The 72,089-nt window shown below is 38.4% G+C and overlaps 1 protein-coding gene across 1 annotated transcript; it reads left to right on the plus strand.

Moving 5' to 3' along the window:
- Nucleotides 1–1,051: 1,051 nt before the first annotated feature.
- On the plus strand, nucleotides 1,052–44,309 carry LEPR (leptin receptor; the record flags this gene model as incomplete). The annotated part of the gene is made up of 18 exons (XM_081323565.1): nucleotides 1,052–1,105; nucleotides 5,198–5,476; nucleotides 5,970–6,093; nucleotides 12,807–13,012; nucleotides 15,253–15,398; nucleotides 16,255–16,399; nucleotides 17,163–17,456; nucleotides 17,541–17,658; nucleotides 21,208–21,407; nucleotides 23,611–23,759; nucleotides 24,042–24,201; nucleotides 24,288–24,370; nucleotides 25,558–25,774; nucleotides 26,635–26,817; nucleotides 27,385–27,480; nucleotides 35,441–35,543; nucleotides 35,989–36,064; nucleotides 43,488–44,309. The coding sequence occupies exons 1-18, from the start codon at nucleotides 1,066–1,068 to the stop codon at nucleotides 44,307–44,309; spliced, it is 3,441 nt and encodes a 1,146-aa protein (XP_081179691.1). The 5' UTR covers nucleotides 1,052–1,065.
- Nucleotides 44,310–72,089: the final 27,780 nt, after the last annotated feature.

Raw genomic sequence — 72,089 nt, forward strand, 5'->3', positions numbered from 1 at the left:
TTTCAGAAATGCTCATTCGATATTATGGCAGGATGTGATACGATGATATGACATGATGTTATTATATTCCTTGGGTTTGAAGAAGACATTCTGTCATGCTGTTCATCTGTGGACAGGGAAACAGAGTTCCTGTCTGGAAGCACAGAGTTTAGCGCAATGGGGGCAATGGAAATCCATCGCTGTACTAAGTGTGGATATTATTTTGTTACATTGCTCACAGTTTTCAGTTTTTAATGGTACCCATAGCACGAGGCTCATCAGCAGATTCTGTCAGCACTGCAATGTCTAATTTCTTGGCTGTATATCACAGTGGTATAGGGTTTCTTTTTTAGTGTCTTTTTAGCCCTTGCATGGTCAAGTCTCTTCAAAGACTCCAATATACTATGGAACTATTGGCAAGGCATATTGTTGTGATATGAATGTTGTGTTGATTGATCACTCTAGTATATAACCATCCCAGTATCTGGTTGTATCTTGCTGACCCTGAAATCAATTTCATTGTCCAAAGACTCATCGCTCAAGATGATGCTTCCCAAATATTTGAAGCTGTTTACATTTGTCAGCTGGGTAGTGTCGACAGTGATATTCTACAGACTTGGTATTTTGCACCAGCTGGTAAAGTACTTTTTGTTTTGTTCAAATGACAATACTCAGTTCAACTGACTGTCAGTTTTGTTCAACCTGATAGTCAGGCTGAAGAGCATAGCAGCTTCTGAGAATTTGTTCAGCATCAACTGTAGATCACTGTATTTGTGCACCAGCAGCACAGAGTCATCAGCAAGGAAAGTTCCTTGAAATGACTGTATGGAGGAACTTCGTTTGCATATTCAAGTGGCAAAGGTTAAGGAGCAAGCCATCCACTTGATACCTGAAATGCTCAGGTCCCTCCAAGACAGTTACTTATCTCATTATTGCATTTGTCTGATAAAAATCCCACTCACTCTGCAATTCTATGGAAAAATGCCATTTTTTTGGTAAAATTAACTTTGGAAACCTCCTTCAGATTTTATAAATGTAAATGATCTTTCTCCCTATTTTCCTCTAAGATCTATTGACCAGAACAAGATGAACTGGAACAACATTTTGAGTGGATTTCTACAGTTAAGTAAGTTGAAATATCTTGCCTTTGCTTCTTATTTGTAGGATGGATTCCTTTTTAAACTACAGAATGTGATAATAACTTTTGATGCCAGAATCAGTGCAAATGTTAAAACTAGTGATTAAGTTTAAACATATGTTATGAGTTTATAACTGCACTAACAGTTAAAACAAACCAATCATATTTATTGCCACAGTATTTATTCCTACTCCACTGCAGAAACTGTGTCATCAGAAGATGTGATTGATGGCTTCTGGTTTGCGCGCGTGGCACTTCCAGACATGCAGGAACAGTTCGCTTCCTACCGTCCATTTTTTCTTTTTTGGAGGACCCTGAAAAGGGTTGAAAATCGCCCTGGAGGGGCAAATACAGAGAGGAGGCCATCCCTGTGATTGCGGAAGGGTGGCATCCCTCCGCTTGAATCCAGGACAACTCCTTTGGCCTGAAGAAGAAGAGACCGGCCATAAAGATGGCCAATCATTAAGCCGCTCCCTGCCGAAAGCCAAAAGCACTACCTAGCACTAAGAAGCAATGTGGAGGACCTGGGTGAGACTTTACTTTTCTTACTCCCTTAACTATTTTCCTGTGGGACTTTCCTGAAAATTTCTTTCCCCACTTTTTGAAAAAACGGCGAATATCTACTCTGGGAACAAATCTTAAAGCCTTAAAGCCTTAAAGAAATTCAAATAATTCAGCAAAGAAATTAAGTAATTTTATCTGTATTTACTAAAAAGCTCCTATTTTTTGGTGGGGATCTACTACCCAATTTCCTCTTTAAGCTGTGAATTAAAGAAAAAAAATTGGACTAATGCTACAAAAGTTTTATATTAATTTGGAAAAAAAATTTTTACATTGCATTTTATATGCTATTGATGACATCTTGTGGCGAAACGTTGTACAGCAAGTAAACTTTTCTCCTGTTGTGAGAGCTGACTGAATAACAGAGCTGTCCTTGACATTACTTTTAAAGATAAGTGTGGGAACACCTGGCTCTGAAAACAACCCTTGGAGGTGGATAATCTTTGACTATTATTAAAATAGCCTCCATGGAAGATTTAGCTGCAAACAACAACAAAATGGATGAATATATCCCACCACTTGCTTATAAACTGATACTAGATACGATTTTGGCAATGACAGAACAAATTAATGCCAAACTGCAAAAAAAATCTGACAACTTAAAGCCACTAAATCAAATTCTGACCTTAAATGCAGAAATAATAACCTAAGAGCAAATAGAAGAAGTGGAAACTAACACTAAAATAGGAGATTTCAAAGCACAACAAATGCAACCTACAGAGAATCTTAAAGTCCAAACTTCAATGTCAACTACAAAACTTACAACTCAAAAAGCAATAGCACCTGAAGAAAGCAATATTAAGAGTGAAGAAATTAAAGGCCTTCAAATATACTTTATTGAGAATTCAACTAATCAAATGACAACCATCACACCAGCTACTACTTTCTACCCAATCCAGATGGAATTGGAAGAAGAAAAAGACGTGCCTGATTTAATGACAACTATATTACATCAATCATCAAAAACTGAATTATTAAAGCAAAACTTCAATGGTTACAAAGGGGACACTTTCTTTGCAAAACTGACATTTGGATACTCTCCCTGGATTCAAATAAGGGGTATAGGAAGAAAGGGAGATACATTTGAGAATTTAAAGAAGCCAAAAGGGAAGCCTGGTTGGCACAAAAGGAAGGCAAAAGTTAGATTTAAAAAACTGAACTTGTTTCTTTTTTTGGATTCCTAAAGATAGACTATAAAAATACCTTTCAATGGATTAAGGGGAATCTCTAAAAATATAACTGACTTTACATTTAGGTTTTAGATCTGTAAGGGAAAACAAAAGTAAGTTTTTAGAATATAATTCTGAACTATATTATAGAATTTGGAATGATATATCAAAAGATAGTATTTTAACAATTGATGTATGGTTAAGACGACTTATAGAATATATTAGTTGTTACTTTTGAACTATATTATAGAATCTAGAATTTTATATACAAAAGATAGTATTTTAATAATTGTTGAACGGTTAAGACAAAAAATATCTAACAACTGGTGATTTGTTAAGATGAAAACTAGATTTTAATGGTAAAACATAAGAATGTTTTGTAATGAACAATGTAAGTTTTGTAGGCAAGAGAATTATTCTTTATTGAAATAGGGAATTGTTGGTTACCCAAAAATTAAACTTTCTTTTGTACATTATAGGCTATTCTAGAATATTCTATTGCAATTAGATAAAATTTAAAAACAGGATATTGATATGTATTAGTGAAAATATATTGAAAATTTTGTTAATTGACTAGGCTACAACTAGAAATGTATTAACTTGACTATTTTGACTATGTGATAATTAAGGGAATCAGAGAGGGCATCCCTGTTGATGCAACCTGAACTATTTACAACTTGTTATTTGTTATTTTGACTACCCAACCACCGTATTGCTTCACAAATACATGTATATATAAATATTAAAAAATCAATAAAACTTGTATAAAAAAAGATGTGATTGACAAATCTGTAGTGGAATTCCACTACAGATGTGTCAGTCGCAAGGTTTGTTTTTCTCGCTATGCACATGTATACAGAATCTGAGCTAGACTGTGCTGTTTCTCTGTGTTATATAATATATGTGGGTATGTGCATAATTCTGTATTTATTTATTTATTTTTGTCATATTTATGTAGTGTATATTGGAGGTGGTGACCTTTTGAGAGCTGTATACAACAAAATTTCATTTTAATGTATGCCCATCAGTGTACATTCAAAGTGACAATAAAGTTATTAAGTTGTTATTCAGATCACATCTTCTGATAACACAGTTTCTGCAGTGGAATAGGAATGAATACTGTGGCAATAAGTATGATTCATTTGTTTTAACTGTTAGTCTGTTAGCTATAACAAGAAATCATATATGATATTATGCTGTAATTAAGGGGTGTAATTCCATCCCTTAATTACAGTATAATATTATATATGATTCCTTGTTATAGTTAATTTTCTGTATAAATGTATACTGTGGGTTAGATCCAGCTTCTTATTTACCAGCTGGACTGTTTGCAGTACACAATACAATGGTAAAGACATAATTTTGCTATTTTATTCTACTCCAAGTTCCTCAATTCTCCAGAACAGTTTTAAGAGTAGGAGTAATTTTACACTGAAAGTCAGTTTAATGTAATGGTTAAGATCCCAGGCCAAAACCAGGAGACTATCAGTTCTAGTTCCACCTTAGGCACAAAACCAGCAGAGTAACCTTTGGGCCAGTCACTCTATCTCAGGTCTACAAAGGAGGTAATGGTGAACCACGTCAAAAAAAGGGAAAAAAAACTTTACCAAGAAAACTGCAAGGACTAGCCCAGGCAGTCACCAGGAGTCAACAGTGATTTGAAGGTACCAAATAAATAAATATATAAAATTTTTACACTGAAGCGGAAGCATGCCATAACAGAATACAGGCAGTCCCCAAGTTAAGAGTGTCCAATTTACGGATAACTCAGACGTACAAATAGAAAATTCCTTCCTCCAGCTGATGAACCACTGAAGCTCCAAATTTTAAATGTACAGCCTGTTTTCAGTGATTCATGAAAGGAAAAACACCATCCACCATTTTTAGTAATAGGCAATCAATTCATATACATAATTTTGAGTTAAGGACAGACTCTTAACCCAGGGATTTCCTGTAAGCTCTATTTATGGCAGGCAGGATCTGCATCCTGTATGATATTAAAAGAATGTTAGAATGATACATTAAGCCATTCTGAATAGTTGTCAGGATTACACCGGTTCATATTACTAAAAATGATTATAGATTTGGTCCACACATTTCAGTTTATTTAGGCCACCAAAGGTAGTTTAAGAATTGCAACAGATAAGACACTGTGTGACAATAAATGCTATTTGACTATTTTTATATATTTTTGTCTTTTAAGACGTTGATATTAAAAATTAAATTGTTGCAATCAAAGACTATTGATTAATGTAATATCTAATGTATATCAATTCCCTTACTAACAATAGTGATGTAGGTCTTCCTTATTTTAAATATTCAAACTATTCTTTTTTTCCCCCCTCTTTAGATTTCTTTCAAGTGGTCATTTCTCATTGCATGGTATATCAGATTCCTCCACAGAGCTTTGAAATGCCCTGTATACCAGCTAGAATTGCAGAGGATGGTCCCACTTGGCAGGATGTGCATGGTACAATTGGAGCCAATGCCACTGTATTGGTGGCTGAAGATAATTTCTTATGTTGCCACTGGAGTGATACATATATGAATTGTTTTGCGCACACTGCAGAAATGGAAGCCAAAGCATTTATTTCTTCAAGAATTGTTGATTCAACACTTCAGCAGATAGGTGGGCTTGGAAAATATGCTTTTAATTATTACTCAGATTATTTTAAATTGTTATAGCTGCTGTACAATGAAAATATGAGCACAGAATATAGATTAAATCAAACTGCATGTAGTAAAATAGATCATGAATAAAACAGTGACCAAACTAAAACAAATTACAATGGCTTTTTAAAAATAAGATCTTTTCAGCAACAGAATGGAGTTAAAGTTGGTGTCAGTTGAGAAATGGGATAGCCCAGTCTTGCCTCATTGAAGGGATAAATAAATATGCATAATAGTAGTTGATCTCTACGTAATTGTCCATGAGATGGGGCAGAAGGGGGGGAATAATAAAATATGTGTCAAATTCTACCATTTTTGTATTTGCAAAAATGATTTGATATAATATAATTTTTACATTTATAGGGCCACCAATGAGAGCATGATAAATTATTTTCAAGAGTTCAGGGTTACAAGGATTTTTTTTTAAAAAAAATACTTAACTTTCTATTTAGATTTAATTTGGAATCTGCAGTTTTGGACCAATGAAACCACAGAAGAATTGTTTTGCATCATGAAATTATCTACTAAGTCACCATATTTGAATGAAGACTTTACAGTTAATCTATTGCATGCATTGTAAGTATAATCAAAATCCAAGTTAAAATTTGTGGGGTTTATGAATTACAGGATCTTATTCCACTTCTGATAAGAGTAGCTCCAGTTTTATATTTTGCTTTAAGACTTTCTATCACATTTACTTCATATTAGGTGATGGGGGTGGGGAAATATGTCTTCCTTTAACAGGGAAAAATTAGAAGAGTGGGGAGAGGAATTTCCAAGCACCAGGTACCAAGTTGAAAGGGGAAAAAGGGCTGACATGGAACACAGAGTACTAAAAGCAAAATATAGCTTCTTACCCCAAAACAGTTTTTTAAAAAGTTGATTTAATGCAAGGAAACACTCTTTTCTTTTTCAGAGTGAATGAGACTTGCTGTCTTCAAAGTAAATTTAAAGATTTCAGTAATCATTCAATAAGCAAGACTATTCTCCCTGTTAAAATATGGTTTTAAATGTTATTGCATTTCAGGGATATTGTCCATGTAACAGTTCTATTTTATAAAATTCTAACACTATATAGTTTTACTTAATAGATTAAAATGTAATTATGAAAAGTTTATAGTCCAACCCTAACCCCAATAGAGTTATTCATTTTATTTGGGGATGATATATTACACAAATTCATTGTATTGTATTATGATATCATAGTATCAAGACATTTTAAAACTCTGAAACCAGACCTATATTCAAAACATAAAAAGTAAACTGTTAACATTCCCTGTTCTCTTACTATGTTATTTTTTGGCAGTGAAAGATATTGTCTATGAAGACACTTCTTCAGCAATATTTCTTTTTAGGCCTTAAAACAGGAACAGCCAATAAGAATGACAATCAATATTGTAGACTGCTTTATATTGTCATCAGATACTTCTGTTAAAATTGTAGTTGCATTATTAACATGCAGCTCCTTTGAAATATTTAAAAATGTTATTTTGTGTTCCGCAGTCTTCTGAATAGCAAAATATTTTGTTTACATAGTTCTTAGTTTTACTGAATGGAATACAGAAGTACTTATTTTATGTGGTCTGGCCTGAATATTATGTTCTCTATTGGGAATATGTGTGTTTTCATTAGAAACACTACAACAGAAAGCTTTCTGCTTTAAACTCCACAAGAGGAAAAGGCACACAAATGTATCATTTGTGGACTTTTACAATGTTTATGTTTCAAAATAAGCCCTGATTGGTTTTAATCATGACCAAGAGTCCAGGCATGCTGAACTCAGAAGACTTACTCTGGAATGTAGAGTTGGCTGTTAAAATATCAAAAATTGAAAACCCACAATACTGGAGAATGCAATATTTGTGGTTTTATTGGCTGTCTTGTTCAGAATGAAAAGAAAGTTCTCTTGTTGAAATAGAATGAGCTTTCCTTCCTTGTGCTTCTTCAGACAGATTCTCCAAGGAAACCTGGGAATATATGGCTAACTAGTTGGCCTTAATTTATCTTGTATGCCCTCTGTAACATAAAAGAAACAAGCATAAATATTCAGGGACCAATTATAAGGATTCCTACAGTTATCTATCTATCTATCTATCTATCTATCTATCTATCTATCTATCTATCTATCTATCTATCTATCTATCTATCTATCTATCTATCTATCTATCTATCATCATCATTTCTCAGATTTTACAATCATTTTTATTTCCCCCCCAAAATGTTGCTTTTTCCAGATTTCTAAAAGAAATAATTGTTTAGTTAATTTTTTTTAAGTGAGATATTAAGGATCACATCTGAATTCTCTTAGGAACTTAGAGAATTTAGAGAAAAATAATAGCCAGTGGAACAATGAACACTTGCAACTAATAGAGCACAAACTTAAATCAGAGTATTTTCCCCCTACACTTTGTTTACCATAAGTGTGCCCCCAAAATATGAATTTATAACTTGATTTTTTAAAGTTCCCAATATGACCAATTACATTTTCTCCTTGCATTGACCAGCAATGCATTCTTAATTGTTATGACTTCTATTGTGAATTGGTTTTATGGTATAATAATTGTGAAGATACTTCAAAAGACAAAATAAAATATTGTCATTGAGTATTCATGTGTTCTATTTCTCTTAAAAACTCATTAGAATTATCATAAAATACAAATGAAAATAAAGATAGTATAGAAATGGGAAAGGAAAATGATGGGAAAGAGAAGTGCAGAGTAAAAGGTGAAAGAAAGAAAAAGAAAACTTTGATTTCCAAGTTCTTTCAGCACAGTAAAATATAAAATAGATTTGAAGATTCTTTTACTTTACCAATTAACAAGTACTAGCTATTTCTGTAAGAACAAACTTAATCAACAAAACCCAAAGTCAAGATTTCTTTTTTCTTTTTCTTTTGACTCGAACACACAGTCCAGAAGTGGTTTCCAGGTAGAAACAAAGCTGGATATATTCTTTTCTCTAATTAAAGTCAATTTTGCCCCCTCTGCTAGCTCTCATCACTTTTTCCAGCTATTCTTCTATTGTGGGGACCGATGTACCTTTCTATTACTGTGCATAAAGAATTCTTGCTGCAGTCAACATAAACAAAAATAAAGTTCCAGATCTTTTTTCCAATTCCTTATACAATAATCCTAAAAGATTATTGTAAAATTCAGCTTTGAATTTTATGTTAATTTTAAAGATCTTCTGTACTATAACATGGATCTGTCCCCAATATTTCTTTTCTTCAGCAAAGATCCACCAAAGATGATACAAAATACCTTTAAAATTACATTTCTAACATATATTTGAGACACCTTTATACATCTTTGACAATTTATCAGGTGTTATATGCATTATAATTTTGTAACAAATTCAGTGTAAATTTTAAACCATTTGTCCATGTTTTCCCATTATTCAAGCATTATATTATAACCAAAGTTCTTGCCCGCTGAATCATACGCCGTTTCACATATTCATTTCCCAGATTCAATTTCAACAACACTGGCAATAACATGGGCATCATTAGCATACAACAAGTTCTATTTCTCCAGATTGTTTTTAGCTCCTTCACTGCAGTATTTTTTTATGTTCTAATGTAACTAATGTCTTATGTGAGGTATGGTTATGTATTGCTTTCATGGTCTAATTTTTCCCTAATTATTGAAGAGTGGAAATAATAACTTGCAGTATTACAAACCTTCGTTCCAATTTAGTGCAAAAAAAAAATTCAATTACCAATGTTAAATTAGTGATATTTGATACTCAGAATGTGGAACATCCATGAATCCAGATTTGGCACTTCTTAACTATACTATAAATTTAGGGCCCTACATGATATAGGCTGTAGCTTCATTTGAATGACACAGATGCTTTACCCATAGTTTAGCTGTGAAGTTGCCTGGAACTCACTTCCAGGTGTTCCATTGCTAATCAGAAAGAGAAGATATGGGCTTTGATTGTGCTATTTTTGTTATGGCTTGCCACTTTGCTAGGACATAGAGAAAATATTTACTTTCTTTGAAATGTTAGGGAGTAATACTGATGTACATGTTTTTATGCAGTGTTTGCTGTCTCAGAATATCGGCAGTAGAATGCAAAATGCAAACTGCAGAATTTATAAGCTTGGAAGGACTAGATAATATCCACAAAAGGATATTATCTATTGTTCAAGCCCCAAATCGTTCAGATGCTTTTAACTTTAGGAAGATTATTCTGGGTCATTTATCTTCTTCTTCTTCCATGTAATTCTGTCAAACCATTACTGTGGGGGGAAAATCTCTCATTTAGCATAGATTGCATTGCAGAATTATTATGTTTTTGCTTTTGAATTGATCTTAATATATTAAATACAGCTTGGTGTGTTAAAACTTTGAATTCAGAGGTAGAAGAAGCTCTCATTTTGTGAAAGGTGCCACCTCTCTCCTTCAGAAAGGGAGAAAGGAAATGAAAAGAAAATGGGTGATTGTTATGATCTGCACCATTTGAGCAACCCTATCTAAAGTCTGATTGTCCCTAGATTAAAAACAGTAGAACAGTGGGGCCTGAATGTTTTCTTGCAGACATTTCATTACCAAACTAGGTATATCATATCAATCATAGTTTGTTAAATAATTATTCATTGTTGCAGGCAAGAAAATGATCAACTGCCCTGGTCTTGCCCTGTTGCTAAACTCACTCACTGCTTAATTTATGTGTATGCTTAGTTTATTACTTCGACAATCTGCCACAAGGGCTGAGGTGTTTTGTTAGTTACTGCTTCTTTTCACACTGACACTGTTGTTGCCAAGGGCTAATTTGGTCTTTTTGTTACACTTCATCTAGTACCTTCCATTTTGGATGTCACAAGTTAATATATATTCAAAAAGATGTTTGCTTCATCTGAGCAGTTTCCTAGTTTGTGGGGGGAAAAAAAGATAAAAAACAAAATTATTTAGAGAGGTCAGCCAAAGAAGATATTTTGAACTGAATTTTTCAGAGGAAGGAAAACAAAATAGTATATTGTCAAATAAAAAAACCCTCAGACTTTCCATAATTTAGTCCAAATAACAGACTCAGAAGAGTTTGAATTCTTTTTTTTTTGGTCAATATTTTTTTTATTTTATTCAGAACATTAAAATACAAACTCCAAAAAAGAAAGAAAATACAAAAACAAAGCAAAACTAGACAAGATAAAAATAGATGTGCATAAAAAAAATCGTACACATAGATGTCATACACATTGATTCAAAAGAGTTTGAAATGCAAAAAGCATATTATATAATTACTTAATAAATTAGAGTGTTAGTTTTAACACCATAAGGATAACATAAGAGTATTTGAGGGTTATTAATTTTGACATTTTAGTGCTAATTTTATATTTTGATGGATATAATTTTGAAGAAACAGCTGAAAAGAAGCATAGCCTTTTAAAGAGCAACAGATACAATTTTATATTTCTCTTTGCAAGCTTTTTTCCTTGCCTTGTGCATGTGCTATTGATATTAGTTCTGTTGCTATTATGTCTGTACAGACTAAAAAAATAAAAATTCAGATTATAAAATCAAGAAAATTATACCTTTTCATTCTGAAAAGATTTCAATAGAATTCCAAGGTAAATGGATCTAATATTATAACAAAATATTATATAAAGGCAACTGTGAGTGTTTTTAGCTCCTTCCATTTAGTTCTTCCATTTTTTAACCTTTTTTAACCTTTTCCAGGAATTCATTTTTCAAACATGTTTGATATTTATTAACTTACTTACATTTTAAAAAAACAAGATTGTAATGTGATTCTACCTGCTCCAGAAGCATGATTTTATGGTTTCAAAACAGTCTTTAAAAAGTGTTTCACTCACTGAAGATTTGGTTCTTCAATAAAATGAACAATAATTTTAAAGCATCAAGCAAAAACTTTTTTTTGCAGAAAAATATTTTCTCCTTCCCTATAGGATTTTTTTAAACATTCTATAAAATGTTCAGTTTTCAAACTGGCCATGTAATGGGCGAGTTCACCCAGAAAATTCAACCATATGAAATTGTCCTTTAATAAACAATAATATTTTTGCAGGGATTTCTGTTTGCCTAAATAAGTGCCACACAGTCAACAGAGGTGCTAATTCTTGGATTCTTTTGAGCCTTTTTCATAAGTGGGCAATAGCAGTACTGGACCACTAGTTCATAAACTCCACATTTACACAACAACCACATTATGTCACCCTCAAACCATCCCTGCTGTGCTGTATAGTCGAGGTTTCTGTCTTCTTACTTTCTGTCTTATGTTTTTTCCTTGTAAAGCAATTCAACTTCGGGTCATCCCCACATTCTTTTCCCTTTGTTAAATGGGAACATTTAAAACTTGGATGTAAAACACTGAAGAGTTAGGTGTCCTCTCCCCCAGTCAAGTTTTTCAGGGGTCAGCAACCTGAAACAGTGAAAGAACCACTCGGAACCGGTTCCCTCACAAAAGGAAAAACTGGGAGCCGCAAAAAATGTGTGCGCATGCGCGTACGTGCGCACATGCGCAGAACAGGGTTTCACTGAAGAGTGGAGCCAAGGCAAGATATGCACCTACCCTGCATATTTGAATTGATTGGTAGAAATTTTTTAGTCCCACTTTTTTTGGGGGGGACTGCACATGGCAGAGGACTGGGAGCCGCAGGAGATGGCTGAAAGAGCCGCATGCGGCTCCACAGCCGCGGGTTGCAGACCTGTGCCTTAGATGGTTGGTGGGAGTTTCAATGGGGAGAAGAAGCCACTAGGGTTTTTCTCCCTCCTGTGGAGTAGCACTTTATCTGCTTTCTTGTTTTGCAAATCTTTTCCAAAAAGACTTTCTTTGGAAATGAGTAGCTGGCCTGCAAGCAAGCATATTTATCAGTTATACAAGACAGGGAGTTCCATGGACTGATCAGTTTGGGGCCAGTGAAGATTTCACATTATGAAAATTTTCCTCTATTTTAAATAAAAAAGATAAAATGGATAAAAATGGGGTAGTTGCAATAGTATAGACACATTATCACCCAAATGGTTACTTTTCCATCTGCCATGGGAATGTCTCGATAGTGCTTATAGATATTGATGTAGAAATGTATTTTAATAATATAATTGGAATGGATTGTTATAATTATATAAAATGGCTACATACTGTATATTTATCATGCTCTGCATAAGTACCGTAAAAGTGCTTTGTGGCATTTATAACACAGTTTTTTCATTTCCTACATGCATAACAAAAATAATGCAAGCAATTTACAGAATTTCTAATAAAGTCCTCTGCATAATCTAATAAAAGAAATAGCAAGAAAATGACTAGTATTATTTTCTTTTCAGAACAGATGCATCACTGGAAAATTCTTCTACAAATTCACTAAAGGAAAATTCTACAGTCACTCACTGTAATACTCTAAAAGCCCGAAAATATGAATGTCAGATATCTTCAGTAAAACTGAATCATATTTACATTATGTGGCTCAAGATCACTAATGGTAATATATTACTGCAGTCACCACTGATGTCAGTCAAACCTATAGATGTTGGTAAGTTTTCATTTATTAGCAAAAACATCAAGCATACTTGCCAAGCTCTGTTAGACTTAGCCAGAATTATTCTTGAAACTCCATAATAATGAAGACAACCTTTGTTTACAGGTTCAGTTGTACACTATGATTAAGTTAAACTTGTTTTAAAGGGGAAATTCTCTCAGAACTGTGAAGTAATGGGAAAAGCAACATAGAATTAAATGTTTATGTTAAAATCTTTTTTTTGCATCCCAGCAACAGTCATTCTGACTTAATTCCCTAAAATGTTGAATTAATATTATTAGTTATAAATCTAGCATTCATTGAATATTGTGATTTATAATTTGGCATTTGATTATTCAGACCTAATATAAGTAAAGCTTAATTATTTAAATTCATAGTATATTATAAATAAAATTATATTCAAGGAATAATATATTATTTTTCATAATCTACATTGTGGCACAAAACACACAAATAAGTATGAAGGTTTGACAAGTCAAAGATACAAGTCCTTTCTAATAAAATATTTTCTACTACTTTCTCTTATTGATATCTTATGATTATATTACTTTGTTGTTCGCATGTACACTGAGAGCTTATGCACCAGAGACAAATTCCTTGTGTGTCCCATCACCCTTGGCCAATAAAGAATTCTATTCTATTCTATGGTACTCTTAGTTATACTGGAATTACAGGCCCCAGAACTGCTTGCTAGCAATTGTGGGAATTTTCAACATATCTTGATGGAATGAAGATGGGGAAGTTGATCTGGGTTCTTATGAAAAAAAAACTTTCATGTTTTTAAACATACAGTTTCACTTTGTAATGCTTTATTCCAAGTATGAACAGTAAAAATAGGGGAAAAAAATGAGAGGATGCTGACACTCTGAAGGGTTGCATTTTAGCTGTATTAGTACAATTTGGAGTTTTTTTTAATTTTACTTTTATATAATTAAATCAGAGTTTTATATAATCAGATGATCGTTGCATTTAATCTTTTGATACTTTCTGGCTTTTTTGCTTCTAAATTACTCATTGTCTGAATTATTTTGTATTTTATTATAATTAAAAAATTGATAGACATAAGGGTTTTAATTATTATATAACTTAATATTTTGGAAAGATGATGGAATTACAGGAATTGCACAATGTTTTTTGTAAATCATGTTATTCAGTGGTCAGTTATTTTAAAACTTTTAGTTAGCAGAATTAAAATAGCATTTGGTATAATTCAGTTACTTCACTTCAAATGATGCAAGGTCTGCATATATATTCCTGGAGCTGCTGCTTGAGAAAGTGTGCGCAAGGCAAAGCTACAACTTTTATTAAATAAAAGATCATACTTCATGTGACTCATTTTTAAAAACTAACTACCACTAGAAACTCTGTGCCTTGGAAGAGTAAGTTTAAAAGTGGAAGTTAACATCACAAAGCTAACTTTTGCAATTCCATTCCAGAACAAAGTATTGCTGTTTGCTCATAACAGTGATTCTGATCAAATGTACGTTATCTGAATATAATTTATAGAAAACAAATGAAAATATTATAATATACAGGCCAACTAAACATACTATGAGAGCTATAGCACAGTATTTAATATTGTAGCTCCTTAAACAAATACTACCAAATTCTATAATTACGTATAAAATAATTTGTATTTTTTTGAAACTTGATCTTAAATATCTGTATTCAGATATCAACCTAGCCAGATGGCAGTTTTAGAGTTAGTATTAATATAAGGGAATATTGTAAACTTTCCATCCCATGAATTAGCAAAACATAGCCATTTATTTGTATTATTCATCTTTTTAAAAAAAACACCCTACTTTTGTTCTTTTTTCACCAAAGCTGTTGCCTGGTATGGGATGTCTTCCTTCCAAACTTGGATATACTAAATAATATGATAATTTTAATTATTACTGTGTTTCTTTTGGATGCTGAGCAAACTCTAGCCATAACTGCTTCAGACCACAACCACAATTCGCCAAAGCATTTATGCATACTGTATGTTGAAATTGTTTTAATTAATTGGAACATGAGGCAATAGGGTACTCTTTCTTGCTTAAGGTGAAATTGATTGAAAAAGGTGCTCTAGGTATTAACTGGATTATTTAAAAATATTTGAACCTATGTATATAAAATATTTGTTTACATATATAGAGATGATCAAATTAAAACAAAAAAAATTAGCAAGCTTAAAATATTACTGGAAATCATCGTGTTTAAGGCATATTGTTTATCATACTATTTTGCAGTAAAACCTGACCCTCCATTACATCTGCAAGTTGAAATGACAGATACAGGACAGTTAAAAATCTCTTGGTCTCAGCCAGCATCTAAATCCAACTTATTTCTATATGAAGTAAAATGTTTTACAAACTCAACTAAAAGTTTTCAACAGGTGAGACAAATTTCTTATTCTAAGCCTCTTATAAAATAGATTTAAGAGTCACTGTAAATTTGGCAATCTTAATTTAAGATTAAACAGTCTAAATTTCTGAGAAACTGAAAAATGAGCTATGCAATAAAAATGGTATTCAGTACATGTAGAATAACCCAAAGTTTTCTTGTAACTACGAGTTTACATTTGGGAGCAGCAAGGTAGAATAATGAAGAAATACATGTTGTCAAACCAATACAAAACCCACGTTTTAGATATTTGTAGCCAATCTTCCTTTATGTTTTCATTATAATGGTTTATACTGGACACCTATGCATTGAAATGACTAAAATCAACAGATTTTCAGTGCTTGTATTGTGAATTAATGAGATATGCTTCACTTTCGTTGGATTATCTATTATTGGCTCACAATACAAGCACTGAAACATATTTTTAAGTGAGATGCAGTAGGATCACCATCTATTCTCCCTGTTGCACACAAACAAACAAAAAATACTACTCCCTAAATGTACTTTAAATTTGCTTGAGGTTTGGCATGGAATTGTCTAGGAAGCAAGTTCTATGTGCATATGTGAAAGGTTGCACAATCCTCTTTATTTTCATTTTGAATTACTGAATGCATTTTCTATGAACCAAATTGGAAGGGGACAATGTCCTTATGGAGTGCACGTATGTAACCTTTGCATTCTGGACACATAAACTTTATATAACATCATGTGTTAAAACCAAGAAATAAAACCTCTTTTGTTTTTTATTAGCTTCATTTTATCAACTTTTATTTGATTTTTAAAAAATAATTCAGTGAAAGAACTGCATTATTCTTATTATATTATTTTTTAAAAAAATAATTTCATAGGTGGCTAAAATTACCATGGGAACATCACTGACCATAAATAATGAATTACTCGAATCTTCATATATAATTCAGATTCGGTGCAAGAACCATCAGGAATTAGGTCTTTGGAGTGATTGGAGCTCACCTTTTAACCTGGATCTACAAGGTACATTCACGTAAAAATGTTATTAATCCAAGATATAAAATATTAGATCATTTTATGTGATCCTCATCATGGCCCATGGCTAATTAAAAATTGTTTATTTTTTACAATATACGTAATTTATCATAATCTAAAGATCTTGAGTGGCATACAAGATATTACACATAACAGTTTCCAAATGTATCAAACGCCTCCTGAATAGATACCCACAATAATGAATTAAAGATAAAGGAATGGTGGACTAATGGCTGTTTTTGTCACTTTATAGAATGATTGAAAGGAGGGAGTTAAAATGTACCTCTGGAATCAATGAATTCTAAAGTTTGGGGCATCGTCTTTCATAGTTGAGGAGGAGCATATTATGTAATTCAGGGGTGTCCACCCGTGGTTCATAGCCTGAATGCGGCCCTGTATAGCTAGAAACATGACTGCACAAAATTGTAACCTTTTAACATTATTATGTGATTTTTATATACATCAACTATATTATATATTTTATATGTGGCCCAAGACAATCCCTCTTCATTCAGTGTGGCCCAGGTAAGCCAAAAGCTTGGACATTCATGATCTAATCTAAGGGATTTTCTTGTGTTGAAATTTGAAACTTGATTAATGAGAAAAGAATTACAAAGTATATTACAAAGTTATATTAAATAACTAAGCAAATGTGTTGTTAAAAAGCCCTACATTTGTGGTTATTTTTATAAAGAATAATGTTATAAAAATTATTTAAAATATTAATGTTTGTTTCCTTTGTTTATAATAGATGTCATGTATTTCCCTTCTAAACTCCTAGCAAGTGTTGGAACAAACATTTCTTTTTATTGTATTTATAAAACCAAAAACAAAATGATCTCATCAAAGAAGATAGTATGGTGGTTGAATTTAGCAAAAGAAATCCCAAGTAATCAGTATACTTATGTGAATGACTACACTAGCAAAATTACACTTACCAACTTGCCTGCAATGAAGCCTGGAGGAAAATTCCTTTTTAACGCTTTATACTGTTGTAATGAAAATAAGGAATGTAATCATCGTTATGCTGAACTATACATAATAGGTAATATATCAGATTGTTTCTACAATTATAAATATTGATGAACCCTTATTCTTTGCATATTTACTAATGCTGTCTTTCAAATAGATGCTAATATCAATATCACATGTGAAACCTATGGCAACTTACAAAAAATGACCTGTTCCTGGTCCATCAAACCAGATCCAATACTTTTGGAGAGTACTTTGCTGTTAAGATATTACAGGTATATGTTCATTTTAATATATTTTTGAAAAGCTATTTCTTTCAGAGCTCAGGTTAGTACAGGGTTGAGGAAAATTCTATACTGTACAGTGATACGGAACTTTTAATTAAAAGAAAGTTTGGATGTGACTTAAGTGGGAAAAACTGAATTCTCTGCTCTTTAAATTAGCTTTTTCAAATCTGATAGTCTCAGAGGTGAGTGCAACTTTCAAAATTTCAGACAGCATGGCTAAACATAATTTAGACTGCAGCATCATTAATTCTAATGGAAGCTTGGGCTAGAAATTGTAACTTTGACAGGCAACCTTTATGATATTCCCTCATCACTTACAATATTAGAGCTTAATACCAGTTTTGAGATTGAATATCTGATCTATTAAGGTCCCAAAATTTGGTTTTTAAACAGCAGAAGTAGAGATATTTTGTTACTCATTTGATTTGGAAATTCAGCTCTATAAATACCAATGTGCCTTGTAATCTTTATTCACGATACTGCTTCTTGCACTCTGGTCATAATTCTTGTTGTAATAGTGCTGATTATGTTGATTTTCTAGAGATGAAAGACATTAAAAAGTATTCATTTTAATAAATTACTGAATATATTTAGCTGGATTGGAACCATCCATTGCTGAGATGTTCCTCTTATCAAGATAATTCACTATAATTTGGGGACATGTCCCTGTAGTTTCCATTTAATCAAAGATGTGTTTTGCCACTACTTCCTGCAGTATTTTTTTAATTATACCAATCTCGTTGTACCACTGATATTCCATTTAGGTCAAACCAGGTCCAATCTTGCATAGGTATTCAATGAACAACAGGTCAACTAGGTGCCTCCATTTGCTGAGACAGTACTTTTCTTAGGGCCAGGCAAAATGCACAAATAAATGTGCAAATATATTGAGTTCTTCAGAATTTTTCATTAAGATATTATATAATTATTACAAGCTTCATATTGACTTGTTGCTCAAATGGTGATCAACTGTGCTTAATCTTATGCAACTCATCCCTCTACCCAGTTGCAGTCCTTTCTCTTCCTTTGGAGTCACTGATTGGTTCTAGCAAAAGTGGTGCATAGCCAAGTTGTATGTAATGGATATGGCTCTGTAAACTTTAGAAAGTTTTCTACAGATCTTTGTGCAATTATATAACTTGTGTGTAAATGTAATGTATAGATGACAGTTTAAAGAACTATCACTTTTTAAAGTAACCAGTTTACCAGTTTTGGTAACCTGTTTGATTGTCTGGGGTATGAATTAAGCTGCCAAATTTTGTGTTACTTGCAGGTTTGATAACCCCAGTTTTGTTAATTCAACCCAGTCATGAAGATGGTCTGCCCAGACTATTCTTTGAGCTTAGGTTACTTAATCTAAATTTTCTAAGGGAACTTAATGTAAGATAGTACCCAACATAGTACCTATAAGATAGTACCCAATGTTCTTGAATTCTCAAGTGTTCCTTTTATACAATAAAATCTGTCCTTTCTGAAAAATAGGTTTTATTTGTACTTATTTATTATGAAGTTTATTTGGTTTTTTAATGTTTTTATGTTGTAAGCCATCCAGGGTCATTGAACACAAGATGGGTGGCAAATAAATCTCATAATAAATAAATAAAAATAAATAAATAATCATTCTATCATCGTCAAAGAGAAGGATGATAGTTTTGTATGTTTTGATTTTTAATTCCCTGTAAACCGCCCTGAGTCCTCAGGGAAAGGGCGGTATACAAATGAAACTAAATAAAATAAATAAATAAATGATCAGGACTGACCCTTGTGTGTCTTAATTCTTCATGCTAATGTGAATCAATCCAGTGGTGCTACCTCATCTGCTACCTGTTAGCTCTAACCAGCACCAGCTGACCGGAGTTTCTGGATAGTGTGTTTCGGAGCAGATAAACTGATGGCGAAACACGGACTGACACTTTAACAAATAAGTAATATAACATGGGAACCAGAAGAATCCATAGGATCTAATTCTTTCCTGAAAAGGCCGAAAGCTGCTTTCATAATTTGCCTTTCCTTCCCGTTGGACATTTCTGGCAGTAACTAAGGTGTTGCAGATTCAAATCTGGCTTAACTGTGAAGACCTCTGAACTATGTTGTCTTATTCACTGTCTCACAGCCTAATATATTCATAGTTTTATAGTTAAGCTGCAAATACAGTTCTGAGCATCTTAGAGGAAAAAATGAGTTTCATTTAAAATCAATAAATTTAGTCTGATGTCTTTTGCCAGGGAAAGGAGTACGTATTATATTTGGCTTAAGGCTCCTTGGTGCAGTATTGTGGCAGCATTGGATATTAGCTTTTGCAAAGTGTTGTTCAAATCACCTTCCTTTCCTCAACCTCTGTTTCCCATTCTCAAAATGAGATTAATATTGACCTGTTTCTTAGAGTCATTGTGAAGATGAACAAGAATAAGATTTAAAAAGTTCCTTGTGTACTAGAAATGATCTCTGTCTCTGTCTCTCTTTTCTACTGCAGTATAGCACATACCCCTTAGTAATCTTTGTTCATGTGTTCACTTTCACATAGAGAAATTATGTCACCAGTCAATGCTATGGAAGCAATAATTTAATTTCCCACACCTCCACCCCCAAGGTTTGCAAAAGAAGGACACAACAAGATTGAAAGTAAACATATTATGTACCTGTCACTTTTAGTTTTTTTATCAACGCAGAGAGAATCTAGATTGATAATGGCAGTTCCTTTCTTTAGTGTGGTATCTTGTAGAGACATTTATTCATTTCTTCACAGATGCTATTCATTGTCAATGTCAGAATTGCCACTGATTTTAGTAGGCTTTACATCATACTGTGAGCCTTATTTTTTCTGGTGAATTGCCAAAACATAAATATAAAACTGAATGACCTACCTATTTTCAAAAAGACTCCAATCTATGGCTTGGTTAAAGAGGCAATATCTTTCATGACTAATAATAACAAGCAACTAATCAATCATGAGTACACCAGCTGTGTGTACTCAGATTCTGGTAAGATGACACATGCCAAATGTCTTCCAGTACTTCACATAATTGACTTCCCATCTGACTGAAATGGCAGTATGGAGAAACTAAGCCTAAAATGTAATGATGAGGCCAATAGCCTGAGACATTGTAGCAAAATGGGTACAGGTAGAATGAGCTTCAGGCTTGTTCGTTCATTAGACTTGATTCAATGGTCATCTAAATGATCTAAAATGAGAAATTCTGAGATGCAAATAGGTTTTCCAGGCATTTGCCTAAGGTTGTTGTTTACATCTTAATATACTATAAGATATAGCTTTATTTCAGGGAGATATGCTGAAATCTGGTTTAATGACGTATAAATTTGACAAATAAATGAATACATAAATAAAATAGCTCATTTTTAGCTGAGTAAGCTGAAATAAATAGTTAAGCACAAATTTTGTAATTAAAAATTTAAAAACTGCAGGTTATGTGAAGACTACTTTTTATCATTTACATTCTTTTTTATGAAGTTATATTAAAGTAATTATGTGGTTTCAAATGCTAGGTTTACATAACTGCATTATTTTCTTGTTTTAAGAAATGATATATACTGTTCAGAATCTCCTAGCATGCATTCAGATTCAGAGGTGAAAGAATGCAATTTGCTGAGGAATAATGTTTATGAGTGCATCTTTCAACCCTTTTACCTTCTGTCTGGATATACTATGTGGATAGAGATTAAGCACTCACTGGGAACAATTACTTCAAGGCCAGTATGTGTCCTTCCAAAAGAAGTAGGTAAGTGAAAGGGGTTTCTAACAATGGAATATGGCCTAAACTGATTTGAAGATATCATGGGTCTAGGGCAGGGGTAGGCAACCTCGGCTCTTTTAGGACTCATGGACTTCAGCTCCCAGAATTCCTGAGTCAGATGACTCAGGAATTCTGGGAGCTGAAGTCCATGAGTCCTAAAAGAGCCGAGGTTGCCTACCCCTGGTCTAGGGGAAGGGAAGAGTGACATACAGTAAATGGGGTTGTGATGACACGTCGTAACTGCTCTTTTTTGGGGAGTGCTTCCAAGTCACAGCTGGCTTTGGCTTGTGCTGGACAAGTCCCAGTATTATTCTTGTCAAGGCTTTCAGAAGTGGTTTGCCATTGCCTATTTCTTAGCGCTGAAAGAGCATGACAGTCCCAAGGGTCATCCAGCTGTCTTTGTGCTTTCTGTCACCCAGTTTCTACCCTGATAACTTAACCACTACACCAAACTGACTTTCTCCTGATAAAGCCCTGCCTTACCTACTATAACATTCTGTATCCCAAAGAGGCAGAGCCTGAGGTTTGACTTTGAGATGATGGCTGCTATTGTTGAATCTGCATGTTATACTATACATGTTCAAATGCAACTCTCTAAGGACTTGCAGCAAATTTCATTTCCAAGGAGAGACAGTTAGCAAAACAGCTTTTTAAATGTATAAATGAAAGGGAAATAAAAACTCTAGGACTAGGTTCTTGCCTCCCTTTTAAGATATATGTAATACAGCTAATGCAAGCCACAATAGAACATTCCTTTTAAGACGTATCCTGTATTTCAATCTGTAATTATAAAAATGTAATTGCTGCTTCTTACATATATGCTATTGGGTTGAATTTTTTTTTCTATTTTTTTCATATTCCGCCACCAAAATATTCCTTTCAATTGGCCATTTTAATTATTCAGTCAGTAATGGTAAGTCTGTGTGGGAGATAAAGATAGCTGTTTTTATTAAAACTGAAAGAACATTAAATGCATATGAAATTACAATAATTATCATGCCTTGCAATAAACATTTAAAATAAGTTTTCATTTCTAACATGCCTTTATTATATTTCCATGTTGATAGATAGGAAGGTGATGTATAGAACAGATTATTCTGTGTTCTAGAATCACATTACAGGATTCAATAACAAGATCATAAGGTCTTATATGGTCATTTAAAGATTCATTTTGGAGATTCAATTCTGTTGCAGCTGCAGATAAGGTAAAGGCTGCAGTGTTTGTTGTTTGCTCCTTCCAACCTTTAAAGCAGCACAGGAAAGATGCCTCATTTAACATCAAACAAGAGGTGTGAATACAGGAGTAGTTAAACTTCTCTTTGTCTCCAGCCTTACCTGCCTACAGTCCATTGTTCTGAGCGTTTTCCTTCTTACAGATCTTCAGTATTGTGCATGAGTCAATACTGCCGGGAAGGTGGTGAAGAATGAAAAAAAATGGGACAATGACGTATTATAGGGGAAAAATAATAATACATTTTTTACTTTATAAATCCACCCCATTGCTTCAATGGGCCTGAGATTATGGTTACTTTCTAGCATTGCTGAAGATCAGCAACCATTGCTGTGATTTCCTGAGAAGTTTGAACCAATCATCTTTACTGAACAGGTTGAACATGTTGCATTTCTAAAAACCACAAAAAAAGAATTGGCTTCCTTATTAAATTATTATAAAATTTACTTAAAATTAATTTGAAAACATAATGACGTCTAATTAGATCTTGCATCTGCAACATGTTAACAGTTTGGTAACTGCTCTTTATATATTATTGTGCAGTGCTTGACTGCTGATCTTGGAAGTATAAAATCAGAAATCTAATTCCATTAAATCTTTAGAATTGAGCAACTTAGTATTTTTTAGACAGCTGTCTTTACCAGATTATTGAAAACTTTGGAGGAGCAATGCTGTCCTCCATATTTCAGGACAAGTTTAACACAGTGGTCATGAGTTGATTCTAGATTGGGAGAGAAAGAATCCCAGATGAAGTTTTTCATGAGAAGGAACTTATTTTTTTTTAAGGCAACAGGTTACTACTGCAATTGCTTTACAATTAAAGTATGATAAAGACAAAGTTTTATAAATTGCAGGATACCGTTGCTTTAGTGAAATGCAATAGAGAAGAACCAATGCATATGTATCCAATGGAGTTATTCAGCAAGTCAGCCAAATTTCTTTTGTTTACCTTTCTAGTGAAGCCATTCTCTCCCTTCAGCGTCAGAGCTGAAATCACAGAGGACACTGGGCAACTAAAAGTGAGTTGGAATAACCCCGAACTTCCAAAGAATGACCTTCAGTTTCAAGTTCAATATATGGCTAGTGGAGAAGACATTAACTGGAAGGTATGTTCTGATTTAATGCAAACTAACTAATGCTTGAGTGAATTTTCTTCTGTCAGTTATATTCGTGTCTGGTTCATCTTGGGAGGAAAAAGAACAATTTTGATGTGTTTCTTTTCTCCAGGCTATGTAACAGATATCCAGTCTTAGCTTTATTTTTTTTTATTTTTTATTTTAATTCCATTTATATCCCCCCCCTTCTCCGAAGACTCAGGGCGGCTTACAAGCTTAGCCAATCAGAAATTATTTTATTATTATTTGTTAGGTTTCTTTGCTTTTTTATAGATTCAGGAAGTTTCTGCTGTATCGGTTACCTCTGTGAGTATTGCTGTACAAGATCCCTGTACAGTTTACATGGTTCAGGTGCGCTGCAGTATGACTGAAGGAATTGGCTATTGGAGTGATTGGAGTAGATCTGCTTATACAGTTATTAAAGATATCAAAGGTCAGTATATTACCTACGTGCTTTTGGCTACTTTCATTTAGAACAAGCTGTATATAAACAATTTGAAATATACATTATTTTTTCAGCTCCTTTGAGAGGACCTGAATTCTGGAGAGTTATTAATGAAGATCCCACTACAAACCAGAAAAATGTCACTTTGCTTTGGAAGGTACTTCTGAGAAGAAGAAGAAGATGCTCAACTTCTAATTTTTTTGTAACGCTCTATTACTCCTTACAGTTAGATATATGGAGCTAGCTAAAACCGCAATCCCTTTACTGTTAATGTTGCTAGGATAATAGTCAATTTGGATTTCTCTTTCAATTAGTTAAAAGTATGAAGAAGACATTTTATACATTGTCATGATTTACACAATTCTTAACATACATTAATCAAGAACTATTTTTTAAATAGAAAAGGGGAAGTTTTTTTTTAATTTAAAGTTCCACAATGTAACTACTTTTTAAAATGTAATTGTTATTGTTTACATGCAACTTTCAGAAGTGTATCTTTTTTCAGGACTATTTTCTGATTAAGCTTTGATTCAGGAAAAACAAACCCTAGTAGTTTTAATGCTATAAGTTACCTGGGAATAGAATTTCTAAATTTCTTTTCAAAGGAATTAAAGGTTGAATTTTTTTGCATTTATATTTGTGATAGGAATAATGCAGGTTTCAGGGATACATGATCCAAACAAATTTATTATTATAAAAATCAGCAAATTTATAGCATGGTTCTTTAGATTCCTACAACTTTTTAAAAAGTTGAACAGGTACAACTGTACTTGCAATGTCAACAGTTAATGCAAATAAAAACTAAAGCCAAGCAGTTCTTCCTTCTCCTTGTAGTATTCTACATGATTTCGAAATATGCTCCAAGTCCAAAGGATTCCCAGGCCTAAAGATTAGATCCTGAAGACACAAGGGCTGTTGCACAGAGAAGGAGAAAACACTTTCTTGTACGAGCAGACGTCTGTTCCCATGCCACTGGATTCTACCCAATGCCTTAAACCAAAACAGTCTGCCTGTCTAAACTAGCAAGTGTTTCCAATCAGAATTCTTAGAAATATGGAACCAGCTCAGTTAGTTTACTAAACCAGAAATCCATCTAATTGCTTTCACACTTTAAAAACCTCCAGTGCACTCTGGAAAAATCAGTTTAAAATTCTTGATTTCTCAGCAAATTAGTTTAATTTCTGGCCTAATTGGCTACATAAGACTGTGAAAGTTAATATTTGTTGGAAAAATGATTATCAAATGAATCAAATATCTTCTGTATTATTTTTTTAAAAAAAATATATCTAAAGTTTAGTTTCAGCCACAATACAAAATATCTAATATATATGTATTTTTTTACAGCCACTGATGAAGAATCTTTCTTTATGTAGTGTTCTAGATTATGTAGTAGAGCATAATACCTCAGAAAACATTGCTTGGTCTGACTATATAGAAAATGACACTACTTACATCTTTTCATGGTCTGAAGATATACATTCTGTTAAAATTCTAGCTATCAACTCAATTGGACCTTCCTCTGTGAATTTTATTTTAACTCTCTCACAACGAATAAGCACAGGTAAGAGCAACCATTTTGGATTATTGCTCCCACAGAACCCTTTTAATGTATGACTGTACTTTTAAATAAAGAAGGTATTTAGAAACTACTGATCTTTTGGAAGGTCCTCCCTTTAAATAGAGTGTAGGATTTCCAACCAAAATCTTGAATACCTTCATTTTTATTAGTCTCGTGCTGGAATGCTGATTTATGTCCTGTATATACTGTAAAATAGCCAAAATATATGGAGAGTGTTCTCATTGAAAGTATTCAGTAATCTATATTTTCCTCAGCCAAGGACAGTATGTTACTTTTGGGTGGCATGTAGAGGCCACAGTCCAAAATTGCATGCAAAAGTGTCAATGGGGTCATCATACATTGAAACAATGGGTGTAGTTGGGTGATAAAAGTCCTGCTCCTTTTCACATGATTGATTCCCCTCTCTCCACTGATGCCCTCCAGAATAGTGGAGGAGACAAGGCAAAGATCTACATTTGATTTACAAAACTACTTTTGTATTAAATATTGTTGATTATAGTTTCTAATTATATTTTAATACCCACTTCATTACAAAAAATAATGAAGTATAGCTATTTGGACATGTGGCTGGGGAGATTAAAGTTTTCTGATCTAAATTTGATAATTTTTTATCCAAATAAATTTACTTGTATTACTTCATGTGAATTAAACTTGTGTCTTCTAATTGGCAATCTAGTAATATTATTCTTTTCTTTGCTTGTGAAGTTTATAATATTTCTAATCTACAAAGTAAAATGAAGTAATTTTGTATTTTCTTTCTTAAGAGACTGGATGAATTCTCTTTCAAATTTTCCATCTGATTACCATTTTTGTTTGCTTGTTTGTTGATTGGTTTGAGTTAGTAAACATTGTGCAGTCTCTGAACGTCTACCCAATGAACAGCAGTTGTGTAATAATGTCCTGGACACTTTTACCTATGGATTGTGTGGTTACATCCTTTGTAATTGAATGGACCAATCTAAATGGAGAAGAACAAATTAAATGGATAACAGCTCCTTCTAATGTTAGGAGGTATCATATATTTGGTGAGTTTGAATATGAAACATATGCCTCTGTTTTGTTGTTATTGTTACAACAATACTTACGTTGGAAGAAAAAAATAAACTGGACGTGAGATAAAACGAAGGATGAGAAATTTTGTGTGCATATTGATTTATTGAAAACTAATGAAGAATGAAAATTCCTGAAAAAGTCATGCTAAGTCATATTTAATATAACTGCATTGATTTGTTTAAAAATAGGAATTTTAAAATCCTTCCTTCCTTAATTTTTTGGCAACATGATCTTGCAATGTTAGGGAACTACATATAAGAAATTAAGCAGCAGCAGGTTGCCCCAACTTAAATTGTGATAGATGTACAAAAAGAGTGTTACTTTTATATGTGGTACCATTTTATTCATGATTTTGAGAAGCTATTTGTAGCTCTCCATGTCAAAGCAATAGAATATAGGAAAATGCCTGTTTTCCAAACTTGTCTCAAACTGGTGCTTGATTTTCTTTAATTCTGAGGCTTTCTATAGCTGTGAGTCTCTTCTATGAATCTGAATGACTGTGAGTTGCTGGTAAATTAAACATTATTGCTTTATTCCAGATAACTTCGTTCTCATTGAGAAATACAGATTTAGTTTATATCCAGTCATTAATGAAGGAATCACAAAACCTGCGACAACAGAAGGATTTTCCAAAGGTGATTTTAGTGAATTATTACCTTAGAACTTCTTAAATAATAATGAGAATACAAATAATACTAGGACAGCGTTCATAACAAAAATGAGTGTTTTTTAAAAACTTTTTCCCCATTATGTGTATATTCCAGTTAGTAGAGAGAAAAAAAGCTGCTTGCAAAATATAAGTGGTTTGAAAGAGATTGTGTTGTTAATGACTGCTGCCACTCAGACTACAAAGGATTATGCAAGTGACACATTTTGGAACAGTCACATATTTATCATGCAAATTGTTTATCTGTCATGTGTGACATACTTCCTCCACTTAAATTCACAAGATGGCACTATAGACACAGCTAATTTTGTTAAGTGTTAAAGCAGCCAAAAACATATTACTAAGTCTACTTGACTGGACTGCACTCTTGTCCCAACTGAAAAAAGATACATCTACAGGAAGCAATAAAACAAAAGATACTAACCTTGTGTATGATTCATGGCTTAAATTCTCATAGGAAAACAGTTTTTTCTTCCATGGTAGCATTTTTTTTAATTAAAAAGAGGATGGCTAATTTCAAATATCACAAGAAGAAATATGGTGAGCCTGATAGTGGCTGATTAAATATAGAATCAAACAGGAAACAGAGTTCCTTCAATATTTTAAGAAACAATTCATATGGAAATGTGAACTTGTTCATGGGCAGTAAGTACTCCTGACTATTTTGATTAAACTGAAGCTAAAATGATGCTCCTTCAAACAGCTCTTCAAAATTGCCTAGTTGAATGCATATCTTCCCTGAGAAGATGGGACCAAAATACGATTTAAGTAGTACTGCCTTTTCTTTGTTATCTGTTCTGCCCTCCTCAATGAGCAGCTGGTATATACTCTGAACATCTCTAAATAAGCCCTTTTGCTAATCTCAGTACATTCTGTTTTTTTTAGTTTTCCTGACATCTCTCTATAAATCTAAGTATATATTTACTGTTCCTTGGTAATATGTCTACCTCTTAAATGTGCCTTTTTGGTTTTTCAGTTTTTTCACTAAATTTTATGAGCAATCCCATTGGGTTCTTCTGCTCCCTTCCTTTTTATTTCCACATTTTAATTATTTCCAATTTTTCTTTTTAGAATCTCAGTTTTCAGGAATTTCCATTCATCTGTGCATACTTTTTCCATTTTTCTCCTACTATTGTGGAGTCCTATATATAATTATTAAGAATTTTTACAGTTGGATTTCTTGAAGTCTAAGATATGTGTTTCACTATACTATATTTTCTGCCCCATCCCAATACTCTTACTTTTTTTTTACATTGTAGACTGAATTATTAGTTACATATTAGTTAGAAACAAGCCAAGGAATGCTAATTCTGTTGTAGCTTTCTCCCTTCTCTGAAGAAAAATATTGTCGATCAAGCTGACTCTTGAGTGTTTTGGAAGGATTGTTTCCCAACAGATATCTGAACAATAAAGTCTCCCATCAGTCATACCTTCTCTCTTTGAAGACTCAAAAACTGAAAAACTTCCATCTACATGAAAACTTTACTTATATCTTATGATTAATATTATTGAGTCATTCGTAGTAGGTTTTCAAAATAACTCAAGTTTTATTCCTTTTTCCATTTATTATCCTAATATTTCAGTATCACAACCAAGTTCTTTGCACTGAATTTCTTTGGTAATGTGGATATTTCATGTTAATGTGATCACAAAGAAAATAATAGAAAGGATGTTTGTTCTCCATCAGTTATACAATGTTTATAGGGACTGTAAAAAAGCATGCTTAGTGACATAATAAAGTGAGACTGGATGACAAAAAGTTTATATAAGAGAATGACAATTTTTTTTGAAAATGATAGAAATAATATAGAGAAAAAGAGTGGTGAAAATATAGCCAATGAGAGCAAATAATGGTTAAGATTAAAAGGTACATAGAAAAACAATATATTTTAAATTGGTGGCAATTTAAAAACTATCTTGGAATTGAAAATTGTTAAGAGTCTGCAGCAGAGTAAATGGAATTAAAAATGATTAAGTGTTTTGGGATGAAAATAAAGTGAGGGAATGCTAGAAGTATTCTAAAAATACATATGGGAATAATAAGTAGGTATCAAAAGTGAAATTAAAATAAATGCTATAAATGTACAGATAGTCCTTGACTTATGACTGGTTGGTTATGATGAACTTCAAAAAAGCTATTTTTGAATTGTTCCCAAAATGACTGCTGCACCTTCTCCCTCATGGTCATGTGATCAAATTTTAAGCCCTTAGCAACCAGCTCACATTTATAATTGGTTGCAGTATCCCATGGTCATGTTATTATGATTTGCAGTGGTTATTTTTTTGCCATTTTCCAGCAAAAAACATTGCAAATCAAAATGTTTGGTGGTAAAATGGTCATAAAATCAAGTTGGTCACATGATTCCTTGACTTATGACTGCGACAACTTACAATTGAAATTGTAATTGTAGGTAGAGGACTACTTGTAGTATCCAAGAAAAAAAAAGATGAAAGGGAAATTTTGGTGAAAATATTGATAAATGATAAAAGTACAGAAATGTTAAAATACCAAGGTAACTAAAAATACAATTATGGTTTGCTTATGAAATGGCTGTGTGATGTATTTAATATGTGTGAAGACTTTAAGATGTGCGCATATTGATTGCAAGATTCTCCTATACAAAAGACAAGATACCTGGAGTATCTCCTGCATTACGGAGACCTGGTTGGGCCCAGAGGGCGGTGTCCCCCTGGTGGATCTTTGCCCATCAGGTTTCCAGGTGCTGCACCAGCCTCGGGCTCAGGGTAGGGGCGGTGGAGTGGCAGTAGTGGCGAGGGAGACCTTATGTCCGCGGGAGGCCACCATGGTCCAGATAGTCGGGTGTGAGTCCCTCCTCCTGAGATGTGGCCCTAGAGCTCAGTTGGGCTTGCTGCTGGTGTACGTTTCGCCTAGTCGTGTAGCAGCAGCCCTGCCTGAGCTTCTCGATATCCTCTCAGGGTTGGTGGTTGAGTTCCCCAAACTTATAGTTTTGGGTGACTTCAACCTACCATCCCTGGGGGGATCATCTGAGTTAGCTCGGGAGTTCATGGCTTCCATGACGGCCATAGACCTGATGCAGGTTATTCAGGGCCCAACTCATGGGGGGGATCACACGCTCGATTTGGTTTTTCTATCCGGACGGTGGTTAGATGATCTCGGGGGGGGGTTCCCCAATTATTACACCCCTGTCATGGACCGATCATCATCTCCTGCGGTTGGTCTTCCATTTTGCCACTCCCCGTCGTGGGGTTGTTGAGCCAATGAGATGGTTCCATCCTAGGCGCCTGATGGACCCTGAGCGGTTCCAGGCGGCGCTGGGGCCCCCACCTGCCTCCTTTGCTCACAGCTTGGTCGATGCCCTAGTGGAAGCCTGGGAAAGGGCAGCCACAGAGGCACTCGACCAAGTTGTACCCATGCGGCCCTTGACCCGGCGCAGATCCCAATGGGCTCCATGGTTCTCCATGGAGCTCCGGGAGATGAAGCGTCGGAGACGGGGCCTAGAGAGCTGTTGGAGATCCAGCTGATCCGAATCTGACCGGTTACGACTAAGGTCGTTTACGAGAACTTATCTCGCGGCGATGAGGGTGGCAAGGTCTAACCACTTCGCCACCCTCATCGCGTCCGCAGATAATCGCCCGGCCGCCCTGTTTAGGGTAACTCGCTCTCTCCTTAATCGGGAGGTGAGGGAGGACCCCTTGCAGGGTCGAGCCGAGGAGTTTAGTTGATTTCTGTCGGACAAAATCGCTCGGATCCGGACCGGTCTGGACTCCGACTGGGCAGAGTCTGACGATGAGGATACGGGCAGCCTTGTCGATTTAATCTGGGAAGAGTTCGACCCTGTGACTCCTGAAGAAGTGGATAAGATCATGGGGAAGCTGAGCTCCACCACGTGTTTGTTGGACCTGTGTCCCTCCTGGCTGATTTATGCGGCCCGGGATGGGACACAAGGCTGGCTCCAGGCAGTGATTACTGCTTCTTTGAGTGAGGGTAGCTTTCCCGCCGCCTTGAAGGAGGCGGTGGTGAGACCCCTCCTCAAGAAGCCTGCCTTGGACCCAGCAATATTAAACAACTTTCGTCCGGTCTCCAACCTTCGCTTTCTGGCGAAGGTTGTTGAGAGCGTGGTGGCGCAACAGCTCCCTTTGTTCTTGGATGAAGCTGATTATCTAGACCCGTACCAATCGGGTTTCAGGCCCGGGTACAGCATGGAGACAGCATTGGTCGCGCTGGTGAATGATCTCTGGCAGGCTCGGGACAGGGGCTGCTCCTCTGTCCTAGTCCTTTTAGACCTCTCAGCGGCTTTTGATACCATCGACCATGGTATCCTGCTGCGACGTCTCAGGGGTTTAGGAGTGGGAGGCACAGTTCTCCAGTGGTTCTCCTCCTACCTTCTGGGACGTTCGCAGTCGGTGTTGGCAGGGGGGCAGAGATCGACCTTGAGACCTCTCATTTGTGGAGTTCCTCAGGGATCGGTTCTCTCGCCTCTCCTGTTCAACATCTACATGAAGCCGCTGGGTGAGATCATTCGTGGTTTTGGAGTTAGGTATCATCAATATGCTGATGATACCCAGCTTTTTATTTTGACCCCAAACCACCCCAGTGATGCCCTCGACGTGATGTAATAATAATAATAATTTTTAATAATAATGTCCCGCTGCCTGGAGGCGGTCCGGGTCTGGATGGGGAGGAACAGGCTTCGACTCAACCCTGACAAGACTGAGTGGCTGTTCGTGCCGGCATCCCGGGAAATCCGATTATCCCATCTCTGGCCATGGGGGGTGAGCTATTACCCCCCGTAGATAGGGCACGCAACTTGGGGGTCCTTCTAGATTCACAGCTCTCTTTAGAAGAGCATATTGGAACTGTGACTAGGGGGGCCTTTGCCCAGGTTCGCCTGGTGCGCCAGTTGCGACCCTATCTAGACCGGGATGCCTTGCGTACAGTCACTCATGCGCTCGTGACTTCTCGTCTAGACTACTGTAATGCTCTCTACATGGGGCTGCCCTTGAAGTCCACTCGGAGACTTCAACTGGTGCAGAATGCAGCCGCGCGAGTTGTGCTGGGGGCTTCCCGATACTCCCATGCTACACCTTTGCTCCGCGAGCTGCATTGGCTGCCGGTTGCTCTCCGGGTGAGGTTCAAGGTGTTAGTGATGACTTACAAAGCCCTACATGGCATGGGTCCGGATTACCTACGGCAACACCTGCGGCCGGCATCAACTTCCCTCCGTCCAGTGCGCTCCCACAGAGAGGGCCTCCTCAGGGTGCCTCCGATCAAGGAATGTCGATTGGTGGCCCCCAGGGGGAAAACGTTCTCTGTGGGCGCGCCAGACCTATGGAACCGCTTGCCGGTTGAGCTCCGGATGGCCCCCGACCTTCGCTCCTTCCGGCGCGATCTCAAAACCTTTCTTTTTGAACAAGCTGGCCTGGTCTGATGGGTTGGGTTTGGGTTTTATAAGCGGTTTTAACTTTTAATATGTATTAATTTATTACGGGCATTGTTGTTTAATTACTTTTTAAATTTTGTATCCTGTTTTTTATTATGTATTGCCCTGTTCACCGCCCTGAGTCCTTCGGGAGAAGGGCGGTATACAAATTAAATTATTAAATTATTATTATTAAATTATTTAAAAACTACTGGGGTACTAATCTGTTGAATGTTCCTGGGGAAATGTTTTAACTGAATTCTAATTGAAAGAGTGATAGTGTGACAATGAACAAAATGTGGGAAGTACAGTGCACCCTTATACTGGCCAGAGGTTCTGCAGATCAGATGTTGGTTCTTCTTAAAAAATTTATGAATGCGAGATAATTTATTTTTATGTTTGCTTGATATGTTTATGTTTATTCAGAATCCAAGGAATGTGAGACCAGTGGTATTTAACAGAAAAATCAATTAAATAATTGAAAGTTATACATACATTGAAAAAAACTAGAGTAGGTTGATACATTTGTATACTTGATGGAATCTGTGCTAAAGATGAAATAACAGATGAAAATTTTAAAATGTGATAATTCTGGTGCAAACGTAGTGTGTGGTTTACTTTTGAGTAGTGATTATTTGTCAAAATAAAACATGTATAAAATACTTTTGCTCTATTTTATGGACTTTGGTAGGTGAGAAGAAATTGAATGTTGAATACAAGAGTAAGAAACATATTAAAAATTAAAAAGATAGCAAGGAATGATTGTTACAAAAGAAATATATTGAGACAGTTTGTGGTATAGAGAACACGACTGAGAATTTAATTACAGAACAAAAATATGGAAGAAGATTGACGAGAAAGAGAAGGCCAAGAAATTTCCACTGCCCAGCAAGACAGTTGTTAAATGAATTTTGCTCCATTTTACATCCTTTCCTGCCACAGTTGTTAAGTGCATCACTGTGGCTGTTAAGTTAGTAGCATGGTTGTTACGTTATCTGACTTCCCCATTGATTTGTCAGAAGGTCACCAAAGGTGATCATGAACATGACCCAGGGACAGGTGCCTAAATATGAACCAGTTGCCAAGTGTCTGAATTTTGATCACATGACCTACAATGGTCGTAAGTGTGAAAAATGGTCATAAATCACTTTTTTCAGTGCTGTTGTATCTTTGAATGGTCAGTAACTAAATGGTTGTAAGTCAAGGACTACCTATACTCAAAATAAGAGAGGTGCTAAGTTGAAAGAACAAAAGACAAGGTATGAAGTGATATATGGAAACAGTAGAAGCAAGAATGATTGCAAGGATGGAAATATATGAATTGAATGAATGCCGTGACTGATTTGATGGAAACTAGGTTTAACTAAATTTTCTTTTTCTTATATCTTGCATTTTGGCTTTTTATTTTTTATTCATTTTCTGCACTTAGAATAACATTGCTTAGCTTGAAGCTGAATGGTATTTGCTTGATTATTTGATTGACTGATTGACTGATTCATAGAGCCACCCATCTCAGCAGTGTAATGGCTATGTCTGTTTGTACCAGTTATTATTATCTTTTAGTTCTAAGCAATCCTACAATCAAATACAGCCTTTAGTCTTAATTTTAATTTCTTTTTCTTTTGGGGAGCAATTCAATTATATATATTGCAAATGATTTCTCAGTCACTACAAAAAACATTTGAGAAGGCTTTCTGGATTCAAGCAAACCTTCCTAATGGCTAGTGTAATAAAGGTTTACATTCTAAGTATAAAAAATGTTTCTGTTTCACATATCACTTCGCCAAGCATAGTGGGACGTGATTGCTACTTACAACAGCAAAGCAGGAGATTGTATCTGCCTTAAATCTTGTTTTTAGTTCATATAATATCATTTTGTATAATATACATTATTAATACTTTTATATAGGTTTAGGATGCATTTCTTCATTTCTAGCAATATATTTTTGAAGCGCCTTTGAATGCTTAGTCCTATTAAGTAAGCATTACTTAGAAAAAGACTCGTTTTCAAATTACAGTCATTGTCATGCTTCTTTAGCAGTATTTTCTGCCTGTTAATGCTGTTTGATGATGCTTGTTTTTGAGTACTCATACAGAGAAATTGGGATGCATGGCTAATTTAGCCAGTCAATGCATTTTTTAATTATATAGTGAAACTTACCTAAACATGTTTTTAAAAAGTCTGATTAATTCAAACTGATCAAGATTTAACTCTGAGGAGATAAGGACTCAAGGTTTAAAGCCTTTTTAATCTTATTCTGCATTATTTAAGCTGGAGGCCTGGTGAATTTCATGGGACTTTCCTGCACTGTACATAGGATCTGACTTGAAAAATATAATCTAGATATCTACAAACATATTCAGTTTTTATCTTAGGAGACTGAGGAGATATTAGGAGTATGTTAGGCATACTGTCTCTAGAACAATCCTTGCCCATTCAGTTTAATGTCACTGAAGTAATATCTTGCAGGTGTATTTTTATTGCAATAGTAATGGTTTTTTAAAAATAAATTACTATTTTTTCAGATGGGATTGAAAAGCAGCACGATGTGAACTTCTATGTGATTCTACCCTTAATGATTTCATGCTCATTTTTGCTGCTTGGAGCACTGTTGATTTTGCAGCATAGGTAAAGTTTTCATTCATGATGGCTTTCTGAATCAGTTCGTAGTAGGAGAACATTACACACAGTAATCTGTGTGATCATCCATTTGAATGGATGAAGAGAATAAATTTAAAAATTAAAATTAGGAAATATTTTCCAATTGTTAGAATTTGCTTTGTAGTATACTTTGCAGCAACCAAGAAGTTGTAATATTTTTACTCATCATTATTTGGTTTGATTTATATCTTAGCTTCTGTTAAAGACTGTATACATAGCACTGCCTCTTTTATTTTTCATATAGGAAAGAAAGAGCAGAGAGAGTGTGCCCAAATCATAGAGTATGTCTTCATAGCTGAGGGTAGCCTTGAACCAGAATCTCCCAGGTCCTGGTTCACAGCCTTAGACACTACGCCAAATTTGCTTTCCTTATCCTTTGAACCAAATCAATTCATTTATCTGCATTTTTCAGAATTAAGAAATTATTATGGGTTGATGTCCCAAACCCAAAGAATTGTTCCTGGGCACAAGGAGTTAATTTCCAAAAGGTATGGAATTCTGTTTTAATGCATTTCATTATTATATGTTACTTGGAAACTGAGGCCGATTATTATCATTAAATTACTAATGGGTTTTCAGGTTCACTGACAAAAATAAATCCACCTAAGTAAGTATCCCTTCCTACATAACTATACATGTACATTCTAAAAAAATCCTTCCAGTTTTTTATTATTATCCCTATTATAGAATACTATTATTATTACTATTATTCAAGCTCCAGTGCTCAAAATAAAATATATGCTATATAGAGATTCCATATTTTGTTTGGACAATATGCCACAAGCATTCAACATTTCTATTGGAACCATGGATCTTCAATCATTAGGACATCGTTTTAAAAAATTGGTCATTCTGACAGAGCAGGTCATAACACCTACAAAGCATTATGCATGTATCTAATCCACTTATCCCCATTTCATCCCTCTCTGTACATTTTTCTGTACATTTCTTGATTTTTAGGTGGTACAGATGGCAGTTTTATAAAGTTTACCATTATATACTTTATGAATGAAACTACTGTATAAAAGTTGAATTAAATGTTCTAATAGGTAGAAAACATTTGGGGAAATGATTTTTTTTTAAAAAATTAATACATTATTTTCAGTTTTCATTTCCATTAAAACTTTAGTTTCTCATCTTTATTGTTAATTTTATTTCATTTCATTTAAACAGAGAATGGACATTCTTTGAAGTCTAATCTTGGTCACTGCCCGCTGAACCATTCTGCCAGCTCCCAGACTTCCTTTACAAGTTGTTAGAAGAATTATCTATTTGAATTCAGAAGACAGAATTACTTACTATCATTTCATTGTCTGCTGACTTTGTTCGTACATAATAGTGTTGGAAATATTTTGTACAAAGGTTATACTAATGGTATTTCATAGCAAGGACAGGTTTTGTTGTGTAAGAGGAACACTTGAGGATTCAAGGACATTGGGTACTATGTTATATTCCTTAATACATTAAGTTCCCTAGAAAACTCAGATTAAGTAACCTAAGCTCAAAGAATAGTCTGGGCAAACAACTATCTTTATGTCTGGGTTGAATGAATAAAGCTGGGGTTATGTGGTACCTGGGGAGTGTTCCCAGCACCTAATTTAGAATGACAGATATAGATATAAAGCATCATGTCCTTAAATCCAGCAATATCAAGGAGTCTTTAATTCTACACATTTTCTTAAAACTATTTTGTTTTCTAAATAAGCAGGTGCTTATTATGGAGCATGTTTCTTACTTGGAGCATCATATGCTGAATCTTTACAAGCAATCAGTTCTGAACAGCCACATATATGTACCTAGGACACACTCAGTGTAGGTGCTTTTCCTGATTTTAGGTAGTCCTCGACTTACAACAGTTCATTTAGTGACCATTCGAAGTTATAACGGCACTGAAAAAAGTGACCTGTGATCATTTTTCACTTATGACTGTTGCAGCATCCCCATGGTCACGTGATTTACCTTCGGATGCTTGGCAACTGACTCATATTTATGACGGTTGCAGTGTTCCAGGGTCATGTGACCATCTTTTGCAACCTTTTAAAAAGCAAAGTAAAATGGGAAAGCCAGATTCATTTAACAACCATGTTACCAGTTTAACAATTGAGTGATTCACCTAACAGATATGGCTAGAAAAGTTATAAAATGGGGCAAAACAAATTTCTCACTTAGCAACATAAATTCTGGGCTCAATGTGGTCGTAGGTCGAGGACTCGTCAATTAGTTTCTCAATTTCACGTTTGAAAGCTGCTCTGGATCTCCATATTCTCACTGTGTCAATTTAGCTTACTATTTTCTTGTGAGAGGAAACCCTTACCTCATACCTCCTTCTGATTCCTGACAGAAATTAGCTACCAAGGGAATGCTGGCTTGATGATTTTGCATCAAATAAACAAAGATGACATTGACAAGGGATTAATCAGATTTCCTCTCCAGCCCAGATGGAAAATGCCTGCAAAGCACTGGAGGACTGCAGCAGATTGGCCAGGGCAGCACTTGTGCTTCATATTAGCAGAAGGGAAGACAGTTATGCCTGCAAATTGCTTCAGGGGGCTTGGGAAGTGAGAACAGTGATGATTTTGATGTGCCTTTAGTTGAATTGTGCCAAGAAATAGGGAAGAATAGAGTAAATGTTTTAGACAGAAGAGACAATGAAAATTATTATCAGGAAAAATAACCCTATTTCATTTATTTTAAAGTGTGTGTAAATGGCCTTCTGAAATTCCTCCTATATTTGTGATCAGCGGGAGAATCATTTCATCAGATTTCACAATAAAAGAGAAATTCTATAATAAAGTCAGTGGCTCTATGCCAGCGGTCTCCAACCTTACCATCTTGGTGGACCAGCAGAGATGGTAGAGGCTGCAGCAGTAGGGTGGGGGGGAAGAGGGGATGGTTTCATGTGTGCACACCACTTTCACAAATGGAGTGGCATGCACTTGCACACCACTTCCACGGCCCAGTTCCGAACCTGCTGTGGTCTGGTGCTGATCAGCTAACCTAGGGTGGGGGACCTCTGCTCTATGCAACATGACATCATTTGGTGTGTTCAGAAGGTCATGAACTTTGCATCATTTCAGATTACTGTTGGTGAAAGCTACCACAAAAAGTTATGACTTACACTATGCCGTCCATGACAAAGTGGCCTTTCACCCCTAAAATGATTAGGTAAGGGTATAGAGGCCAAAATATTGAGTTATCTGCTCTAGTTAGTAGAAACTGTCCCTGCGATTACAGTCAGAGAATGGGAAACAGGAAATTCAATAGAATAGAACTGCTACATAAAATTCTATAAAAAAATGGACTCAGGTTTCATATGCTAATGGCATCTTTTATATTCTATGGATTTTCAAACTTAATATAACAAAGTTTGAAAACTCCAAAGTATTTAAAAGCCTATTTAGAAGGTACAAACTTATTCTGTCCAATTTCATGTTAAACGCAATACATTCAAGGGCCATGTAGTTGTTTTGCTGAGACTATTCTACATTCTGCTACATACATCATATTCAATATTTTTGAAATGAAAATTATGAACATTTTGAAAGCTTTATTAATTTCTGAACATTTTATCTTTTATTTAGTCTAATTCCAGTGATAATTTTATCTTCTGTTTTAGCTTATCTACTTCATTAGAATGCTATCATATAAAAATGAAGTGTTGACAATTAACAGAATGGCATATAAATGAGCAGGATTTTCCTTGTCCTGATTTCTGATTTGTTCAGGGCACTTGGAAAAGAGCTGTATATTTTGAAGTAACTTCCTAAAGCTATGAACGAAAAATTAATAAACTATTTATCAAAAGACAAGTATTCTTCCTAATTTGGACACCATATTTTATATCAGACGAATGATAGAAACTCAATACAGTCTTTTGTCCACTCTCAATTTTTGATAAACTTGACAAACACAAGCAGGCAGACCACCAGCGAATCACAGGGAGTAGGAAATCCATCCCTATTTTTAGGAGAAAAATGAATAGATCTCTGCTATCTGCTGGTGCCCTTCTGCTTGTTTCTTTAACCAGTTAGTCGTGTTCAACCCTTGTTGACTTTATAGACAAGTGCTTTCCTTCTACTAGAAAGACATAAAAACCTAATCTAGATATTATAATTTCAAATTATAAAAAATGCAGCATAAACAGGAAATGACAGAAATTATTCCTTGATAAATATTTGATAAGATAAGGGAGATATTCTGGATTTTTCTACAACCCATTTAGCAGCAGTGGCCATAAGCATTTGTATGTGTTCTGTGTAATAAAGTATTGTGTGTGTGTGTGTGTGTGTGTGTCTGTGTATGTGCACTTTCACTTTCTTCCCAGAAACTAATCAGGATATATGCACATCACTGTTGTCTGCATGGGACAAGGAGTTGACTGAAGAAGTTTTACAAATTGTTTTCAATGGAACCCTAAACTCTGGAACACCTTAAGGGGATTCCATGAGAAACTAAGTTTAAAAAGGAAAAGACATCACTCAAACACAATGAATTTCCTATCATGAGCTTCCAGGAATTTCTTTAGAAAGAAATTTCAGGTTCTGTGAAAAGGTTTGAAAATCCTGCATTAAAGCGTCTCTGATTGTTCATGCCTGGAGCCTCTTTAGCCCTATAGCAAAGAGTTTGCCACCTCACATGGCTGTCTGTTTCATGGGCTGACAGTTTATAAAATTAGGAAGTTCCTCCTAATGTCTTCCTTGCATTTTAATCCATTGGTTCTCACCCTGGAGCAATAGAGAATAAGTCTACTCCTTCCTGTGTGAGAACTTTTCAGATATTTCAGTCTGCTTTAATTTCCACGCATCAGCTCTACAGGTCAAACATGTCTAGCATTTCCCCATAAAGCTTGATTTCTACATCCCTCACTATCTTGTTAGCCTTCCTGTGAATTTAATTTGTCACTGCCCTCCCTGAACTGTGGAGCCCAGATCATGACACGGTATAGGGCATCTCTCTATATGTGAATATGTATGCAGTGGGAAGAAAGGGGCAGGCCACATACACACTCTCTTATGCATTGTATGACCAAAAGGCAGACCTTAGGGTGAAGGACTGGCCAATATTCTGACCTCCTGTCCAACTGCCTTTCAAAGTGAGATTCATTGGAATTTTTTCTGGAATCCTTGTCTCCACAACCAATCTTCCATCTCATCCTGTATTTGGCTAATTTCCTCCTGCTGCAGATTTGGTCTCATTCTATTCCATTGATGGCAAAACTTTTAGAGACCGAGTGCCCAAAGTGCAACCCAAAATCCACTTATGTATTGTCGTGTGCTGGGTGGGCGTGGTGCATTGGGTGGGTGTGGCCCATTGGCTGGGTGTGGCTGCGGTGGTAAAGGCAGACTGGGTGGGACTAAAAAGTTCAATCAATCAATTCCAACTTTGCAAGATTTTTTTTCCCCTGCGAGAAGTCGAAATTGATTGATTGAACCCATTTTTTTGCACACGGCGGCAGAGGCCTAAAGCGAAAAGGTTTTATAAAACCCAGCTGAAGGCCTCGGACTGGGGCAATGGTGCACGTGCCCACAGAGAGGGCTCTGCGTGCCACCAGTGGCACGCGTGCCATAGATTTGCCACCATGGTTCTATTCCATTTACAGAGAATTATCTTGTTGACAGATACAAAGTTCTGAACTTCTTTTATGTAAGGAATAAAAAGAGTTTATCCATTTTCTTAGCATTTATTTGCCCTGTGTATGTTTGCATGTGCCACACACACACACACACACACACACACACACACACATGCTGCAGTTCATGTGTATGTGTATTTCAGACATATAAACAGAATGTTATAGATTCTTTTGGCTGCCTCTTGCAAATATGTTTCAGTTGCCACAATCAATTATCAATAGCAGGTGAATTTAAATTTGTAATAAAAGTATTATATTTTATCAGCTAATAATTTCTCTAACACATTAGGTTTTCATTAATTCATTATCTCCAATCCAACAAAATATTGGGATCAGATTCTGCAAAGGAGGCCAGTGTTGTGTTTGACTATCCTTCTGTCAGTAGGATAACTGAAAACAGACAGAACAGGCCTTAAATATGCCAAAATTGATTTGTAAAAGTAGTTTACAGTTAGGAAAACATCCGTCTCCATTATAATGTTGTAACAGAATACTGTATGCTATAATTTAGCCACATTAGCTGTTGACCACCTTCAAAAAAACTTCAGAGCCCTTTTCACCCATTTCAGCCGTTATCAAAACTTTGTTAATCCTCTCCTTCTCTTTCTCTCACTGCATATTTTAGCAACATAGCTATGCAGGACTGTGACAAACAGAATATTAATGGCACTTCGTGTGGAAAGTGTACAAATTCCCTGCTGTTAGCTCAACACCATTTTTTCAAAGATCCATGAGTATCCATTGAAGCTTTTGCCAAAATCTTTACAATTAGGCTGGACCCTTTCTAGTTGGCCAGTAAAAGTACATAGAAATCAGTGTCCAGCCTGCAAACCATTTCCCCACATTAGTTTCCTCACACAGGTTTGTGGCAAAGAAAAGAAGATAGTAGGTATTGTTGCAAGAGCCCCAGAACCCAATACAAGAGTACTATGTTGCTTTAGAGACATTGTAAATGGGGAGAAGGGGACAAGGAACCTGAAATGAAGCATTGATAGAAATTGTTATGAATGGGAAAGGTACCTCCAAGCATTCTGGAACTCAATTTAAATTGCAATGAGTCTCTTGATTACCCAATGACACTAATGTAACTTGGAAACAAAGATATGCATTGCCACTACAGAAACTGCAACAAATCCTCATAGGCCTTCTCCATCTTAATACATGTTAATTCTGATTTGGATTAAGCCACTGTGCCCTAACTTTCCAGCAAAAAAACAATATGGAAGGTCAGCTGCATAATATGTTTACAATAAAGTTCAATAAAGCTAAGCTAAGGAATTGCTCAGAAAAATGTTTTCTAGGGAATGGCGACAAAAGCAATATTGCTGAGATGCAAAACTTCTCCCACAGTTTTGGAGATCTCCTTAACCACTTACAAAGAAAGGCAGAAAATTTTGTCAGTAGTTGATGAGGATAGGAGTTTACTATGACAATAAAGACTATCTTTGAACTTAGGGAATATCACCCTATTGTTGATGTAGTCTACATAAGAAATACACTTAGCATCATTCTGGATGTTGGATAAACACTTGTGGTGTATATCAATGAGTGATGATTTCTGGAGATACAGCTGTACCATAGAATATAAACTTTGGCCAGAGTAAAATATTTTCAGTTAGTTTTACCGACAGGTAAGTGTGCATAGAATTGCAGGTTTGTTTTCCCAGTTATTTTGATTATGACTCATTTTATTTATCAGTTATTTTTAGTCATTGTATTGTTAATTTCCTCTTTATTGAAAGAAAAATGTACTATATCCATAATTCTAATTGAAAAGATAGAAAACAGAAGCCTCTAAAGCAGGGGTGTCAAACTCGCCACATCATGTGATGTGTTGCGACGTATCGCGACTTTTCCCCCATTTCCAGAGCTGGGGTGGATTTCAGCATGACGCATCTGGCCTTCGGTCCGGCAGTTTGTCACCCTTGCTCTAAAGCTTGCATTAAAGCATATAAAAATTAAATATCTAAAAATGCTATCGTAACTTGTAGATTTAAATGTATCTTTGTTTACTTTATCATGTCTGTTTTATGTTAGTGCACTTCATTTAAACTGAACTATATAAGTGATGACATCTGGATTCAATACCATAATTTGATTCCCCCCCCCCAAAAAAAAAGAGATTATTTCAAACATGTAATTGATCTGGCTTTGAAAATAAAGAACCAGATTAAAATATAATAAAATATTCATTTGCTTAATTTTTCCTATTCTTGTATTCTTTTCAGTATGAACAATTAACTGATCAATGAGCTTTACAATGTGTCTTGTTTTTTTAGCCTGAAAGCTTTGAGCATCTCTTTCTCAAGCATCCCGAAGCAATGTCATTTGGTCCGCTACTTCTGGAATCAGAAATAGTATTGGAAGATGTCAGTATTGATAAAGCAATGAAACATGAAGATAAACAAGAGTTACTAGCAGTTGACTCTCTGTTTGCAACCATTCAAGATTTTGAGCATGACTCAACTTGCTCTAGTGGTCATTTCAAGAGTGACAGTTTCTCTGAGAATGTCCACGATGGTGAAAATAAAGGAGGCAAGTCAGAACAATGTAATGTGAAATACGCAACTATTATAAGCGCCTCCATGTCAAGTGGGCTTTATGGGCCTCCAAAGGATTTAAGTAGCCCTTTTGACAGAGGTTTTGTGAGCCTTAAGTCTTCAGGTCCAGCTTCTTTCTCTAGCATTTCTTGGGCGGTAGGAAATCAAGCCTTTTTTATATTACCTGAATATTTTCAAGACCCTCCTAGAAAAACTGTCTCTCTGTCTGTTGTTTCCACTGAAGGTTTCTCAGAATCTTCAGAACAGGATCAAACTTTCAGTGAAGGTGACAGCCCAGAGAGAGGTTTGTTCTACTTAGGCATGGGCCCGCTCAGAAATAACGAAAATGGTATATTTTTAACAGAAAATTCAAATGTGGCACCATGTAACTTTCATACCAACACTCTCATTAGGAGCATGAGGATTTCTCAAAATGTAACACCTGATTTAAATGCTTTTATCTGTGACTGCAAAAGGCCCCTTCAGACCTTCATACCATATATGCCACAGTTTCAAACCCTGACAGTTAAAATACACGAGACAGCTAATAGCAAAGCTTAATTTATCCATACTTCTAATTTATTTTGATTATAGTGTTGTATATCCAACACGTTTCCTTCATGCAGAGCATTTTGGCAAATTCTGTATTTTGCAAGTGTTCAAGTTTTTATTAACAATCCATATTATTTAATTGCAAAGTAGCGCAATATTGTGTTTTCCTGAAGGAGAACAACCGGACAGTTTGGCAATATGCTTGATTATCTGAAAAGACAAAGTAAATTCTATCTTTCCAGATAAGAAGGTTCTTTTTTCCATAGTTAACTTGCACTTGTGAATAAACTGCTGTTGTATTGTCAAATTTCTGCAACTAACTGAGTGATAATCGAGCTTCAGTGATATTCTCAGGATGATGTCTGCATTATTTTCTGATTGAGGCTTCAAGGAAAGCTTGAAATAACTAAACTTATGCCAGCATGTCTTAAGTCTCTAATCTTGCAAGTTTAATATCAGTATATCATTCTCTATTGACACAGGGACCATAAAATCAATGGGCATGGCTACAATTATCATACTGCATAGAGGGAAACCTTGTGCAATACATGAATACTGACACAGATAATATATTTATACAGCCCTTGAATGTGTTCTTTATTAATGAAACTGCACATGTTCATCCTTTCACACAGTATTGTATCTCAAAGACTTTGTATTGGCAAGATAATGAGCAGTATTATCTTCAGAACCAAATTTAGAAAGTTGGCATGCTTTTATTCATGATTTGCATACAAAAATGAACAGTATTTGCTCATATATGGTTTTGTGACAACATCTCGATATTTCCTAGGTAATTTTTCCATCATAAATTTTATTAGAAAAGTTTCTGATTAGAAATTAATTATCCCAATTAAATTGGTAAGTAAACAATGATAGCAGAGTTCTGGGTATTAGATGATGGACAAAGGAGCTAATATAGAAGAGTTCTAATCTTGAATGAATTAAATTGCACATTTGTGGTTTGTATTCCTTTTATAAATTAATACTGCTGAAAAATATTTGAAACAAATCAACTGTATTTAAAGGGTTAAAAATGTGCTTGAATCACTGCTTTAAAAAGTATGATAGGAAAAACAGAATGTGGTCAAACTAAGATGAAGCAGTATATATCCGTTCTGCAATATATCTTACTTAACAGATTCTGCTTATACATAATGCATATAAATCCTTTAATTTTTACTTTTGGTTTTCCCCATGCCTGGCAAAAAGAAAATATATAAAAAAACATTTAGTAGAGAAAAATATTTTTTGTTCACTTCTGTTTTAGGTTTTACAGCTTGGGAAATCCAAATTCAAACACATTTTAAAGTTTTCTGTTCTATAATAATAATTAGAATCAGATTAAAAGGATGTAATCACATAAAAAATGAACATTTGAAATTAAAGAAGAACAACTTTGAATTGTTTAATGTAAACTAGGAGGAGGAGGAGGAGGAGGAGGAGGAGGAGGAAGGAAAGAAGGAAGGAAGGAAGGAAGGAAGGAAGGAAGGAAGGAAGGAAGGAAGGAAGGAAGGAAGGAAGGAAATAATACTCAGATATATTTCCTAATGTTATGCAAACTGCCGGAGAATTATCTCATTTCCTTTATCACCTTAGTTTTAACCATCAACATCCAGTGCAAATTTGCCTTTACAAAGGCTGAACAGAGACTGCTATTATCTATGATAAATATGTATTATCCATTCTGGAAAAGCTGTGTATCAATAGCCAGTGTCATGTATTTGAATGTATAAATATGTTTTTGATTATGTAATCTGGATAAATTTAGCTATATGTTATGTATTATGTCACAGCAATTATTTTGGAGTGAGTCTTTTGATTGTAACTGTACTATTTGCTAGTAGCACCTTAAATGTTCTCACGGCTGTTGTCTCTGAATTCTTAACACTGTGCCTTATTATGTGTTTGTTTGCCAACTTCATTGTAGTATTTTGAAATCTAGCTTACAATAATAAAGGCACCAATTACTGAAGTATACAGTATATATAACATGAAATTTATTCTATAACTTTTTATGCTATGATAAACCACAACTCTATTTCTTTAAGATGTGTAAAGTATTCATTCAAATTATATAACCTATTCATCTGAGTATGTTCTCCTTCAATGTGTTTCTGAAATATTCTTAAAGTATTTAGATAAGTTTACAGTAGTTTTGCAAGGAGTCTGTTTATCAGAAAGATGCAATACGGTATAGCAAGCTAGACTGTCATAGGTGCACTAGCAACTGAATAAATACTGATTATGTGAAAATGGCAATTTTTATTTAAATAAATTTTGCTAGGAGTGTGAATTGATCCCAAGGACAGTACACTTGATCCAAAGGATAGGATAGAGGGATTTGTATAATTTGATATCCTTTAGATCAGAGGTCCCCAACCTATGGGCTGCAGCGCAGTACAGGGCCGTGGCCTCTTGGCCACTGGGCTGTGTGAATAGCTGGGCAGTGCATGTGTGCATGTGCTCGCCCTCCCTTGTGCCACTGTTGCTGTGAATGTTGCATGGGCAGCAGCACCGCTAGTATCGCACGGGCGATAGCATTGCCACGAACTTTGTGTGGGCAGCAGCACACCACTAGTATCGCACGGGAGATTGCATTGCCACGAATTTTGTGTGGGCAGCGGCAGCACCGCAAGCAGCAGGTGGGTAGTGGCATGCCACAGACAGGCGGCGGCATTGCCATGAACCTTGTGCAGGTGGCAGCAGTGCCACCAGCAGCAGGTGGGCCACAGCATGATCATTGCAGCAGTGGTGGCATTGCTGCGGGCTGCAGCACAAGCCTCATGTGGAGGCAGTGGTGCAGTACTTGCGCCAGTGGTAACAAAGCCACGAGCCTGGTAGCGGCAGTACCGCAAGACTCACTCAGGCACCTCGTTCACATGCTCGCAGCCCTGTTTGCGTGGTGCGTAGGCTGGTGATCTGTTTGTGTGTGCATGGCCACATTCATGTTTGTGCATGTGTGCGTAAGGCGCCTGCCCCTCCCTCTCCCACCGGGCCGCCAACCCACAAAGGTTGGGGACTCCTGCTTTAGGTACATTGAGAATACTAATGCCTGAATTCCCAGTTAATATGACCATGCTAGTTGCTAATAAAGAATATCAGAAATATAGAAAAGGAGATGTATTTTTCTATATTGATATAAGTATAATTTATAGAGCTTGCTCTTGTAAAGTTATCTATTTTGCTTGTCCACATTATGTTGTTTTGTTGCTAACTAGAAGTTGTTAATTAAGTCTACTGTACACTGCTTAGTTGGTTTAAACACAACTGTCTATATAAATTTACTTTAAGTCCTGCTGAGTGCAGAAGAGAATGGTTTTTATGATTTTGGTAATACAGTTGTCATATTTGTGAAGTGATATATCTAGATTATGTTTGAATATACAGTATATATAGGTAAAACTCATGTTCAAAATAACTTCTGCTACCTTCAAAAACAGAACTCATTTTGAATTTATATGTGCTTTTGAATTCATGGGTGATATTTAAATATTAATGAGTCATTTTAAAAAGCTTTTACTCTGAATAAATTTAATACATACTATTTTTCAAACTGCAAGTAACATTTGTACCAAGGGTGATTCTGCTTTTTATATCCTATGTGTGTCCATAGAATTATTACCTCTCACATTATGTTATTTGATTAGTCTTAGTATTTGAATTTGAATGAAAAATGGGTTTTGAATTTTATTCCTGCCAAATGTTGGATTTAGGATTTCGACCATAATTTCTTAGCTGTTCAAACACAATTTGAGTTCATGTTTTAAAATACTTGCCAAAGTAATTTTGTATCTACTTTTGTGAATAAAAGGTTCACTGTTAAATTTGCATTGCAACTGTATTTTGTAGTCTTTTGTGCATGGGATTTTTGAGCTTTTTCCAGCAAAATACACCTGGAAAATTACAAAAAAAGAACAGGAGCCAATAAAGATATTGAATTAGCACATTGTAGAATAGGGGAACATAGCGCCCTGGCCAAAGCTGAATTGCTACGTTGCACTTCAAGACAGTATTTCTAACTGGTAATCACCAACTTGTTGGAATATGATTCATAGCATAATTATGGAACTGTAGTGAGGAACAGGGTAGATTAGACCAAGAGAATGAGAGACACAAGAAAGGAAATTATATAACATTGTACCAAACCAAATTAGAAATTATGCTAGGACATTGTTTGTGGAATCTTGCTTAAATTTGAACTAAGAAGTGAGATATAACAGCTTGTCACTTATTTGTTCTTAGAAGTGACCTTCCAAGTATTGTTGAATTACAACATTCTAAGGCCATAATTGTGGGTCCTTTGTCTGAAATTCCAGCCCTGCCCAACATGGGAAAAGCCTCCAGTCATGTTTTCACTGATTATTTCATGCGTCACATTTTTTTTCTTTTCCATTAAACCATCAATAGAATGAACTTTAATTTTTTTAAAATCATCTATTTACTAGTCAATCATATCATTAGCTGGCAACAAAAAGTGAAATTTTTTTGCCTGTCTCGATTGCCATCTAATTGCCATCCAGATTTTTGTATCTGAATTGCAGCCAGTGAATAAATACTATTGAACAGGAATCTGAGGAAGGGATTTCACTATAATAATTAATGTGGAAGCTATAAGTGACCCTAAGAACATCATGCAGACATGTGCTTGAGATAGTGTCCCATACTCACATCAGGGATTTGCTCAAAATTCAGATGTTGAAATTGAATCATGAGAGAAGTTAAAAACACTTTGGGCATTGTGCTTTCATCAAAAGACAAACATATAGGACACTTTTTGAGTCACTTGGTGGTGAAAAGAGCTATGTCCCCATATACACATTTTTCCTTTTATATGCCATAAAGGCGACGTTCAAAACAATTTCCAGGAATAAGCTTGGCTTAATATTAAGCTCTATTTTTCCTGGAAGGTTCTGGGTATTCAGCCTGATGCTTCTGTAAATGAAAGGGTTCCTTTTATTCACAGAAACCTGGAATCCAGTGCAGGATTCAGTCCTGTAGAACTGATAGTTGAAGGAATAAAAGAATATAGAGGGAGGGAGGGAAGGAAGGAAAGAGGGAGGGAGGGAGCTTGCCACAAACATAATGAGGAAACCAACAAGAAGTTGGAACTTTCTCCTGCTCCCACTGATTTTTTGCCCACCTGTTGTTATTCTGTAATTTGGCATCTTTGTATATAAACAGGGAGCAAAACCCACACTCATGATGACATTACTTAGTTGTGCAATGAAACATCTGCAAGCAAACAACCAAACTCATAGAGCAGACATGTCAAACACAAGGCCCGGGGCCCGGATCCGGCCCGCAAAGCCATCCTGGAAACAGTGAGGGAACGGCCCCCACTGCCTTGGTCCTGGCCCAGAGACCCTCCTTCTGCCAGAGACCCTCAGATCTGTCCCACTCCTACCCAGGCCCCCATAGGCACCCTTGATGCAAACGATGTAGAGCCGGCCAGGCCCACCCAGTAGGCCATACGCACTCTAGCCACGCCCACCCAGTAGGCCACACCCACCCGGCCCCCTGAGGGCAACCGCAATGCTGATGCGGCCTTCAATGAAATTGAGTTTGACACCCCTGTCATAGAGCATCACAGACTCCTTATTCAGCTCTAAACTACAAATAGTTGCTACTATTGGAACTTATTGACCTGCTATTGGAATGGCTGCAGGACTTGGGTTTGGCTAGTCTAAAGAAATGAAGAAATAGGGGTGACATGATAGCAGTATTCCAGTACTTGAGTGGCTGCCACAAAGAAGAGGGGGTCAAATTCTCCAAAGCACCAGAGGGCAGGACAAGAAACAGTGGTTGGAAACTGATCAAAGAGAGAAGCAACCTGGAATTAAGGAGAAAGTTCCTAACAGTGAGGACAATTAACCAGTGGAACAGCTTGCCTCCAGAAATCGTGGGCGCTCCATCACTGGAGGTTTTTAAGAAGAGACTGGACAGTCACTTGTCTGAAACAGTATAGGTTCTCCTGCTTGAGCGGGGGGCTGGAGTAGAAGACCTCCAAGGCCCTTTCCAGCTCTATTCTATTCTAAATTCTTATGAAGCCTTGTATTCTTTGCAAATATGCATAGATTGTGTATTTTACATTTCACTCTTCTGAAATCAGGAAGGTAGATGTGAAGTTGCTTTCCCACAACTGCCTTAACTTCAAAATCAAACCAAACAAACTGTATGGTGATATTTTAGTTTTCACCTTTTTGTGTGTGTGTGTCTGCTATGCCTTTTGGGCATTTGTTCCTCATTCAAAACTTCCCAAAGGAGTGATGTGACTTATTTCAGCGGCAGATATTGGATACATTAATAATGACCAAAAGCCACATTGTCTTTTATATCTCAGCTGGAACTTTAACACTCTTTATAAATAAGGGCAGGTCAAACAACAGGACATTTCCAGCAGAGGAATCATTTAAGCAAGTTTTGAGTCTGAGCTACTGTAATTCATCTTTTTTACAGGGTTTCTGAGCAAAAAAACAGGGTTTTTCTTTTCCACCTGTTGTTTTCTGCACTGGACTGCCATCTAGTGGACTCTAAAAGATTTCAGTATCATCTATGCTGAAATAAATGATTCAATCTATTAAAACAGAAACACGTTTTACCCTGTGAAAATAAATTTCTTCTGGCATGCAAAAGGCAATGCAGCAAGCTTCTGTGTGAAACACATTTCAAGTGTGCAGATCACTTAAAATATTGTATTTACTTATTCTTATCCTGAGAACTGATTTCAGGAACAATTATGCTGAAGGACAGGATTCAGAATTGAACTCAGCCAATTTTATCTATAAATTATAAAAAGGCATGATTCCTTTTTCAATGAAATAAAGCAGCAAACAGGATTATGTAAGGTTGCACCACTATAAAGCTCTAGATTTGTGGCTGCACTTCAAGAAATAATGAATATGAATTTTAGATGGTAACCAGACGTTGTGGGAAAAGCCAATAGTATCCATACAACTCTAAAGACAGCAAAATGGCAAATACCCGATAAATTGTGAAAGATGCATAAATATTTGAAATGTATGTTGGAAATGCAAATGTAAAGGAACTTTTTACCATCTTTGGTGGACTTAAAGCAAAAAAATATTGGGGCAATATTCATATTTTAATAAAGAATATTCTCAAGATTCTCAAAATGAATATAAAATTTAAACGTTCCTCTTTTTTACAAATTTTATTGATTTTCTAATATTACATTCACATATTTGAAAAGCAACGTGGTGGCTGAGTAGTAGTAATAGTAGTAGTAGTAGTAGTAATTCAATTACTAGTACAGATATCATTAGTACAGATTTCAGATTGCTACCATGCACATTTCCTCTCTTTTTCCCTTCATATATACCAGTGGTGGCAAACCTATGGCACACCTGCCAGAGGGAGCACTCAGAGCCCTCTCTGTTGACACACACGCCACCGCCACCAGCAGCAGGTCCATCAGGCTGCCACTGCTGCCCAGAGCAGGAGCCCCACCGAGCACAAAGGAGGCGAGGCGGCTGACTAGAAAGCTCGAGTAGAGGTGGCAGAGCAGAGGTCACCAACCATTGTTGATTGGTGGACTGGAAGAAAAGGGGGGGTAGCATTTTACATCTGTGTATGTGCGCATGGGGCTGTAAACATGCACCCGCTGCAAATGGAGTGGGGCTAGCACCTATGTGATATTCACTAGCCCTGCTCCGTTCTTGCGTGGTACAGTGCCCTGTGGCGCGGCAGCGGCCGTTTTTGTGCCTTGCCGCACGGTGGCCCATTTTTGCACCCGTTTTTTGTGTGCCAGAGGCGGCACTCAGAGGCGCCTCCCTGCCCCCACCTGAGGGCACCACAATGTTGATGCGGCCCTGGCACTTTGCGATAAATAAGTGGGTTTTGGGTTGCGGTATGGGCACTCGGTCTCTAAAAGGTTCGCCATCACTGATATATACTGTCTATTTGTAAATTAAAAGACAAGTTTTATCCTATCAATCACATAGAAAATAACTTTCTTACATATATCCATAGTTTTTAGTTTACACATATTCTAATTGTTTTAACATACAATCTTTTAGACAATCAATGACCTAACAGATTTTTCAGTTTCAATTTCCACTAACATTTAGATTTAACCTTTGATATTTATCATTTCCAAGCTTTTTAATATACTCCCAATTCATCTATCACCATTCCTCACAAAATCTAATATTCAAAATACACATCCTGTCTACTTAACTTCTCACCCTCTATGTCAACAAATTAAGGATACAATATGATATCCTTCCTTTTTGCTAGTTTTCAGTTTTTTTAAGTAGTAATCAAAATTTCTTTTTATTTCAGTATTTAATACTACCTCTCTTCCTCTTTGTATCTGCTATCTCTTGCTTAAACTAATAATTTTCGTTGTTCCATATAGACCTATTTATTACTTTCAACAATAAGTTTTTAACTTATCTACATTATTCACCTTTACATGACCTTTATGCACAAATCAATATTCAAATTAGCTATTAGTATTTATACTGCTAAATTTTAATGACCAAATTTTTTTCTTTATCTCAGTTCATAACAATGTCTTGTGTTCAACATACACATCTTATCTATTTAAGTACATTCTGTTTTAGATTTCAATAAGATGGTCGAAACTCCATTCTTCTTGAGTCTTATTCTGGTTTTTTTCCTTTGCCAAATCATCTTCCATGTCCTTGTTTTTGGGTCATCGAACCAATCTCCTTGTAATATCATGTATATTAATTGATATTGACAAAACCATCCCGGTCGCCATTTTTTGAGAGGACTTGTGGCTCTAGTGGGTCGTCTCTATATTCTTCCATATCAATGTGGTTGTTCTGAATTGTTCATCTTCTCATCCAACTGTTCTTTTTATGGATCCTATAGTTCCTTCTGAGTTGTATAAGAAACATTTTTCTTTTTCCAAGTTGTCGATGTCTTTTCTGGATTTTCAAATATCAGTATTTGTTGAATAGTAAATTCTTCTGTCATAGTATTTGAATGTTTCATCTTTTCTATTGTATTTTGTACAGATGATTCTTTAGTCGTGGTCAAAGTTTGGGCTTTCATATCTGGGGTGTCTTCTTGTTCCTGTTGTGACTCAGGGCCAGCCGGTGGGTCCGACAGCCGGGTCCGATGTATCGGAGGACTCAGATGTGGGGGAGGAGGGAAACGAACCGGCTGATGATGATTTGGAGGCTTTGCAGAGTCCTCAGCCGGGGACCTCTTCTCAGCTGTGTGAGCCCGAGAGTGCGGAGGATGATGACCCACAGCTGGCCCTGTTCAAGGACGCCCGACGTAGGAGGCAGACGAGCAGGGACAAACAAAGAAAGACTATGGGACTCCTCGGGAGGAGGCACAGGGAGACCACGCCCTGAGCTCTCTATAAAAGAAGTGTTTGGGGAGGGGCTAGTTGCTGAAAGCAACTTTTTCGTTTGAGAAGACAAGCTCTTGTGTTTTGTTATCTGCGTAAATAAACCTTGGCAGAAGCCTTTTAGCCTTGGACGCTTTCCAGACTCGTCTCTTAATTAGGGGTTGGGAGAAGAGGGCTGGTTCAGAACAGTTTGCTTTCAGCCACCCACCCCTTAATACTACGATGGAGCAGCTTCTTGCCGAGAATGCCCAGCTCAACCAGCAACTCACCTTGCTGGCCACTCAGGTGGCACAACTGCAGGCTCAGGTACATGCTGCCCCCCCACCCAGGAGGAAATGTCAGTTAGCTATGCCGGATAAGTTTGCTGGTAAACCAGAACTGTTTCCTGCCTTCCTGGGACAATGCCAGCTTTATATCAGCGTGAGAGCAGCTGATTTCCCCACTGACCGTGATAAGGTGGGATTCGTGTTGAGCCTTCTGTCGGGAGATGCAGCTCGTTGGGGCACGCCTCTGTTGGCACAGCCTAGCCCTTTGTTGGATAACTTTGGGGGGTTTTGTGACCATATGCGCCTCATGTACGAGGACCCGATTAAGGCGCAGACCGCCACCCGACGTCTGAAAGCTTTGAGGCAGGGTCAGCGCCCCCTACAGGCCTATATCAGCGATTTCCGGCTGCTTAGCCAGGATTCCGCCTGGAATGAGGCTGCGCTCGTGGATGCCTTTCAGGATGGCTTGTCAGAGGAGATGTTGGATGAGCTGGCCCGCGTGGACATTCCCTCAGACCTGAATGGGCTGATCCATCTTTGTCTGCGGATCGATGCCCGGCTGCAGCAGCGTAAGAGTCGCCGTGCCGCCCCACAGACCCCTGCCGCCCCTGTTGTGCGTGAGCCCCCAGTCCAGAGGGAGGAGCCAATGGAGCTGGGTGCCGCCAGGTCCCGTCTATCGGTGACGGAAATGGACAGACGACGATCGGAGGGGTTGTGTTTTTACTGTGGGGACCCTGGACATTTGGCTGCTTCTTGCCCAAAGAAGCGTCAGCGGGCGTCAGTGACCAAGCCTGCCCCGAGAAAGTCCCCTGCTTTGCTATCGGGAATACGGCCCGAGCCCGATCTAGACGGTGTGAAAGATCGGGCGACCCACAACGATCACGCCGAGCGACGCCGTTCCGACGGTGCCTGTGAACCTCCACGGCATTTGATTTTGGAGGCACGACTGATCCTTCCTGGCAAGCCAGAGGGGATTCCGGTCCATGCCTTAATTGACTCTGGGGCTACCACTAACTTTATGGATTCGGCCTTTGTGGCCAAATGGGCTGTTCCCCAGTGTCCGGTGGATCCGCCCATGCTTGTGGAGACCATCGATGGTCGAGTGCTCCTGTCCGGGCCTATCACGGCCGCCACGCAACCCGTGTGTATGGCCATCAGTACCCATGTGGAGGCCATTCAGTTTTACGTCACTTCGGATCTGCACTTCCCCGTGGTCTTGGGACTGGCGTGGCTCCGGGCGCATGATCCACAGATCTATTGGTCTCAGAACTTGGTCACCTTCCCAAGTTTGCAGTGCGTGGACCACACCCGCCATATCTGTGCCGGCCAGGTGGAGGGTTCCTCAGGGGTTTCCTTGCCTCCCGTACTGTCCGACTTTGCTGACGTGTTCAGCGAGTCAGAGGCGGACCAATTACCCCCGCACAGGCCCTACGACTGCTCCATTGACCTAGTCCCTGATGCGCCTCTCCCAGTGGGGCGTTTGTACTCCATGTCGGAGCCCGAGTTGGCCGCATTGCGGGACTTCCTGACAAAGAACTTGGCTCGTGGATTCATCCGGCCCTCGTCCTCGCCAGTGTCTGCGCCCGTGCTCTTCGTCAAAAAGAAGTCGGGCGAGTTACGGCTTTGCTGTGACTACCGGAAACTCAACGCTATCACGGTGCGTAACCGCTACCCGCTGCCCCTCATCCCCGAGCTCTTGGACCGACTCCGGGAGGCTAAGATCTTCACGAAACTGGACCTGCGTGGAGCTTACAACCTCGTCAGGGTTCGGCCGGGTGATGAGTGGAAGACAGCGTTTGGTACTCGCTATGGACATTTCGAGTACACGGTGATGCCGTTTGGCCTGACCAACGCCCCCGCTGTGTTTCAGCATTTTATGAACGACATCTTTCGGGATCTGTTGGACCAGTTTGTTGTGATTTACCTGGACGACATCCTGATTTACTCCCCGTCGCGTGAAGCGCATCATCAGCATCTCCGTCAGGTCCTGCAGCGCCTCCGGAAACATCGGCTGTTTGCCAAGTTGGAGAAGTGCCAGTTCTACCAGGTGACCATTGATTTCTTGGGCCACCGCATTTCTCCCGAGGGCATCGCCATGGATCCAAGTAAAGTTGAGTCGTTGCAGAGTTGGCAACCCCCGCGTCGCGTGAAGGATGTTCAGCGACTTCTTGGATTTGCCAACTACTATCGGACATTCATCCCTGGCTTTGCTGCCTTGACAGCCCCCCTCACCCGGCTCCTGCAGAAGAAGACTCGGTTCCAGTGGAACGCCCCCGAACAACAGGCGTTCCAAGCTTTGAAGGACGCCTTCATGAAGGAGCCCATCTTGAAGCATCCTGACCCGCAACGGCCGTTTGTCGTGGAGGCGGACGCCTCCGACATTGCCATTGGGGCCGTGTTACTCCAGGCAGCGACGCCCAACGGTACCCTTTTCCCTTGCGCGTATCACTCTCGGAAATTGTATCCCTCGGAGCGCAACTATACCATCTGGGAGAAGGAGCTGCTGGCCATCAAGGCGGCGTTCGAGGCTTGGAGGCATCATCTGGAGGGGGCGCGGCATCAAATCGAGGTCCGGACGGACCACAAGAATCTGGAAAGTCTGCAGACCGCTCGGAATTTGAACCAACGCCAGATCCGGTGGTCCCTCTTCTTTGCGAGGTTTGACTTTCGGGTGCGGTATATACCAAGCGGGCACAACCAGAGAGCGGATGCTCTGTCCAGGAAGCCCGAGTACACCCGAGTGGAAGACAAGCTTCCGCCCAGGACAGTGATCCCCGTCGAGTCTTTTGCTGCGGTACGGGAGCCGGTGGATATACGGGCTCGGATCCGGGAGGCGCAGCAGCAGGAGGCGTGGGTGGCTCAGCGGAAGGAAGAGGTGGGGCCAGATTCGCCTTGGTCGGTCACGGATGGACTCCTGTATTATCGTGACCGGCTCTATGTTCCAGGAGGGCCACTCAGGGGACTCGTCCTCAGCCAATGTCATGATAACCCGGCTGCGGGGCATTTTGGCCTGTTCAAGACTCTGAACCTGGTCTCCCGTACTTTCTGGTGGCCCCGAGTCCGACACGATGTCCAGTCTTATGTCACCTCCTGCGTCCCATGCAGGCAGGCCAAGTCAGCGACAGGGGCCCCGCCTGGTTTACTGCAGCCTTTGCCAACGCCCAAGAGACCCTGGGGGGCTGTGTCCATGGACTTTCTGATGGATCTACCCCCATCCTCCGGCTTCACGACAGTGTTTGTGGTGGTGGACATGTTGACCAAGATGGCGCACTTCATCCCCTGTCGCGGCTTACCGTCAGCTCGCGCCACTAGTCGCATGTTCATCCAACAGGTGTTCCGGCTGCACGGCCTTCCCGACAGGGTCGTCTCCGATAGGGGGGCCCAGTTTACAGCCCGCTTCTGGCAGGAGTTGATGCGGGCGTTGGACATTAAGGTTTGCCTCTCGTCCGCGCATCATCCTCAGACCGACGGGGGTACCGAGAAGGTCATCGGCATCTTAGAGCAGTATCTGCGCTGCTATGTTAACCTGCAGCAGGACAACTGGGTGGACTATTTGGCCATAGCCGAGTTTGCCTTTAATAACTCGCAACACACCTCCACGCAGATGACACCGTTCTTGGCCAACGTGGGTTATCACCCCAGGTTCTTCCCTCTTTCTCCCGTGGACTCACCGGAGCCGGCAGCGAACGAATTCATGGCGGAGTTACAGGCGATCCATCGGTTGGTGCGACGGCAGCTGGAGAAGGCCAAGGCCGACTACAAGAGGTTCGCCGATCGGTCGAGAAGGGATACGCCTCCACTATCGGTGGGGGATCGGGTCTGGCTGTCCACCAGGAACCTACCATCCACTCGGCCGGCGAGGAAGCTGGACCACCGTTACCTTGGACCGTTCCCAGTCGAGGCCGTCATCAACCCGGTCGCCTATCGTTTAACTCTGCCACGTTCCCTGCGCGTGCACCCCGTCTTCCATCGGTCCTTGTTGGTCCCCGAACAACCGGCCTGTCCACTTCGCCAAGCGGAACCTCCCCCATCAGGAACTCGTGATGGAGGCAGCACCCCCGAGTACGAGGTCGCCAGCATCAGGGATTCCCGCTGGCTGAAAGGTCGCTTCCAGTACCTGATCGAGTGGAAAGGGTACGGGCCGGAGGACTTCACATGGGAAGACGCGACCGCCGTTCATGCCCCTGCGTTGGTGACTGCTTTTCACGAACAGTTCCCATCCCGACCGCATCCGGATCGGCAGACCCGAGGGAAGGGCCCTGCGGTGCGGGATAGTGTTGTGACTCAGGGCCAGCCGGTGGGTCCGACAGCCGGGTCCGATGTATCGGAGGACTCAGATGTGGGGGAGGAGGGAAACGAACCGGCTGATGATGATTTGGAGGCTTTGCAGAGTCCTCAGCCGGGGACCTCTTCTCAGCTGTGTGAGCCCGAGAGTGCGGAGGATGATGACCCACAGCTGGCCCTGTTCAAGGACGCCCGACGTAGGAGGCAGACGAGCAGGGACAAACAAAGAAAGACTATGGGACTCCTCGGGAGGAGGCACAGGGAGACCACGCCCTGAGCTCTCTATAAAAGAAGTGTTTGGGGAGGGGCTAGTTGCTGAAAGCAACTTTTTCGTTTGAGAAGACAAGCTCTTGTGTTTTGTTATCTGCGTAAATAAACCTTGGCAGAAGCCTTTTAGCCTTGGACGCTTTCCAGACTCGTCTCTTAATTAGGGGTTGGGAGAAGAGGGCTGGTTCAGAACAGTTCCTTCCCGTAGCCTCTTAGTATTTCATTGGTTGTGGTAAGAGTTTGAATTAGTATTTTCAACATATAGAGAGTTTATTTATCTTCATCTATAGGGTAATTTTGTTCCTGGTCTTTTTCCATGTTGGTATTTTAAATAAAGGCTTTACGCCTAGAAAATCCAAAAGAGAGATATATATTTTTCTAGGTAGGGAACACAAAGCCTTTCACAGCTGTTGTTTCAAAGTTCTCAAGGTTATGTATCTTATCTATTTCCCTGGGCAGTCAGCCAGGTCCCTTTTAAAGTTTCCCTTTGAGTCCCAAAGTTATTTCAATCTTTTCAGTTTTTCTTTTTATATATATAAGAAAAAACCCAGATTTCCAAGAAGTAAATAATGAAAAATAAAAAATCTTTCAGTCCACATGCTTTGAGAAGTAAGGTTCCAATTGGGATTCAGTTACTTTTTCAACATTTAAAACGCCCCTGGGTATTTAGTAGCCGTTCTTTCTGGAGGGAGGGCTAAAGCCCCCCCCTTCCCTCACAGCAGGGGGGGGAGAATGCTTAGCAGCTTAAGGAGGTACAGAAAGTAATTAGGGTGTAAAAGAGGTAGATCTCAACCAGTCTCTTCCGTGTTGCTTTAAGAGTTGCCTGGTGCAAAATGTGACTGTTCACAGCCTAGGGATGAGCCATAATGGCTGGTCCTTTCGTTCGCTGGTTTGGAAGGATCACCAAGTCTAACGGGAGAGTTGCAGCTCTCCCGTGATCCAGTGAGCACCCCTCCTTGTTGGTCACCTTTTTGGGGCAACTTTTCAGGGGCCCCCAGCGGTGTGAAACTGGACTGGGGAGAGAGAACAAGTCTCCCAGCTGTCCATAGCAGCTGCATGGCAAACTGGAAGCCTAAGCTTTCTTTTTAGTTTATTGGATAAGGATCTTGAAAAAAAGACCTGGAACTCTGTTGTTGTATATGCTGTCTACAGTGAGAAAGCTTTATGTATAAAAATGAAAAGATACGCTGATTCCCACAATGGAAGAATGGATGGAGATGGTTAAATTAACTCTTTTTATCACAGAAAAGAAAATGACCAACTTTGGTTCTATTTTAAATTTGAGAGAGAGAAAAAAATAAAATTCTGGCTTGGGATTTTGCTGATTAGATACATTTGTTATTATTGAAATGGCTAGTATATACGAAGTAAGCAAAAGTAAAAAGTTGGGGTCACCATTCTGTACTTGTGTCCCAGTGCCTAGTGGCAGTAATAATTCCCAGGAATTTCATGATGATGCACATGTTTCAACATTTGCTTTCCACACAGATGCTCATGAATGCAGCCATTAAAACACCCAGATTACAGCAATTTAAAGTATTAAATAGCCATGATTCATGCTTACAACAGGCACAATTCAGCTAATCTAGGAATTAAAATAGCCAAACTCCTTACTAAATTTTGCATTAGATGTAGATTCCAGATTCTTTTCAATGGCGGCCCACCATAGACTGAGTCACACAAATGATTATGTCAAAACCCAGAACTTGGAAAATATACGGTAAGTAGCCTTCACAACCAGTGTAACTGGTAATGATAGCAAGTATGGTGTCCATATATCATTTATTATAAAAGACAGCCAGAAAGTTGTTCTTGAATTTTCCTTGTAAAACAAAGTTAAGACATTGTTTTTATTCTTATCAACCTATTTCAATTTTGACCCTTTTCCAGGTTTGTCCTTTATTTTTTTTTTCTGAGAAAAAAAGTAAGAGTCAATGAGCATCCCCAAAATATGAATCTGATCATTACAAGAAGTGCAGTGCTTCCGTGTGTTTTATCTTCCCTAGGATTTCATAGTATTTCCCCTGCACATACACACAATAGCTCAACACTGCTACCTTTATAAGATCACATGGAAATATGGTGGGATATAATCCACCTTTTGGTGTCTCTGTTATCCATATCTCCAGATGATCTCTCTCACCATTTTGGTACTGAATAATGTAAGGAAAATGGTGGCTACTTCTGCTCAATTAATCACAATGTATTTAATGAATCCAATTTTCTGGGTTCACAAGATGCAATGTACTATAAAATAGCCACATTAGCCAAGTACACACTAAACTCTAGATTAGCTTTTTGAGCTGGTAAACATATGAAAATTGCACATGGTAGTGTGAAAGAGCAATGATGGCCTACCATTCCTTTCCAAATTCCATTCATCAGCAGCAAATGATTAATATATTGTAACCTAGCATGGTGTAGCATAGCCAATTCATATTCCCTCAAAATGGCATCAAATGATACCATAGTTTATAAAGAGCACATAACACCAGACATGTCATTAGAAGACAAGATCATGAAACTGCATCTGACTTACTTTGGCCATGTCTTGCAGGGGAATTCACTGGAGAAAGCAATTATGTTTGGAATAGTTCGCAGTAAAAGGAAACCAGGCCATCAAAGAACATGGTGGCTGGACACCATCAAAGCTGACACCAGCCAGAGCATAGAAAAACTCAAAGAAGTAGTGCAAGATTGGAAGATATGGAGAGATCTGGCCCATAAAATTGCCAAGAGTCAGACTTGACTGAATGGCTAACCATCATCACCAGTGCTCCAACATTAGATATCTGTACTAAGATGGGGCACCCATGACTTGCATGCAGTTCCAACTCTCAATCTGAACCTCCCAACATCCTCTAACCACAACTCTGAAACATGGGAGCAAAATAGCAATAAGTGCCTTTGGCACTTATACAGTACAACATGAAAACTCGGAATAGTTCACACATGGCTGCCACTTTATTTTATCTAAGCCACGGGTGTCAAACTCGCCACGTCACGTGATGTGTCACGATGTGTCGTGACTCTTTTTGCATTGCCGGCAATGGGGTGAGCATGGCTTCGGTATGATGAAACCAGCCTGCAGGCCAGCAGTTTAACACCCCTGGTCTAAGCTTTTTAATTTAGAAAACGCATCTGGTTCTCTGTGCCTCACTCTTTAGTGGATTTTGTCATAACAGTTTTTGTGATTGCAATTCTTTGTTGCTCTTGCTGCATCTTCTTACCATTTAGTTCAAATGGAACTAAGAGTACCTTTTGTTTTATAAGAGTTTTCAATTCTTGTTTATATAAAAATGATTGTTATTCAGTCTTACATCACAGCTATTCTCTGTGATATATCTTACTGAGGGCAGTCTTGATCCCAGATCTGAAACATATAAAGGATCTTTGATTCTTAAAATTACATCTCTTCCTTGCCTATTAGTAGACTTTTACAGAGCTTCTTCTGGTTGAGGTGACTTTTTTGTTTGTTTAGCCAAATAAAAGATTTAAAACAGACACCATCTGGTGGCCCATTTGTTCCTGCATTCATTGTTTTATGTTCTTTCTAGCCTTTTCTTATATTAAGCTGAGTGAAATATCACTTTTGGAATGCAATCTTCTCTTGTCCCCTTTCCAAGGATAACTGAGGTGCAAATGACCCATGCCACTCTAAATGCAGCAATTCTTCCTTTTCTTCTGGTCTTACTAGCAAATGCTTTACTGAGAAATTTTACTCCTCAATGTTATGCAGTTTACGGGCTTGCAAGCAAATGATCACAAAATTCTTACTTCATCACTGCTTGTTAATTTCTAGGCAATGAATTCAAAATTAAGGCAGGACTTTCTTATTGCATAAGCATGTTTTGCCTTTCAAGCTGACATGTAATGTCTTTTATTTGTTGTATATGCAGATTTAGATTCTTTTTCAGGCACAAAGACAATTCATTGAGACTTCAATACTTTAGGAATGACCAGAGGAAGAGTCTTCCCAGCTCCTCTACAAGCTAGTATGTCCCTATATCCTTTTCTGAAAGGTTTTTTTTGCGTTCTTTTTAATGTTTCCATTAGCTGCTCAGCAGATCTGTCCTTTTCTTCTCCTTTATTGCACCTCTATTTCACTGTAACCCACTGTTGGAGATTTAAATGTTCAAATGTCCTATGTGTGCATGCTAGAGTTCCTGAGACCAGCAATCTGACACAAAATAATTACCGTATATACTTGAGTATAAGCCGAATTTTTCAGCCCACTTTTTGGGCTGAAAAATTCCACTTCGGCTTATACTCCAGTCAACAAAAAAACTTACCGAGGACTTGTGCGCGGCCGAGGCTTTGGTGCTTCCGGGATCGCCCGCACCTCTCCCAAGCCACCGCCGTCCGAGACCTGCCGAAGTTTGGGGAGGTTTGGGGAGGTGCGCGCGCACCTCCCCAAACTCCGCGCCTTGCCTGCCTGCTTCTTTCCGCAGCGGAAAGAAGCAGGCAGGCAGGGCGCGGAGGAACGGAGACTTGCCGACGTTTGGGGAGGTTTGGGCGCCTCCCCAAACCTCGGCAGGTCTCCGTTCCTCCGCGCAGACCTGCCGACGTTTGGGGAGGTTTGGGCGCCTCCCCAAACCTCGGCAGGTCTCCGTTCCTCCTGCCGACCTTTGGGGAGGTTTGGGCGCCTCCCCAAACCTCCCCAAACCTCGGCAGGTCTCCGTTCCTCCTGCCGACCTTTGGGGAGGTTTGGGCGCCTCCCCAAACCTCCCCAAACCTCGGCAGGTCTCCGTTCCTCCTGCCGACCTTTGGGGAGGTTTGGGCGCCTCCCCAAACGTCCCCAAACCTCGGCAGGTCTCCGTTCCTGTTTGGGGAGGTTTGGGCGCCTCCCCAAACCTCGGAAGGTCTCCGTTCCTCCGCGCAGACCTGCCGACCTTTGGGGAGGTTTGGGCGCCTCCCCAAACGTCCCCAAACCTCGGCAGGTCTCCGTTCCTGTTTGGGGAGGTTTGGGCGCCTCCCCAAACCTCCCCAAACCTCGGCAGGTCTCCGTTCCTCCGCGCAGACCTGCCGACGTTTGGGGAGGTTTGGGCGCCTCCCCAAACCTCCCCAAACCTCGGCAGGTCTCCGTTCTTCCTGCCGACCTTTGGGGAGGTTTGGGCGCCTCCCCAAACCTCCCCAAACCTCGGCAGGTCTCCGTTCCTCCGCGCAGACCTGCCGACCTTTGGGGAGGTTTGGGCGCCTCCCCAAACGTCCCCAAACCTCGGCAGGTCTCCGTTCCTGTTTGGGGAGGTTTGGGCGCCTCCCCAAACCTCCCCAAACCTCGGCAGGTCTCCGTTCCTCCGCGCAGACCTGCCGACCTTTGGGGAGGTTTGGGCGCCTCCCCAAACCTCCCCAAACCTCGGCAGGTCTCCGTTCTTCCTGCCGACCTTTGGGGAGGTTTGGGCGCCTCCCCAAACCTCCCCAAACGTCGGCAGGTCTGCGCGGAGGAACGGAGACCTGCCGAGGTTTGGGGAGGTTTGGGGAGGCGCCCAAACCTCCCCAAACAGGAACGGAGACCTGCCGAGGTTTGGGGAGGTTTGGGGAGGCGCCCAAACCTCCCCAAAGGTCGGCAGGTCTGCGCGGAGGAACGGAGACCTGCCGAGGTTTGGGGAGGTTTGGGGAGGCGCCCAAACCTCCCCAAACAGGAACGGAGACCTGCCGAGGTTTGGGGACGTTTGGGGAGGCGCCCAAACCTCCCCAAAGGTCGGCAGGTCTGCGCGGAGGAACGGAGACCTGCCGAGGTTTGGGGACGTTTGGGGAGGCGCCCAAACCTCCCCAAAGGTCGGCAGGTCTGCGCGGAGGAACGGAGACCTGCCGAGGTTTGGGGAGGTTTGGGGAGGCGCCCAAACCTCCCCAAACAGGAACGGAGACCTGCCGAGGTTTGGGGACGTTTGGGGAGGCGCCCAAACCTCCCCAAAGGTCGGCAGGTCTGCGCGGAGGAACGGAGACCTGCCGAGGTTTGGGGAGGTTTGGGGAGGCGCCCAAACCTCCCCAAACAGGAACGGAGACCTGCCGAGGTTTGGGGAGGTTTGGGGAGGCGCCCAAACCTCCCCAAACGTCGGCAGGTCTGCGCGGAGGAACGGAGACCTGCCGAGGTTTGGGGAGGTTTGGGGAGGCGCCCAAACCTCCCCAAACAGGAACGGAGACCTGCCGAGGTTTGGGGACGTTTGGGGAGGCGCCCAAACCTCCCCAAAGGTCGGCAGGTCTGCGCGGAGGAACGGAGACCTGCCGAGGTTTGGGGAGGTTTGGGGAGGCGCCCAAACCTCCCCAAACAGGAACGGAGACCTGCCGAGGTTTGGGGAGGTTTGGGGAGGCGCCCAAACCTCCCCAAAGGTCGGCAGGAGGAACGGAGACCTGCCGACGAGCCTTGGCCACGCAGGGTATTCCTGTGTATTCAGGCTTGCAAAATGGCGGATCGAGCCTCTGCTGGCGGCAGAGGCTTGCAGAACGGCGGATCGGCTTATACTCGAGTCAATAACTTTTTCCAGTTTTTGGGGGTGAAATTGGGGGTCTCGGCTTATACTCGAGTCGGCTTATACTCAAGTATATACGGTAATAGTTATCCCTCCCAGGAATGTAAACCAGATAGGCAACCTGAATAGACAAGCTAATTCTACTTTATTACAAGGCTACATTAACAGAGGAACGTTGTCCATAGGGTCGCGATGGGTCGGACACGACTTCGCAACTAACAACAACAACATTAACAGAATCTTGCAAAGTGTGAAAACACAAACTCTTTGCCACCACTTTTAACTGCTTGATGAACTAGGGTGGGTCCTTTCTAAATTTCTTTATCTGTTAAGCCACTGGGAGTTCCTGTGTCTCTTGTCTGATTGCTTCTTAGGCAGCATCATTCCCCTTCCTTTCCCAAGGCCATCTGCACATTCCACTGCAGTAGCAAAGCAGATTTTATAAGTCTAGTAGAAATGAGCTTTATTTGCATGAAATATATGATAAGCAAAGCCAAGCATCTAGCTATCTATACCCTAGCAGGAGAAGAATAAAAAAAAGAATAAGTGTTCTCTGTGCATGTCCCTGTGTGGGAAGGCAAAAGATTAGCAGTCTCTCAGACAGAGTTCACTGAATGATAGGGAATAGGCAAAGAGGGGATACAGAGTAAGTCCATAACTCTTTATCTAGGCTCTACTGCTTCCTTATGATCAGTAAGTCATGAAAGGCTAAAAAGTCTGTGCTACTGGATTCATATTTCCAACATTAAAAAAAATATAAAATGTGGGTCATTAATATTGCAAAAATTTTACCAAAATTCTCATGGGCCATAAGATGAAGACAAACTGAGGTTATTTTAATACTGTATGTCCTAAGTCCTAAAATTTGAGACCACTGAACAACTCCATATGCTGTGACCGTAGAGTCAAAAGAAACAAAAAATCAAGAAATCCACTGTAGCTTTTATTGAATAACCAACCATGTGAAGGCTCAGCCTATATTAGTCATTTACTTTATAACCCACTCACATATACCTCATATTGTAAGAGGAATCAACACCTACCTAGCCGCCTCTGAGTCACCTGCTACAATATTCTTCTTGAGCTCATAAAAGTTCCTCAGTGATCTTGATCTGTTGAATACATTAACTTGCTTTCAAATGCTATAATAAGACCATATTGACATATTCAGTGGAAAAAAAAAGAAGCCTGGCAGGTTGTCTTTATGATGTCTTTTCAATTAAGTTAGATTTTAGAACAGGGGCAAGCAACCTGGCATCCTATAGAAATATTATTTTGTTATTCCCTGTTCCTTTGTCTTTAGGTGAGTTGGGTGGTGGGTCAAAGTGCAGATCATCAAGAAGACATTAACTTCTTGGCCTTGATCTAGTGGTTGAAGACAATCTAGGAGCTAAAGGAAAAGCATAATTTAGCCTTAATGTTTTGAAGCATACAAAACTGAGGGAGACAAGAGAAAGAAGGAAGAGAGGCAAAAATTAGGAACAGCAATACCAACATTTCTAGTGAACTTTCAGGATAAATATGACACATCAGTCTTATAAGACTTCAGATCACAAAGTACCCATTGTTAATTAAAATAAGGGAGGGGGAGAGGGAGAGAGAGAAAGAGAGAGCGAGAGACCATGCAAGCAAATCCTTTCTATAAATGTATATTGTTCTTTTGCTTCTTTGTGGTACTTGCATCAGTTTAGGGTGCCTGTTAATAATATAATTTAATAAAGCATTCAAGTGTCCTCATGTTTTTTGGTGAAAGAGAAGATTCTTAATCTTTATTATAGCACATCAGTAGAAGGGCAACTTCCATGGGTTGCCTTAACTAATAACCATATGAGTTGAGTTACCCGCATGATTTCGTTACTGTTATCACTGAAATAACATGTTACTGGACCATGAAGATTTCAAGAAATGTGTATTTATATTAGCTCACAACTACCTTTTTTCAGCAAAGCCATGGGGGCTTAGTGTTTTAAAAACTCCATGGAATTTGTTTTGGCCTCAGTAAAGTAAGTCCAGATAGCATGTTGGTGGCTGCAGGAATAAAAATGCCACAAAGACATAATGATAAACAGTGCCAGATCAAGTCTAAACATCTGAGTATGTGATGAACTGTAATAATAATACTAACTGCCTATCCCAGGTCCTTGGGAAGGACTAAATAGGTCAGGGGTGTCAAACTGCCGGCCCGTGGGCCAGATACGTCACGTGGAAGCTGTGCCCACCCCATTGCCGGCAATGGCAAAACAGTTCCGATATATCACTTGACGTCGCAAGTTTGACATGTCTGCAATAGGTGGATAAAAAGGCCAAATCCAGTCTAGACATCTGGCTAACTGCAACCAACCATTACAATGGTGCAAGAAATACCACTTGCCTGCAAGCAAGAACTGGTGGGACCACAAAATAGACAAAGCAGTAGAAAATGAAGAAGCTAAGGTGCTCTGGAACTTTAGAATTTAAACAGATAAGCATCTGCCACATAACACCCTAGATTTAACAAGTATTGATAATAAAGACAAAAATGCCATGTCTGGATGGTGCACATGGCAGCATCTGGGGACAACAGCATAGAAGAGAAAGAGCTGGAGAAATTCACAAAATATAAAAACTTACAAATAGAAATACGTCTGTGACAAAAGAAAGCAAAGCTAGTACTAAGTTATAGGCACCTGTGGTGCAATTCCAAAATATCCAGAGCACCACTTGAATACCTCTGCAGTGACAGAATCACCATCAGTCAATTGCAAAAGTCAGTTTTACTTTGAACAGCTCACATCCTGTGATGGTACTTTTAACTCTATCAAATAGCATCTACTTATATAGGTAGATAAAAATGCCACATCCAGTCTAAACATCTGGTCGCTGTGTGATCAGCCATGATAATAAAATAGCCATGCTTGTACATTAGACTATTTGTAACACTGATTTATTGAATAAGCCACATTGGCTGATTTCATATATGTTATGATAATGATAAACTATAATTTACAAACTATAATGGCTGGGTCAGTATTGCATACTAACACAAAGTCAACCATACTTAGTGAACCCACTGTAGGAAAACTACCAGCAGAGTTCGTGCTAAGGCTGGGTCCTAATTAGTACTTAATCAGAGCACAACCTTTTCTTAACAAGTGCATTGGGATTTGACTTGAACAAGATAGTGGGAACAAAAAAATTAATGCTGCTGTTGTTTGCTGGGAATTCAAAGATGGTTGCATAGCACTTCAGTTCAGTAATGGAAAAAAAAGAGTCCTAAAACTGGAAGCTAAGAGCTAAATTGTACTTTGAATAATTATTTAATCAGTAGGGACAAAATACTGGGTTTACCAAAGAACCTGGTTAGTGCAAAGTTACCTATCAAAGAAGATGGAGAATCGCTGAATGCACCAAAGTCATGTATATTCTACTTTAGTAAGATCCAGGAGTTATTTCTGCTAGAAGATTGATTTATCCTGCTTCAGTTTTCATGCCTTCTAGCTTTTTGTTAGATTAGGAGAATTTACTGTGTTGATCAAGTAACGTTCATCTTATTTTCTGATGCAATTTTGCTTGATGGCATTTATTTTACTAAAGGCGATTAGGCTTGATCAGTTTGAATTACAATTTAAGCTGCTCTTTCAGCATTTTTCACTAGTCTCCACAAAGTGTTTGCCAGAGACCAGTCTGGGGCAGGGGAGCTCCAGAGAGTAAAAAAAAAACCTTGAAATGTTATTTTGTGTGAGGCAATTAATAAATCTGTTATTGTTAGAAACAGAGAAAATGATTATAGACTAGAGCATATTCTCTAATTTTTCTTCCCTGTGAGTATACTGAAAAAAATGGGAGGTATGAAGTAAGAAAATGTGGCAAAGTTATAGCAGAGACATTTGTCTGGAGAAAGGAAAGGAATGAAGCCATCATTCTTCTGAGCCAGGGTTACTCAGCTTTGGCAAGTTGAAGATAGGTGGACTTCAGTTCTCAGAATTCCACAGCCAGGTTGCTGACTGAGAAATTCTGGGAGTTGAAGTCGATCCATCTTTAATTTGCCAAGGTTGGGAAACATTGTTCTTAGCTGTATAGTGCAAATTCAAAGGAACAAATGGAGCATTGTAGCATATTTACTTCTGTCTATCTTTCCTTAAACTCAATGAACCTTTATCTGGAAATGCTCTGCTACTCAGCCATGTCTTCTCAGGAAAAGATGCAATTGGCAGATGTTACACAAGTGCCATTAAAATTCTTATCCAGGTTTTTTCCTTTGAATCTAAAGTGCTGTAAAAAATAATGCTTACTTTAGAGATGATGCATGGCTTGGCTTCTTTACTCTTTCACTGACCCAAGTAGTAACAGGATATTAATAATTGATTTTCCCCCCAGTTACTAGCATTACTGACTTTCACTTCTAGGAATCTCAATTCTTAGATGAAAGTTTCCACATGGCACTGTAACAATTCCATCCTTCTCATCTCCGTTTATATATAAGAGATATACAAGAGTAGACTTTTTTTCCCTCCAACAACACTTTACAAACTACATCAGAGGCAGGATGCTGCCTAAAAGAACATGTTAAAAATCCCTTGAAGCTATTGTGGCCCAAACATCTGTTTTTGCTAGGTTGCATTAGAAGGGCCATAATTTCATTACAGTGGAGCTTCAGATTTAATAAAGTTTGATATAATGTTGGCGTAAATGTCCTTTTATAGATGATAGTCTTGTGGAGGAGAAATCAGTTAACAATGAACTGCAAAAATTAGACAACTATTGTCTTTATTGCATAAGACACTGAATGTATTAGAGAAATGATCAAGAATCACTTGATCTAAAGCAAATGTATTATACAGGACTTGGCGTATTGTGGGCAATTCTTGTTATTATGCTTTGACATAGATCATATAGAGCCAGAAAAGATAAAGACAAAGTCTTTATAACAAGGTTAGAGCAATGCTTTGTGGTGAAAAGTTGACATGTCTAGAATATACAGTTTAGAAAAAGGTAACACAGAGGAAAATGGAATGCAAACATACCAAAATATAAAATGATACCTCCCAGGCTAATCAAATATATGCACAGACCTATAAAGTATCAGCAAATTTCCAATATTTAAAATAATTTGTATTTTAAAGAAAATATTTTGGTATTTAAAATAACAGATGGATTGGGTTACACAGTATTTTTGACATTGACAAAACAAATGCTTGAACTTGGTCTGAAATATAGCATTGAGCTTTGCATCTGAATGCTTATAATTGGGCTTCGAGAGATTTGAGTTTTTTACTATTTGCCAGATTGCTTTTCTTACTGAATGCTATGACAACTCTCCCCTCTTCTGTTCTCCAGACTTTGGGGTAGGATAAATGGGATCCCCCTTCCTGTTGTTTGAACTTTTGTACCTTATGTATTGCCTGGTCAAATGCTAAGTAGTGTAATTTGATACCTGAGCCAAAACCTTTTTAGAAAAGACTATCTTCGCCTGGGATACGAAATCAGAATTGCATGATTTTGCTTTGTAATCATGACTGCCACTAATAATTCCATCCCTGGTTGGGGGAAAAAAAACCACCTCCCAATATGACTTGGCCTATAGTTGGAGATAGCGATGCCATTATCATTGGACTTGCACACCAACTTTGCTTCTGCTTATGTAAAATGTTTTTTTAAAAGCTTCTCTTATCACTATCCTTTAGCTCAAATGGAATGACTGGCTGGCACGATCCATCTAAAATAATGGAACTGTTTTTATCAGCCCTCAGGAGTTCACTAAAGTGAGCTTTGTCTGTGAGCAATGCTTGAGTAGTCAAGCTGGCAAGTGTTGTCATTTGGTCTTCTTGCCCCTTTACTGACTGAGACACACATTGGTCAATAACAATCTGTGCACTCAGTGATTCTCTGTTATACAGGAGGACAGGAGCTTTGAGAAGGCAAGGTAACATTTGGGGAACATTGCTTTGACCTTCTGCATTTTCTTCACTCTGTTCCTTAAAAAAACAAACTAACCTTTGCTCTGATGTTCTTTCTTCTCTTTCTTAGCTGTTATTCTGTGTACCACCGTAAAGTTTTGCCACTATCCATCTCTGCTACATGGTGTTATTTGTCTGATTGTTTCTCTTTACTTTTTTTTTCAAAAATAACTTCTCAAAACTGGAGTTTATTCAAACCTCAGTATTTTGATGGAGACTCAAATATATATTGTTCTGAAGTTGTTGTTGTTGTTGTTAGCTGCGAAGTCGTGTCCGACCCATCGCGACCCTATGGACAATGTTCCTCCAGGCCTTCCTGTCCTCTACCATCTTCTGGAGTCCATTTAAGCTCACGCCTACTGCTTCAGTGACTCCATCCAGCCACCTCATTCTCTGTCGTCCCCTTCTTCTATTGCCCTCAATCTTTCCCAGCATTAGTAATCTGTAAACCATGGTTTGTAGTTTATGACTTAGCATGCAATCCCAGCTAACTCTGGGTCATTTATAATCAGCAGTTAAACAGAATTGCCAGCATCCTTTGTAAATCTGTACTGAGGTCACTTTTGGGAGGCAGTGGGTGGAATTTTTGCCATCCCAATTAAATGAATGATTGCAAAACATATAAAATTCTAATAATATAAAAATTGGTTCACTGTCCTATTAAAACATTAAATTGGGATATGATATATAATTTAAACAAAGAGAAACATTAAAGAGACATTATTAAATTGTGCCTTATAAAGAAAAGGCTAGGATTTTTTTTAAAATGAGAGAGATTGATCTGACTGATATAACTCTACAGTTCAGGCCACCTGATGAAATTGTTGGCCTCCACTAACAAGAGAAAATTATTCGTGCTGTAGTTCATATTTAATTTATGGAAAGAGCTAAGACTAAAGGGATTGCCGGTTACTGGCTTAGATGATGCTAAAAGAGATTAGACAAATCAAAGTAGCATAAGACATAAGGATCAAAGACACTGTTTGTCTGAACACTGGATTTTGGAACATTCTTTGTGGAGGAATTTTTATTTGATGTTCAGTTTGTGAGACTGGGTAACAATACATTTGGTGGGTACTGCTTGAGAGAGGATACTGGCAAGATGGTACATTCCAAAACTGAAGACAGTATCTCTGAAGATTCCACCTGACATTGTTTGAACACTTTAAAGCTTACCTCAGTGGCTTGAATATTAAGTGTACTTTATCAAATTCTAC

This window comes from Vipera berus (assembly GCF_964194415.1).
Source record: "Vipera berus genome assembly, chromosome: 3".
In the NCBI taxonomy this organism is placed as follows: Eukaryota; Metazoa; Chordata; class Lepidosauria; order Squamata; family Viperidae; genus Vipera; species Vipera berus.